General features: G+C 41.7%; 1 protein-coding gene across 4 annotated transcripts; it reads left to right on the top strand.

Annotated features, from left to right (window-relative positions):
* Nucleotides 1–24430: 24430 nt before the first annotated feature.
* On the top strand, nucleotides 24431–59427 carry LOC137344493 (calcium/calmodulin-dependent protein kinase type 1B-like). Of its 4 annotated transcripts, none has more exons than XM_068007521.1 (13): nucleotides 24432–24850; nucleotides 25251–25363; nucleotides 34719–34850; nucleotides 34984–35058; nucleotides 36576–36714; nucleotides 38821–38944; nucleotides 41932–42007; nucleotides 46644–46756; nucleotides 49044–49122; nucleotides 50140–50227; nucleotides 53308–53771; nucleotides 56227–56297; nucleotides 58339–59427. In XM_068007521.1, the coding sequence occupies exons 2-13, from the start codon at nucleotides 25278–25280 to the stop codon at nucleotides 58407–58409; spliced, it is 1518 nt and encodes a 505-aa protein (XP_067863622.1). In that variant the 5' UTR covers nucleotides 24432–24850; nucleotides 25251–25277; the 3' UTR covers nucleotides 58410–59427. The 4 variants fall into 4 exon arrangements, with proteins under 4 accessions (XP_067863625.1, XP_067863622.1, XP_067863623.1 ...); XM_068007522.1 differs by having other exon boundaries at nucleotides 24434–24850; nucleotides 56227–56357; nucleotides 58339–58424; XM_068007523.1 differs by lacking the exon at nucleotides 24432–24850 and adding an exon at nucleotides 29797–29952 and having other exon boundaries at nucleotides 25275–25363.
* The last annotated feature ends 1521 nt before the right edge of the window (nucleotides 59428–60948 follow it).

A 60948-nucleotide genomic window follows, 5' to 3' on the forward strand; every position in this document is an offset into this window, starting at 1 on the left:
ATCTGCTGCCCTTCTCCCTCCAGGTGGTGGAGGCCGAAGAAGCCTTGGCGAGCAGCTGCAGTGCATCCTGTAGGTAGTACATCCTGCAACTATGATACACTGGTGGTGGAGGGGCAAGATGTTCTTCTGATCAACGGTGACCACCAGGATGTTGATGGTGGGGACTTGATAATGGTAATGTCAATGAATGTCAAGAGCAGGTGGTTAGGCTTTCTCCTGTTGGAGATAGTCATTGCCTGGCACTTGTGTGGCATGAATATTAATTGCTACTCATTAGCTGAAGCCTGGATATTGTCCAGGTCTTTCTGCATGTGGGCATGGACTGCTTCATTATCTGAGAAATAACAAATGGAGCTGAACACTGTGAATCACTGTGAATTGAATTGGCTGAAGACTGGCATTCTGTGATGGTGGGGACCTCAGGAGGAGGCTGCAAAGGATCATCCTCTTGGCACTTCTGGCTGAAGATGGTTGCAAACACCTTGTCTTTTGCAATTACGTGCTGGGCTCCGCTATCATTGAGGATGGAGATGTTCATGGAGCCTCCTCCTCTCATTACTTGCTTAATTGTCCAACACCATTCGCGACTGAATGTGGCAGGACTGCAGAGCTTTGACTTGATCCATTGGTTTTGGGATGGCTTAGCTCTGTCTATAACATGCTGCTTTCGCTGTTCAGCATGTATGTTGTCCTGTATTGTAGATTCACCAGGTTGGCATCTCATTTTCAGGTACATCTGGTGCTGCTCCTGACATACTTGTCTACACTCCTCATTGAACCAGGGTTGGTCATTTGGCTGGTCCATGAGGTTACAGATGTAACACTATTTCAATTAGATAAGAAATACAAGACTAAAAAGCATATTTATATACTATCATACTCCTAGGCACTATACAAGAAAATTGTGTTATCTGCTGATGATCCTTTCTCTTGCAATCTTTCTTGGTCTGAATCCTTATTATGATCAGTTCTTTTCTCAGCTTTCTTCTTTTGTTCTTCTTAAGCTATAGATATGCTCTTCCACCTTTCTGCATCCTCACTGTGTTGATATCATGTTTTAACACACTGCCTCCTATTTATCCTTTTCAATGGTGGTGGTATGAGAAGAGAATTGGGCTAGCCTGGTAGAGAGTGACGATATAGATTTATCCATTTGCCTGTGTATCGCCTACTGCAGTTTTCTTAATAAACTCAGAAATAAAATAACCCACCATCAGTCCCTGCTTCACTGGAGGAGAATTTGAACAGTCCTTCTCAAGCATTTCTGAACACAAAGAGTGATCAACACATGGAACGGATGCCCAGATTGAGTAGTGCAGTAATTTGGGAAATAATTGGAATGCGCAATGGGGGGGATTTTAGAGTCTTTCTGAATAGTTAAATTAAGTTGGGCCAAATGGCATTCTTCATCCTTAATTATCTGGTAAACAGCTGAATTAAAATGCCATAAGTGCACCACCAGAAGACTTTGAAATAAGAAAGAAATCCAGAGAATATGCTGCAATTAATTCCTGACTAAATATTAACAAGTTCTTTGAAATCACTTTTAAAAAGTGCACTTTCTTTTTTTCTCAAAGTATATTCCTGACTGTACAGCCTATTAAAGTCTGTAAGATACCCGGATAGAGCAAATTCCTACAAAGCTTTTAGTACATAAAAATCACACTAAATACAATATCTCAGAAACTGCACTTTGGCTTTTGAAAGTAATGCTATCATTGCAGTGGAATGAGCAGAATCTGGCACACCTCACATTCCACAACCATCGATCCTGATTGTGCCAACAACTAACCCCACCCAACTGTAAAGAACTGTACAGCCATATAAGACACTCCATGCATGTATGTGTGCAGAATCTATAATGCAGCATGTACTTTGTCATACAGTGTTATACCATGATCTGAGAAAATATCTGAACATTTGCACAATGTAGAAATGATAAAAACAGTAAAAAAAATACATGAGGAGTAGGATCTAGCAATTTTAAAGCACCAAAGTAGAAGAGAGAGTTCATATTACAATTGGTTTTAATAGCAGAGCACAAAGGAGCCTTTATAGGTCTGGAAAGCTGAGAGAAGATCATTTTAATCATTTGCTGAAAATTAATACCTTGTTTTTAAAAACTTCTATAATAACAAATCCATATACACACCCCCTTTTGAAAACAGCTCTGTATATTCTGGGTTTCATTTCCTGCTAAAACCACCTGTTAATGGAGTGGAGAAGCTTCAAGAGAGTGTAAGTGACAGTTAAAATTCAATTCTATCACCAAGCTGACCACCACAAGCCCATATTGCCAGGCACTTGAAAAAGCTGCAACGTGTAAGTGACAATGTTAACCAATCTGCAGGGTTTAGAAAAAAATCCACAATCCACAATTTAAATTTACCAAGGATGCACTGTGCTAGCAAGTGTTGGAAAAAGTCTCATGTTATAAGAATGGCAGCACTGCAGCAGTGAGATGGACAATGCTGACTATATTTCTCGGCTATCAATCAACTTTATTTTTGCCTGTCACACTCTTTATAGTAATAGGAAAGCAAAGTCTAAAGCCTGGACTGACATTTCTGACTTTTGACAGCCATTTTTTGTTGGGTTTCTGAACAGTCAGCTTTTCTGATGCCCTGCCCTTTGAAACAGTGAAATAGTCTGCTCCTTTGAATCCCATCATTTATTACAAATAATGTGATGGCAAATTGAGGCAAGATGACTCTCAGCAGTTCACCTCTACAAGCGTATTCTACTTTTTTTTTGTCACATGCGTACATCATGTTTCTAGAACTTGTTACTCATTGATAACTGCAATGGTGTAGACTTATTAGGGGAATGTCACTAAACGACCACCAGCAACTATAGTGATGTCTGGACTTGTAGGCACTTGCATTTATGGAAGACAACAGAAAAGATGGAAAGAGAACATCGCACGAATGGACATTCCAACAGAGGCAGCAAAAGATTGAGAACTTCGGAGGAAAATTGTCACCGCTTGGTCTCATTAGCTGCAACCTTGGGAAAGAGATTGATGATTGACACATCATGACAGTGCACACCGTATACTTACAGATCCACTTTTAAAACATTAGCCTGTAGTTAATCTCCTGTGATCCCTGTGATCTCTGTGTCTCTTCCTGTATCTGTGCCTCTGCTTCTGTCCCATTCTCTAATTTGCACCTACCTCCACCCCTCCACTGTCTCTCATTTGTCACACTGCTTGTCCAACATCCAGTACTGGATGAGCAAAATTTTCCTCCAACTAAATATTGGGAAGACCAAATCCATTGGGCTCTAAATTGGTCCACGTAGCGCCCATTGTGTAGGCATTACGTGGACTCCTAAGGACCCAAAATGGTGTCTGGAATGCGCATGTAAACTTCTAGCGTGATGTGCAGTGGCGCCATATTGGTAAACGCTGACAGGCAACAGCAAGGGCACTGGCGGAGTGGGATAGGAATGCTGTCATCCTGAGAGGACAGCAGGTTCATGTTCCATGGAGCCACTGCCACTTGCTGCCTCCTGTTATGCGCCACCTTCTCCTGCAAGAAAGCAGGACATGTGTCGGTGAGTGTCCTGCAAGATGTTTGGGTGACATGGCTGTCATGGTAGAATAGCTGCCAGTGTGTGTGAGACCTGTGAGTTGTGGGTGTGCGGCTTGCAACAGTGGTAACGTGTGAGGGTGAGATGAAGCATCAGATTGGAAGAGTTCAGTACTGATTGAAAGAGTTTGTTGGTCGGTGGGTGATGGGGGGTGTAGTGTGTGGTGCAGTGGGAGGAGACGCCACTTGACAGTTACCCTCACTCACCTTGACCACTCGTGTCAAAGCATTGAACTTCTTCCTGCACTTCATCCATGTTCGTGGTCCCCTACTGCCTCCCACTGCCTCGGGAGCATATGTCTGGAGGGCCTCTTAGCCCCCTGCAGATATAGAATGCCCCTCCTTCTGTCTACCTCTTGCACCAAGGCCTCTAGTGCATCATCAGAGAATCTTGGTACACAGTCTCTCGCAGGCCGGGTACAAACTCAGATCGGCAGATTGGTGGGGTCTGGTGTGCAGATTGGAGGATGTGGGATTTAGAAGTGCGCAACCTTTATTCAATGTTTTAAAATAACTCAACAGTTTGTAAACACAGGGACGGGACCTGCATCTGTGTTTTACGTGTGCGATGTCTGATCTCTGTTCAGACTCCGTGCGGACCCTATCTTATATTTTACAAATATCGGAGTCCCGCAAACGTTGAGCAGTCCCGTTGTTGCTCATTAAAAGTTCCAGAGGTCCCACCATCACCATACTGCACTATATTGCAGCACAAATTCACTTCCCAATTGCCTTCTACCAATTCCTGCAGTCACACTGCACCTCCCCTTTAAGAGGTACAGGCTGCCTTTAAAGTGCTGCTAGCCACTCACGATATCTGGGCCCCCTGCTGGTGGTCCCACACAAGAGGTTAATGTGCAAAATTAAAGCACATGGGATTGGAGGGAATATACTGGCATGGATTGAGAATTGGTTGACAGACAGGAAACAGAGAGTAGGAATAAACAGGTCTTTTTCCGGGTGGCAGGCAGTGACTAATGGGGTACCGCAAGGATCAGTGCTTGGGCCCCAGCTAGTCACAATATATATCAATGATTTGGATGAGGGAACTAAATGTAACATTTCCAAGTTTGCAGGCGACACAAAGCTGGGGTGGAATGTGAGCTGTGAGGAGGATGCAAAGAGGCTCCAATGTGATTTAGACAAGTTGGGTGAGTGAGCAAGAACATGGTAGATGCAGTATAATGTGGATAAATGTGAGGTTATCCACTTTGGTTGTAAAAACAGAAAGGCAGATTATTATCTGAATGGTGATAGATTGGGAAAAGGGGAGGTGCAACGAGACCAGGGTGTCCTTGTACACCAGTCGCTGAAAGCGAGCATTCGGGTGCAGCAGTTAGGAAGGCGAATGGTATGTTGGCCTTCATTGCAAGGGGATTTGAGTACAGGAGCAGGGATGTCTTACTGCAGTTATTCAGGGCCTTGTTGAGACCGCATTTGGAGTATTATGTGCAATTTTGGTCTTATCTGAGGAAGGATGTCCTTGCCATGGAGGGAGTGCAACAAAGGTTTACCAGACTGATTCCTGGGATGGCAGGCCTGACGTATGAGGAGAGATTGGGTCGACTAGGCCTATATTCAGTAGAGTTTAGAAGAATGAGAGGTGGTCTCATCGAAACATATAAATTTCTAACAGGACTAGGCAGACTAGATGCAGGGAGGATGTTCCCGATGGCTGGGGAGTCCAGAACCAGGGGTCACGGTCTCAGGATACTGGGTATGCCATTTAGAACCGAGATGAGGAGAAATTTCTTCACTCAGAGGGTTGTGAACCTGTGGAATTCTCTACCACAGAAGGCAGTGGAGGTCAAGTCATTAGATGTATTCAAGAGGAGATAGATATATTTCTTAATGCTAAATGGATCAAGGGATATGGGGAAAAAGCAGGAACAGGGTACTGAGTGAGCCATGATCATTTTGAATGGCGGAGCAGGCCCGAAGGGCTGAATGGCCGACTCTTGCTCCTATTTCCTATGTTTCTATGAGCAGCCACTCAACAGTGCAGGGAGCGCTGGCTGGACGCAGCAATCAGGTAAATCACCAGGCAGAACGAAAGTTACATGCTGCCTGCATCTCAACGACCAGGCGCAGGTTAATTGCGCACCACAACCTCGTGCCCAGTTTCGAGGGTTATCCAAAATAAACCCCATTGTCTTCGGTCTCCGCCACAAACTCGGTTTCCTAGCTACCGACTCCATCCCTCTCCCTGGCCGCTGTCTGAGGCTGAACCAGACTGCTCGCAACCTTGTCGTCCTATTTGACCCTGAGATGAGCTTCCGACCACATATCTGCTCCATCGCCAAGACCGCCTACTTCCACCTCCGTAACATCTCTGCCCGTCTCCGCCCCTGTCTCAGCTCATCTGCTGCTGAAACCCTCATCCATGCCTTTGTTACCTTCAGACTTCACTATTCCAATGCTCTCCTGGCCGGCCTCCCATCTTCCACCATTCATAAAATTGAGCTCATCCAAAACTCTGCTGCCCTTATCCTAACTCGCACCAAGTCCTGTTCACCCATTGCCCCTGTGCTCACTGACCTACATTGGCTCCCGGTCCAGGAACACCTCGATTTTAAAATTCTCATCCTTGTTTTCAGATCTCTCCATGGCCTCGCCCTCCCTACCTCTGTAACCTCCTCCAGCCCTGCAACCCTCTGAGATCTCAGCACTCCTCCAATTCTTGCATGACCCGGGATTTTAATCGCTCCACCATCGGCGGTCGTGCCTTCAGCTGGCTAGGCCCTAAACCCTGGAATTCCCTCCCTAAACCTTTCCGCCTCTCTGTTCTCCTTTAAGATGCTTCCTATAACCTACTTCTTTCACCTGTCCTAATATCTCGTTATGTGGCTCAGTGTCAAATTTTGTTTGGTAATCGTTCCTGTGAAGCGCCTTGGGACATTTTACTACGTTAAAGGCGCTACATAAATGCAAGTTGTTGTTGTTGTTTTGTTTGACTCACTTGCTTGGCCTTTTTATTTTTCTTCCACGTAGGGTTGTCACCTTTTGCTGAGCCTAAAACTGGACAGGAGCGGGACTTGAGGCAGGGGTAAAGTTGAGGGTTGATGTGCTTTATGTGCTGTTTCACCCATCAGGTGCTGCAACATCACAATGCGCTGGTGGTTGGACTATGATTCACAGTGCATCCAATTTCCCAACTGGCGATTTTCTGGATAGAAATGAGGCTGCACTAACGGAATACACAGGCCTTATTTGCAGGGTATTTTTATTTAAGTCCCTCTCCTGAATTTAGGACTGCGGGTGAGGAACCTCCCACAATGTGCTGCTTGCTTGTTTTACATTTTTGCATTGGGGACCTTGGCGCCTATTCCTGCTGAAGCAGGTCTCTTAAGTGTAGAGAGGGTCTTCATTGGAAAAGATTTTTGTCGTGCTATCTGGTCAATGTTGCTGCATTTTGCTACATGCTTAGTTGTTTCTGCTGGCATTTGTGCCATTTTTACTTTTTTTTTGCTGCCAATGCTTTCTTTCAATATTCTTGGTCGCTGTGAGGATTTAAATGGCACGACACAAAATGGTGAGCGTGAGCATTCGTTGTCAGGTTCTGAATGTGTTGGATGCTTCAGACGAGGACAAGAAGGTTATGTGGGGTCACCAAAAGCAGGTGTTGTACGGTGTTCTGCCTGCTTGTCACATGTCTACAAGCCTCTCCACATCTAGTCAGACAAGTCAGAGGAGATCTAATCTAGGTTTACATTTCAATGCAATACTGAGGGAGTGCTGCATTGTGGGCGGTGCTGTCTTTCAGATGAGATGATAAACTGAGACCCTGTCTGCCTGCTCAGGTGGACATTAAAGATCCCATGGCATTATTTAAAGAAGAGCAGGGAGTTCTCTCAAACAACACCAAAAATAAATTATTTGGTCATTCTTTCACTTGCTGTAAGCAAATTTGCTGCCATGTTTACCTACATAACGAAACTGTTTGCAGTTTTTTTTTTATTCGTTCACGGGATGTGGGTGTCGCTGGCGAGGCCAGCATTTATTGCCCATCCCTAATTGCCCTCGAGAAGGTGGTGGTGAGCCGCCTTCTTGAACCGCTGCAGTCCGTGTGGTGACGGTTCTCCCACAGTGCTGTTAGGAAGGGAGTTCCAGGATTTTGACCCAGCGACAATGAAGGAACGGCGATATATTTCCAAGTCGGGATGGTGTGTGACTTGGAGGGGAACGTGCAGGTGGTGTTGTTCCCATGCGCCTGCTGCTCTTGTCCTTCTAGGTGGTAGAGGTCGCGGGTTTGGGAGGTGCTGTCGAAGAAGCCTTGGCGAGTTGCTGCAGTGCATCCTGTGGATGGTACACACTGCAGCCACAGTGCGCCGGTGGTGAAGGGAGTGAATGTTTAGGGTGGTGGATGGGGTGCCAATCAAGCGGGCTGCTTTATCTTGGATGGTGTCGAGCTTCTTGAGTGTTGTTGGAGCTGCACTCATCCAGGCAAGTGGAGAGTATTCCATCACACTCCTGACTTGTGCCTTGTAGATGGTGGAAAGGCTTTGGGGAGTCAGGAGGTGAGTCACTCGCCGCAGAATACCCAGCCTCTGACCTGCTCTCGTAGCCACAGTATTTATATGGCTGGTCCAGTTAAGTTTCTGGTCAATGGTGACCCCCAGGATGTTGATGGTGGGGGATTCGGCGATGGTAATGCCGTTGAATGTCAAGGGGAGGTGGTTAGACTCTCTCTTGTTGGAGATGGTCATTGCCTGGCACTTATCTGGCACGAAAAAGTAATCTATTGATTCATAGAATCATAGAATCATAATTGTAAAGCACTTCAGAGTGTTCTGAGCATATGATAAGGCTCTATATAAATGCAAGTTCCTTCTTATGTTATCAATTCAAATTTAATCAAATATTAAAGATTTCTACAATTACAATCATCAGAAGGGCTGTAGGAATAGTAAACAGAGTAAAGTGCTAAACAATGGCACGACCAATAAAACACTAATCTACTAATGGGCACTAACCATGGATGTTGTGCTTTGTTACTAATTTTTAAGACATAGAAAGAAAGTTCTTATATGTATACGGTGCCTTATCACATCTTCAGGATATCCCAAAGCACCTCATTACAAAGAATTATCTTTACTGTTGCAATTGTTTCAATACTGATGTAACTTTTTATATATAGGCTGGAAGATGGAGCATCTGTTTGCTGTCCCATATTTGCCACCTCCACCTGCAAGCGACATGATGCCTCCAGCTTTGGCACAATGAAAGAGTGTGTGCAGAAAGGCAATGGTTGTGTACAATTCTTGAAATGGTTCCTCCCACGGTGGGGGGGGGGGGGGGGGCGGGAATGCCCATCTTAGGTTTGTGCCACGTCTACTCAAACACAGGAAGTTTCCTGACTGTTGCCTATGGCCTGGGAAGTGTTTGGAAGATTGACAGCTGCATGTTGTTAGTTAAAATAGCTGAACAATAAAGAACACATTTGTAACCTCTGAAGTTTTTTCCAATTTGTTACTGACTATTAGAATCAATACTGAGAGATAAGATAAACTGTCACTTGGAAAGGCATGGTTTAATCAGGGATAGTCAGCATGGAGTTGCTCAGGGAAGGTCATGCCTTACAAATCTGATTGAATTCTTTGAGGAAGTGACAAGGATTGATGAGGGTAGTGCAGTGGATGTTGTCTACATGGATTTTAGTAAGGCATTTGAAAAGGTCCCACATGGCAGACTGGTCAGAAAGGTAAAAGCCCATGGGATACGGGGAAATGTGGCGAATTGGATCCAAAATTGTCTCAGTAACAAGAAACAAAGGGTGAAAGTCGATGGATGTCTTTGCGAATGGAAATCCATTTCCAGTGGTGTGCCACAGGGCTCAGTGTTGGGTCCCTTGCTGTTTGTGGTATATATTAATGATTTGGTCTTGAATGTAGGGGGCATGATTGGCAAATTTGCAGACGACACAAAAATTGGCTGTGTAGTTGATAGTGAAGAGGATAGCTCCAAGAAGATATCAATGGATTGGTGGAGTGGGCAGAAAAGTGGCCAATGGAGTTCAACCCGGAGAATTGTGAGGTAATGCACTTAGGGAGGACAAACAGTAAAAGGGAATACGCAGTAAACGGGAATATATTGCGAGGGGTAGAGGAAGTGAGAGACCTTGGACTGCATGTGCACAGGTCCCTGAAGGTGGCAGTACAGGTAGATAAGGTTGTGAAGAAGGCATACAGAATGCTCTCTGTTATTAGCCGAGATATAGAATACAAAAGCAGGGATGTAATGATGGAACTGTATAAAACACTGGTAAGGGCACAGCTGGAGTATTGTGCGCAGTTCTGGTCACCACATTACAGGAAGGATGTAATTGCTCTGGAGAGAGTTGTAACGTATTCTCCAGGGCTCTTAATTCTTTTTCAGCTTTGGAAATTTTAGAGAGAGTGCAGAGAAGATTTACAAGGATGTTGCCAGGGCTTGAAAATTGCAGCTACGAGGAGAGATTGGATAGGCTGGGGTTGTTTTCCTTGGAGCAGAGGAGGCTGAGGGGAGACTTGATTGAGGTGTACAAAATTATGAGGGGCCTAGATAGAGTAGACAGGAAGTACCTGTTTCCCCTGGCAGAGAGTTCAAGAACTAGAGGACATAGATTTAAGCTGATTGGCAGAAGGATTAGAGGGGACATGAGGATAAACTTTTTATCCAGAGGGTGGTGGATGTATGGAATTCACTGCCCGAATTGGTGGTAGAGGCAGGGACCCTCAATTCTTTAAAAAAAGTACCTGGACCTGCACGTAAAGTGCTGTAAGCTGCAGGGCTATGGACCGGGAGCTGGAAGGAGGGATTAGAATGAGCCAGTGTGCACATGATGGGCCGAATGGCCCCCTTCTGTGCTGTATCTTTTCTATGGTTCTATGACTGACCCTGGGGCCAAAAATCCAGGGGTGAGGGAGAGGGGGACCATCCCAGTGTAAGTGCCAGGATGTGCCTGCCTGAGACCTCCACCGATGAACCTGCCAAAGTTCATGGGCTCACTGATGGGCACTTGCAACGCTAAGGCTGCAATTTCGGGCAGAGGTTACCAGTTCTGGGGGATGCCGGGAGCACACCCCCGGACCCCAGGAAGGAACTTCAACATGACCTCAGTGGCTCCCTTTGTATTCAAATAATTTTTTCAAAATACCTTTGCGTTGAGGTCTGGATCACAGTCCTGTCCTAATCCGAAGGTGGGCCCCACTTCTGCCCTTTGGTGGCCTAGTACATCTGGTCTCACCAAATGTACCACCACTGACCCTTGTATCAGATGCCTTTGAGGACTGGGGATGCAGAAGATCCTGGCGTACTGGGTTTGCCCCCTCGTATGGCCAATGGCTTTGTTTGGGGTGAGTGGAGGCTCTACCCCAGCAAAAAGCTTCAGAAAACTCCAACTTAAGGATGTGGGTTAGCGTAACTGGGAGCTTAATGTTCAACTCCTCTGGCCCACACTCACCACTGTTACAGTGGGAGTGCGCCAGGAGGGGCTGCAGATTTTCATCCCCAAACACTACCTACATTGAAATGTAAGCAAACGTGTCAGCCAATTTGCAAACAGCAAGGTCCCACAAAAAGTAAATGAGATGAACGACCAGTTAATCTGTTTTTGGAGGAATGCTGGCCATGACCCTGGAAAAATTCCCAGCTGTTCTTTGAATAATGCCATGGTATCTTTTGTGGCTACCTGAACAGGCAGGCCAGGCCTTGGTTTAACACCTCATCTAAAAGACATACCTCTGACAATGTAATATTCTCTCAGCACTGCACTGAAGTGTCAGCCTAGATTATAGCTTCAACAAAATTAAAAGACATCCTATATTCAAAAAGCTCTCTTTTTTTAAATTGACACTACCTTTGTTAGAAAGGGTTCGTTTATTTATCTATTAAGTAATATTTTCTACAAGATAGCCTTAAAAGTCCAAAATATGTTTCTGATGGGCTTTTGGCCAAGCAGCCTTCCAAAACCTCACTTCAATGCAAAGCGACTATCTGTAATTATACTAATCACTGTAATTAACCAGGGAGGTTTCATTTCAAATCTCAGTGCTTATACAGCTAAAGTTTCAAAGGGTTGTGTGACCAGCTATTTCAATTCTACAAGCTAGTAGGATATAGCTTGAAAGTGAGATGTGTCAAACTATACCAATACTGATATATATTAATGACTTGGACTTGGATGTACAGGGCACAATTTCAAAACTTGCAGATGACACAAAACTTGGAAGTGTAGTAAACAGTCAGGAGGATAGTAACAGACTTCAAGAGGACAGGAATGGGCAGACATGTGGCAGATGAAATTTAATGCAGAGAAGTGTGAAGTGATACATTTTGGCAGGAAGGAGAGGCAATATAAACTAAATGGTACAATTTTAAAGGGGGTGCAGGAACAGAGAGACCTGGGGGTATATGTGCACAAATATTTGAAGGTGGCAGGACAGGTTGAGAAAGCGGTTAAAAAAGCATACGGGATCCATGGCTTTATAAATGGAAGCATAGAGTACAAAAGCAAGGAAGTTATGTTGAACCTTTGTAAAACATTGGCTCGGCCATAACTGGAGTATTGTGTCAAATTTTGGGCACCGCACTTTAGGAAGGATGCAAAGGCCTTGGAGAGAGTGCAGTAAAGATTTACTAGAATAGTTCCAGGGATGAGGGACTTCGGTTATGTGGATAGACCGGAGAAGCTGGGGTTGTTCTCCTTAGAGCAGAGAAGGTTGAGAGGAGATTTGATAGAAGTGTTCAAAATCATGACGGGTTTAGATAAAGTAAATAAAGAGAAACTGTTCCCATTGGCGGAAGGGTTGAGAACCAGAGAACACAGACTTAAGGTGATTGGCGAAAGAACCAAAGGCGAAATGAGGAAAAACCTTTTTACGCAGCAAATAGATATGATCTGGAATGCGCTGCCTGAAAGGGTGGTGGAAGCAGATTCAATCGTGGTTTTCAAAAAGGAACTGAATAAATACTTGAAAGGAAATAATTGCAGGGCTACAGGGAAAGGGCAGGGGAATGGGACTAACTGGATTGCTCTTACAAAGAGCCGGCATGGGCTTGATGGGCTGAATGGCCTCCTTCTGTGCTGTAACCGTTCTATGATTCTATAATATGCAGTGCTCCCATATAGTACCAGCTCCTTTTATAGCAAAAAGAATTAGATTGTATTGATTGCATTACACTGCCCTATTACAGTGAGATGTGTGATATACAGGGCTCCTACATAATATCACAGTGCCACATAAGAAATTACAAGGTAGAAAGACATGAAACAGGAGGACGCTTTTGAAGTCGATAATTAACTGGTTGAGTCAGAAGGTACAAAGAGTTAGGGGACAACATCGACATGAAAATAGGTAGCTAGTGGGATACTGCAGGAATCAGTTCTAGGGCATTATTGGTTTTATTGTATATTACCAATTGGATGAAGGATAGTAAGCTGTCTCAGTATGTCAATGATACCACATTTGAAAGGTCATAAATAGTAGGGAAGAAGTGGACCAGTTGCCAAGGAGCTGAACAGGTTGATAGATTGGGCTGAAAAGTGCCAGATATTGTTTAATGTGGAGCAATGCAAAGTTGTGAACTTGTGGAAGAGAAACAATCAGTGGGAGTATCAAATAGTTGGAGAAAGCTACAGGCAACAAAATAGGAGAGGAATCTGTGGGAGTAATTTTATCTTTGTGCAATAGTGCAAAATGGGTGATAGCGGATCAGCAGAATGACTTCAATGGAAACAAAAATTGGGAGAGATGTAGAATGGGCTGCTGATTCGCTATCACCCGTTTTGCACTGTCGCACAAAGACAAAATTACCCCCAAAGATTCCTCTCCTACTTTATTTCCTGTAGTGTTCTCTTACTATTTGATACTCCCATTGACAGTCACACCCTTTCTTAAAGGGTTAAACCACTTCTACCAAGTAACTGTTCTCCAGCCATCTTGTCCTACATTTTTATGCTCAGTTTTTCAAATCGTATCTACTGCCAACTTACGCTTGGCTCCTACTATATTGTAACCAATGCAAATTAACAAATGAGGTGCAGGACATTTATTTCTTCTGTTATCTATTATACGAATGCTGGTAGATTGAATTGGCATGGTGCTGCCCCTTGGTGCTTGTGCTTTGTATCAGGCATGTGACATCTAACCTGTTACTCTTTCTAACTGATTCCCTTGTGGAAAGAGTAAGTGTTTTGGCTAGCTGTAGGATTTCACTGACAGGCTGTTGAGATTCTGGTGGCCCTAGACCTCCTTGGGCTGTGCATCACAAGAGATGTGACTTTACACTACTTCCTCTCATATCTGATACACCAGCTGCTTCTTGGGGAGAGGGTCATTATCCCACAAATTGTGTGTCTTCTCTACCTGACTCTTTGCAGAGTAAATGAGCGTGCTTTATTACTCCCTAAAACTTTTGGGGTAGAACTTCCAATCAACGAAGTTCACATAGGAGTGTTAATGCATTTATACAATAAACAATAAATTTGCCTGCATAAAAATATCGCACATAGGAATGTAATACAAGCACATTAAGAGTTCATATGTTAAGTTTGCCGATTATCCTTTAGTAATCTACAGTCAACCCTTGAATAATGTACTAATTTCTAAGCTTAAATGTTTATTTATTATTAGTTATTAGTTCAGTTGAGAAATCATATGGAGGGTAATTTTCTGAGTACGGGGTGCTACTGAGTGAGGTTTTCAGCCACCGGCACGTACTCAGAAAATCAGCCCCATATTGTCTGGAAATCCTGAGATCATATGTCGCAATTGTTCTATTTGAATTGTTGATAGTGATCAGTCCAATATCTTGAAAAGAGCAGTTCAAATCCAAAACTTAAAAGGGGTCAGTAGGAGAGAAGTCAAAAACTTTCCTGTGACATAACATAGAATTGTTTCCATTTTAGTTTTTCTTTCCCCTTATATCCAAAGTTAGATTTACTTTTATATTTATTCTTCTCTCTTGTTGCATATACTATTTCCTGGCCAAGATGATAAGCAGGCGACTTACTTTCAGTCTCTGCCAATTCTGCTGTGTAACCAGCTGCTAGGAAGCATACAAGAGCAATCAAGGGTCACTTGCCCTTCAGTTTTCTTTCCCCTTTCAGTTCTAGCGGATGTTCGTTCCTGTCAGACAAGCTGAGATTGAGAATTCAGCATTGCAGGAACCATGGATGGAAATCCACGTTCTAACACTCTGTGTCATTGTGTGTTGATACATCAAGCATTGCACCACTTTGCTGATGTACTGAATGATTTATTATCAGCAGCTGGCACCATGCTAACTAGTGAATATGATCTGATGTCCCACTATACCATTCTGAGAGGCTTAGAAAAGAATTGAAACTTCCTTTCTGCATTCTTCAAAGATTAGAAGCAGAACAATCCAAACGTATGTTGCTGAATTACATTTACCTTGGTTGAACCCAAAGTAGATTTAAAAAAGTAGTAGTTAGCTGCCAAAAGACATCACCTACTGCTGAACCTGCTGCTATTAACCTTTGTCTGTGTAGGTGTTTGCTGCCCCCTCTTGGTGGAAGGCAGCCATACACTAAAATGACCAAAGTTTCGCCTTCATCAAAAAGTTTACACAGACTGCTCTGTAGTAACTCAGTATGATCTCTAATGTGGTAAAATGTCATTACACGTTAAATGAAGCCCATTCCTCTATATGCATTACAATGAAGATATATAGTGCCTAACATTTAAAGGTGATTTTCTATATATTCAAATATTATAAAAAATTAAATGCCGGGAATTTCGTTGAGGCTTCTCTTGCTACGTTGTCATAGCTTTGGCAGAAACCTCATTTACGCGTGTAAGGGAGGGTTTCAGCCAAACTTCCACTGAAATTATGGTGGCAATGCAGGAAATTCCTGGTGAAAAAGTTTTTAACACTAGAGCACGTTTGATTTCCCAGTATTCTATAAATAAATCAATCTTGGGCTTTCACTTGCAGAAAGGACAGGAATTTATTTTAATGTTGAGTTCAAATTAGAAAACCCTATGTTCATGATGAACACTTCAAGGCCAACTTTATGAATGCATGCTTCCACCATGGAGCCTTGCCAGTTGGGAGCGTATAGCAGGATTCGTGGGAACACTCCCCATGACTTTTTGCCCACATGTAAAGCATCCAAATCTCTATTCCCTTTTAAATCATAATAATCAGCTAATTACAGGCATGAGTTGTTAAGAATGTCTTTGTAGTATACGATGATTACTGGTTCATAATGTGTTTTCCGATCTTGCAGCATTGCAAAAATCCACTTGTCTAAAGTTAGTTCCAGTCTATCTTAGGACATATGCACAGTTTTATTTGTGGATGGTATTTTTCCAGTGAAGGCAGAGTTCTTAAAATTGCAACGTATTTCCAGCCCTATTGTGCTTGCTATGATTTTTGCACAAGGTAGGGCAAGAGTAGGAAAAGGACATTTGGTTTTAAAGACCCCTAGACTCTATGATTCCCTGTCTGCTTTGCAGGATTTTCTTTCTCGCAGCCTTGTGCTCCTCTAACAAGTATCATAAGCCTTTTGGTTCTTTCAATTTTTGTTGCCTGTTCTGCTATAAGAATCTCCAGACCTTTTTACTCCCAGTGGTCTCATGGCCTCTCCTTATTCACCTTTAAACCTCCTCTGTAAAGTTAAACATTTTCAAGTTGACAGGTTGTGGTATCCACAATGGTTTATTTGCCTAAACCTCCCTGCCCCGGGCTTCCCCCCCACCTCCACAACTGCGATCGCCTTCAGATCCCCCCCGGGCCACTTACCTTATGTTGGGGGCCGTTCCTTCGGCCCCCCTCCCCAGTGGCCCCTTGCCGCCTGAAATCCCCCTCCCACCCGCCGGCATCCTCGTCATTCTCACCGGGTTCGAGCGGAATGTAAATGAGGCTCAAGCGTTAAAACCGGCTGGACTTCCCGGCTGCAACTTCTGGACAGGCTTCCCGCTCGCTAGGCCACGTTCCTGCCCCAGGAGTTAAAATCAACCCCAAATCTCAGGGTTTGACTTTGAAGCAGTAATTGGAGAACATTTTAGTACAAACCTGGTTCTCTGTGCAGCCCAATTCCTATTGTGCACTTACTTGGTTTCATTATTTGGCTCTGAGTGTGACTGCTGTGAAAAAACAGGAGAACTCAGCCCCGAAGCATAGTGAAAGGAATTCTTGCCTTGTGGAATTGAGTGACATTGTTGGCAGGGAGCTCCTATGATTATTTCTGCCATATATAGCAAAAGCTCTTTGTGGGTCAAGTAAGATTAAAAGGGATTTAGTATCTTATGGTCAGCCAATACACTGCTGAAAACCTGGCACATTAAACTTAATTACATATCTGGTTCATACTTCCGTTGAACCAAAATATTGCAAATGAACCTTGGGCCTATTTTCTAGTCCATTTCTTTGCTCTAAACTGTACAAATATCAATAGAAAATTTTAGTGAACATTCATATCTATGTAGTAATGATAAAAAGTATGAGCATTATGAGCAACTTTGGAACTATGGCTCTCCTCTTCATCTAATTAACTAGATAAATATTAAGGAGCAAATCTTTTCACTGTTTTTGGCTCACTGGCAAGCAAAAATGGCGTAGGAACTTTTTCTAGTGAGAAAGTTTGGGTGGAAGTTGTTTCCACTGCTTGCGATCCTTTAAAAGGCATCTCCAGTGTTTCCTCGTGCTTTTTGACCATTTCCGCGATCTGCCACCCAGTTCCCCGACCTCATTTGCATATGGCAGAGTGAGAGTCAGTTAGTTGAGGAAGTGTGTCTTTAGAATCATAGAATCATGGAAAGGTTACAGCACGGAAGGAGGCCATTCGGCCCATCGAGTCCGCGCCGGCTCTATGCAAGAGCAATCCAGCTAGTCCCACTCCCCCGCCTATCCCCGTAGCCCAGCAAAGTGTGCTACTGCCCATTGTGGGTAAAGAAAAAAAAAGTGCCCAGTGTAATACCTTATCAGCATCTTTCTGCAGTCCTGGGGGTTGAGGGAGTTGACAGTCAATGACTGTGTCACCTCCCTCCATGCAGCACAAGTGACATATCTGTGTGGCTTAGTGGCAGCCACACCCAGGGATCTGTCAGCCTTCAATCTCCTCAAGGAGGGCTTGGAATTCTGCATCTGTAAAGTTTGATGTTCTTCTGCTGGATGGGGCCCTGTCCTGCTGTCCCCTGGGTACAGATGGTGCTTCTTGGTCATAATTCTCTACAATTATAATAAAAATGGATGTATAATCCATTGAAGTTATTTGAGAGTGAAAGAGCCAAGCACTATTCCTCTCTTACTTGTTTGTCCCCAGTCAGCTGCTGAAGAGTGTGGGCTGAACTGTCTTTTTAAAGGCTGCAGAGACGTTTCCAAATAGTTCAGCTGCTTATACCCATTTCCTACCAGTTGTACAACATTGCCCGCACAAATAGGAATGCAAATGAGCAGACTCGGGAGACCTGTGTTTAATCCCTCTGCAGGAAACCGGTGGGCATAAAATTTGTTTTAAAGGAGGCAGAAGTGGTGTAAATCACAGTGAGAAAATTCCAGGCCAAAGGCTATGCATATGGGTGAACTGGTATTCACTTGAGGTTTCTACTTGCCGCTGAGTAATTGTTTGGAAAGTGCCTTCCATCTGTTTAAATACACAATGCAATGATCTCATTTGTGTTGTGAAAACATCAGTACCATCATATCACAAGAGATCTATTGATGACAAAAACGGCATTGAGCTCTAGTAGGTTCACTCCTCCTTAAAACACCCACAATTCCCATTCTAACAGGCCATGCACATAACTATAATATGTACACTTTTCCTTTCATTGTACACATAGAGAAAATTACAAATGGCCACTAATCTGACGATTTGAATTTGATTTTGTTCTTGCACATGTTGAGAACCCAATATCATTTTTAATATACAATTGCTGAAAATCTATTTTACTTCATATAGGATCATACCTGATCCAAGGATAAATAGTTAATCCCACTGGCTGTCATATTATTGAATTCCTGACCCAGGTAGACAGGGTTATTCATTCAAATCTAATCCTAAGTATAAATCTTTTGCAAATTATTTCTGGGCATGTTGATAATAGCACTGTCGTGAATATAAACAATAAACATTCCATGCTGTAGGTTTAATTTGAATTATTTCAGACAGGATGAAATAAGGAAAAGCCCATGCCTTTGGCTTGTATGCCAACCATCTAACCAACATGTGAGCAACTGACTCAAACAAGGTCCCTGAATTCCCATAGGCCCAGGAGCGCACTGCTGGTTTAAGTCACTCAGAAGAGCAGCGTAGACTTGGGGAAATTTGATGGGAACTGGAGATGCTGGGACCCAACCCGGGCTGCAGGTTTCCAACACAACCTCCGTTCACTCCAAATGTAGTCCATGACATCAAAGGGAGTTCATATGCCGGGAGATTTCTCAGCCCCGGCCTACCTACCACTGAACAACCTGGATGTCAGAGCAATCCTGGGATACAGGTTGCCTCAGCAACGCCAGTGGGGCCCACCTGAGGATCAAAACTTGGACCTCCATAGAAATCCCAGCATCATGTATCTTTCAATGGGGGCCAATTGTGCCAGGTTGAAAACGTATTCATTTGTGCCCAGTGGCACCAACTGCGGCACTAATGGGTGGCCAGCAGCTCTTTCCATGCCGTTCCTCTTTCTCTAGTGGGTCCCCAAGATTGTGTCTGTAGTCACGTGGGTGCCTATCACTCGTATTTAAATCAAAGGACTCTGTTCTGACTCCCAGATATTCCAGTAGGTCAGGAATAGAGGTCACCAGAGCCCACTATGCTGCAATTCCGGCAGTGAAGCGGGGCTGAGAGTTTATGACCCCAGCATTTTCACAGATGAAGAGAATTATCTAAAAATCTTGGGACCGCAAATTCTCGGCCTCACCCTGCTGGCAGAAGTACGATGTAGCGAGTGCTGGTAGCCTTCACTTCTCACCCAACTGAAGTACCAGAGGTCAGGGCGGGGGCCACCATTTAAATAATGGAGCATTTCAAATTGAAGTGCTCCAAACACCCCAAGGCATGCCCCAAATTGCTGGGTTGAAGTGCGTATGGACGGTAGAAAGAGAAGGGTGCGGATGGGACATGAGTCTCTGGGGAGGGGGGGGGGGCTCACAAAAAAAATGGGAACCCCTGGATAGATTATTAAACATTTAGTATTCTGTTCAGTTGTGAATTTCAGGTCAGCTAATACATCACACAAACATTTTGCCTTTATTTCACCCATGCCAGTGCGGTGCTCATTTGATCAATAAAATAACTGAACTCTAATTCAGCGGGGTTTGTCAGAGCGGGCAGCTGTGATTATAGGTCCCCACTCACCCTGTAATATGTCATGTCACATTAAGATGTCAGGATGTGAGCAAAGTGATTCAAATTACTGCTGACAGCACACTTTCAGTATCGCTGTTTCCAGGCAACTACAACACCAGTCATTTACACTGTCCCCAAATCATCACACCAACATGAAATTAATGGTTGGAGATACTCGTTTACATTAGTGGCATTAAGCCTCCAGAGTGTATGGTTGAGCAGGGTTCACACTTAGTGATGATTAACTCCCAGTAAAGTGCATCTGTGCTGAAGCAACATGCTGAAATGGGCATTGCAGAGAACACGCCAGAAAAACGGGGGCTATAGCTATTCAGTTATACTTCAGTGAAACTTGTTAAGAGATATTTAATTTTTTTGTAAAAACTATGATCATTTTTATTCTAATGTATCTGATGCAATGTTCCAAATAACATGCAGAGAATTGGAAAGAAAAAAAGTTCCAGAAAAATTTTCCTGAGTTATAATTTGAGGCAGGTTAAAAGATAGGAACAAATACCTTTATGATTATCTTCTAATTTTTACAATTTGTGAGTGGGATTAGTGTTGCTTGACAGCAGTTTCGACCAATTATTGGGTGAAGAACTGTGATTGACAGTGAAACTGTGCAATCAACAGCAAGTTTCATTTTTATTGCACACATCATGCAGACAGATGTCTCAAAGTTCTTTTTAGGGCAGTAGACAAAAAGTAGATACCAAACACAAAGGAAAAAGGGGAAAGGGTGAAGCACAATTGAATAGAAAGTCTTAAGTGGGCTACTGAATTCAAAGAGGAAAGTGAAAAGTTGAAAGCGCTGGGAAAGAGAGTTCTGAAGGGTGGAGGCATAGTGACTGAAAAAGCCACTGCTTATGGTGGCAATGTCGTAGGAATTGAGGGTGCATGCAAGGAGGTATGGTTGGAGGAAATCATTTGAGGTAAGGCGGGAAAAACTCATGATGAAATCTAAATTGGAGGATGAGGATTTTAAAATCAATTAATTGAGGTATGGAGAGGGTGCGTTGAGGAGGGTATGGAGAGGATGGGGTGAGGAGGGTATTGAGAGGATGGGGTGAGGAGGGTATGGAGAGGATGGGGTGAGGAGGGTATTGAGAGGATGGGGTGAGGAGGGTATGGAGAGGATGGGATGAGGAGAGTATTGAGAGGATGGGGTGAGGAGGGTATTGAGAGGATGGGGTGAGGAGGGTATGGAGAGGATGGGGTGAGGAGGGTATGGAGAGGATGGGATGAGGAGGGTATGGAGAGGATGGGGTGAGGAGGGTATTGAGAGGATGGGGTGAGGAGGGTATGGAGAGGATGGGATGAGGAGAGTATGGAGAGGATGGGGTGAGGAGGGTATGGAGAGGATGGGATGAGGAGGGTATGGAGAGGATGGGGTGAGGAGGGTATTGAGAGGATGGGGTGAGGAGGGTATGGAGAGGATGGGATGAGGAGGGTATGGAGAGGATGGGGTGAGGAGAGTATTGAGAGGATGGGGTGAGGAGGGTATTGAGAGGATGGGGTGAGGAGGGTATGGAGAGGATGGGGTGAGGAGGGTATGGAGAGGATGGGATGAGGAGGGTATGGAGAGGATGGGGTGAGGAGGGTATTGAGAGGATGGGGTGAGGAGGGTATGGAGAGGATGGGGTGAGGAGGGTATGGAGAGGATGGGGTGAGGAGGGTATGGAGAGGATGGGGTGAGGAGGGTATTGAGAGGATGGGATGAGGAGGGTATGGAGAGGATGGGGTGAGGAGGGTATTGAGAGGATGGGGTGAGGAGGGTATGGAGAGGATGGGATGAGGAGAGTATGGAGAGGATGGGGTGAGGAGGGTATGGAGAGGTGGGGTGAGGAGGGTATGGAGAGGATGGGGTGAGGAGGGTATGGAGAGGATGGGGTGAGGAGAGTATGGAGAGGATGGGGTGAGGAGGGTATGGAGAGGATGGGGTGAGGAGGGTATGGAAAGGATGGGGTGAGGAGGGTTTGGAGAGGATGGGATGAGGAGAGTATGGAGAGGATGGGGTGAGGAGGGTATGGAGAGGATGGGATGAGGAGGGTATGGAGAGGATGGGGTGAGGAGGGTATGGAGAGGATGGGGTGAGGAGGGTTTGGAGAGGATGGGATGAGGAGGGTATGGAGAGGATGGGGTGAGGAGGGTATGGAGAGGATGGGATGAGGAGGGTATGGAGAGGATGGGGTGAGGAGGGTATTCGGTGCAGATTGCAGCATTTTGGTTGAGGTGTAGTTTGTGGAGGGCGGAAGTGAGGTGGCCAGTCAAGAGAGGATCAGAGAAATCAAGCCTCAATGTGTAATCCCAAGGCAATGATGCATTACTGAACCTTCGAAAGAGATGGGAGATCAGTGATTGGGCAGTAGATGGAAAGTATGGAGGGGTTGAGAGTGACTTTATGAGAGGAACGGTGCTGACGATGGCTTTAAATGATGTAGAGTCTATACTGGAGGGTAGGGACAGGTTCTTGGTGTTGAGGCTAAAGAGGGGAAGCTGAGTTTTGTGGGGTGGAGGGGGGTTAAGAGAACAGATGGTGCATGGCATGAGCGAGATAAGTTTATGAAGGGAGGTGGGGAAAAACTATGGAGTAAGGAGTGGGCGGAGCTTATGGGGAGAATGACCAGAAAAGGAGTTGGGAGTAGGGGGTGGGGAAGGGGAGGAGTCAGAGGAGGCATATGCATTAGAGCAGATGATTATGATTTTGGACTTGGAGAAATGTATTTGGTGTTCAGTGTGAGGACGGATGGTGCAGATGGGAAGTGAGAAGAGATAGTTTGTTGTGGAGAAAATGTCATTGAAAAATGTATGGTTGCAGTCATTTCAACTGACAACTTGCATTAGTTTGAGAATGTTTCTTAAAAATGAAGCTGCTTTATATTTTGCAAAGCAATTCTTTCAGAAATTGTGTTTGATGAATGAATGTCCATTTTGTCCTTTCTTATTTTATCAAAGTAATGCAGGAACCTGTTATGAGGACAATCCTCTTAATTGTGATCGAATAAAGGCCACGTAGAATACACACTGAGATACAACATCAAATAACATCTGGTACACAACCCTGCCCCTGTGTTATAAATGATAAGATTCCCTGATACAGTGACCCCTCGCCAGTACAAGGCCAGCAGAATTGGAAAGTTAGGCTACAGCGCACTTGGCCCAATTTTCCGGGAGAAGAATTTAATTTTTTTGAGGACATGCTACGTGCACTAACCTCCTTATGTGCTAAATGATTTAAATGAATGCAAACTGGTCCCCTGACGAATTCCTAACGTTGTTCTGCAGTGCAGTTCCTCGTTTGTTGCACACCTGTATAAAATAGGAATCAATGGAATATGATACTGAAGTGGTGTCAGTTTTGCACCAACGCTAAATTTGTGCAATGTAAATCGGGCGTTAAGGTCAGAATTGGCTACAACCAGAAGTGGAGTAAGATCCACCTCCTCCATGGAATTTTACTCTGATTTGCTCCAGCATCAGGTCGGACCCTGACTCCGGATTACAAACTGCATCATTAGTGTGATGTGAACCCATTTCATTGCCAATGCTGAACTTGTTTTTTTTCGTGCATGGGATGTGGGCGCCACTGGCAAGGCCAGCATTTATTGCCCATCCCTAATTGCCCTTGAGAAGGTGGTGACGAGCCACCTTCTTGAGCCACTGACAACTGAGTGGCTTGCTAGGCCATTTCAGAGGGCGATTAAGAATCAACCACATTGCTGTGGGTCTGGAGGCCAGATCTGGTAAGCACGGCAGGTTTCCTTCCCTAAAGGACATTAGTGAAAGAGTAGTTTCATGGCCACCAATACTGATGCTAGTTTTTTATTCCAGATTTTATTTAATTAAATTTAAATCTCCAGCTGCTGTGACAGGATTTGAACTCATGACTCTGGATTATTAGTCCAGGAACATAACCATGCTACTGTACCATAATGTAAATGCAAGTAAACGCCAGAGAACATGGTCACTACAGATTGGGCTAACTTGCACAGAAGGCACACTCCAAGTATTACTCACCTTTCACCTGAACAATTCATTAGTTTTGAATAATACTGAACGTGTAATGTAACCCGTCTCTGTTCTTGCTCTCTCAATCTCTTGGGAGTTTTTCTTCCCAGAGAGAGCTAAGTGGATATCTAGTAAATATTTATAACTATTTTTAATTAGATTTCGTGACATCCAACGGGCACCAAATTCTGGATTCAAAACTTGGACTTTCCATGCAGAAATACAACTGGAACAATAAGTGTGCATAGTTTACACTTTTTTTGTATTTTTTTAGTGAAACCTGGATTCAGACTGACCTCTCACACGTGTCCAGTTTGGGGGGGGGGGGCGGCAGAGTGAAGACTACTGGGATTATAATAGCTCGGAGGAATAAAGAGCACTCTATCTGATATTTTAGAAGGTTTGGTAATTCCAGATCTGTTTCTCTCCTCGGGCATCTCAAAACTACCCGTCAGGAAAAGGCAAGCGCCTCCAAAGGATCGTCGTTATAAAGTGGCGTGTGCTCTCGATTCATCTCTGGCTATTCCTGAATTGTTGTATTCTTTGCAAATCTGTAGCAAAATGACAGTAATCAGCGCAGATTAATGTATCCGGGCGGAGTTCAGAAGAAAAGCAGAGATAAAAGATAACGGCAGGGTATTAACACGTACGGGGAATCTCGGACGCAGTGCGTTCGGGATCTAACCCATGTGCGTTGGAGCGAGCATGTGATGTTTATGAAGCAATGGTCTTCTCCCCACCCCCTACTCGAACTCGTGTTGTCCGCTTTCCTTGTCCTTAAGCTTCCTCTTTAAGGTGCTCATCTGTGATTTATGAATCATGCAATCTGTCTGCAGCTAATACTCGGAGCGAGCGATAAGAATTGGGATTCGGGGAGAGGAATCGCACCAGGCAGTTCTCCGTAAGATCCTACAGGTCCGCAGGAGCTGACAATTTAGTTGGCGTAAGTATTTGTTTATCCTGCCGCCTGAGATTCCACTTCATTTTATTTCGGTGTGTCTCGGAGTTGAGACAGGAACTAAAACTGAAATCTACTTTAATAGCAAGTTGTGATGTGGAGATGCCGGTAATGGACTGGGGTGGACAAATGTAAGGAATCTTACAACACCAGGTTATAGTCCAACAGTTTTGGACTGTTGGACTATAACCTGGTGTTGTAAGATTCCTTACATTAATAGCAAGTTGGTATTAATTGCTATTTTGAAATTGTTTTTAACATTGGATTAAAGATTTAGAATTAGCTTTCCAACCAGACATGGATTTTGTATCCTTTTTTTTCTGTTTCATATCATGTGAAGTTTTGCCCTCTAGGTGATTCTTATGTCCGTTTTATTTTCCACAAGTGTCCGGTTTGAGGATCTTCAGAAACCATGGGCCGTAAGGAGGAGTGTGTTTGTTGGAAGAAACAAACGACGAACATCACGGAAATCTTCCAGTTAATGGGAGTACTGGGATCGTAAGTAGATTAATTTAAAATTAAATCAGCATCGAAATATACACTTGATGGATTAAAAGGCGAGAAGGGAGGAGAGCGAAGTGATTTTAAAAGGTCAGCAAAAGGCAAATAGCGGAAAGTTTTGAGATGGATGAAGCAGTAAAAGAGGTCACTCACCTCAGCTGAAACTGGTCCTAACTGGAATTCCCCGCAGGATTATTCTACCTGTGGACTCAGGACTGTGATGAGAATTCAGGATTTCTCTGGAGCAATTTGAAGAGGTTGTTTTTTATGTGGGTTGGAAGTTCTTCAGGCGATATGGCATCGGCTTCACCGCGCACACTACGTCTGAAAGCTGCATTGTTGCTAGATGTAGGTTGAGTTCTCCAGTACTGATATTAAAGGTCTTAAAACAGTTCCAAGGACAACAGAGGACCTTTTAAAAAAAGAAAGACTTGCATTTATATAGTGCCTTTCACATCAAGACATGCTAAAGCCAATGAAGTATTTTTGAAGTGCAGTCGCTGAAATGCAACAGCCAATCTGTGCACAGCAAGCTCTCACAATCAGCAATTTGATAATGACTAGATAATATGTTTTAGTGATGTTGGTTGAGGGATAAATATTGGCCCAGGACCCCAGGGAGAGCTCCTCTGCTCTTCTTTGAAATAGAGCCATGGGATCTTTGACAACCACCTGAAAGGGCAGACTGGGCCTCGGTTTAACATCTCATGCAAAAGATGGCAGTGTAGCATTCCCTCAGTACTGTAGTGGATTGTCAGCCTAGATTAATCCCTTAAGTGGGACTTGAACCCTCAACCTTCTGACTCAGAGGTGAGAAGTGCACAACCTTACAGAAATACTTTTAATCAGTTGTAATTTTACTGATAGGTTTTGAAAGTTTTTAGATGTATTTTAAAATGTGAAAATTCTTCAAAAACATTGTTACTTCTCAATGCAATGATGGGTTCAGTGACTGGTGCCATTTTGAATGCCCTATGTTTGGCCCAGTGGGGTTTTAATTTTGCCAGACACCTTATCAAAACCAATATAGTCCCTTTAAATTTAAATATGCCCTCCTTTATTGATTTTTTTCTTTAAAAAGATCAGTTCTTATGACAATAAATCCTGCCAAACAAGTGATGTGCTTTAGTTTAATATATTAAGAATCACCTTCATTGCTTCAAAGGTTATAAATAAAATTATTAATTTAAGTATATTGAAATACGGTTAGGAAAGTATACTAAAACAAAAGCAAAATACTGGATGCTGGAAATCTTAAACAAAAACAGAAAATGCTGGAAACACTCAGCAGGTTAGACAGCACCTGTGGAGGGAGAGAAACAGAGTTAACACTTCAAGTCGATGACCTTTCATTAGAACTCTGATGAAAGATCATCGACCTGAAACACTAACTGAGTTTCTCTTTCCATTGATGCTGTCTGACCTGCTGAATGTTACTGCATTGTCTTTTTATTTAGGATAGTACACCCTCTTTTTCTGGGACATCAAATTTAAAGATACAGTCGAGTCTTAACCCCATTCTAGGTACTATACAATAAAAGAACTTTTTAAATGTAACTGTTATCTGTGTAGAGAGAGCAGGGAATTTATGATAATTGATAATAGATTATTTCCTGATAAGCCTGTGTTAAAGACGTCAGCAGCCATTTATCCTCTTGTGCAAGCGTCACTGTTGATCAAAGACGTGGAATTCACTGGTAGCTGACGTCATCCCTGACAGTTGCGATATGCCAAAAAAAAATCAGAACTTAAAAAGAATTCTGGTATAAATGTTTTTTTAAAAATTATATCTGTCTGGAGTAATTAGCAGGCTGCAATCCAATCTCAAATTTCAACTGACTGCTGAAAACCATTCAAGTGTTGTTTTTGAATTCATCTGAAACTCTTAATTAGATTACAGGCTTATGATAGCTTCCAGATGCCCATTGCCCTCTCTACCCTTGTACATGAAAAGGGAACTGCTGTTTATTGCACTGTCAGATGTTTTTATTGAATCCTGTGACAGAAGGATTTTTTCATTCTTTTGTCTTATTTATTTGTCAGTTTTGCACACAAACAGTAACTAAGCTAAAAATAGAAGTGAGCCATCAAATATTTTACAGCAAACACATTATAAAGTAGATGTATAAGTTTGGAGTTGTTGACCACTGATTAGGGCAGATATGGGGAGGGGTGGGTGGAAACAGGCAGTAATTGAATGTGGACTATGGGGTATAGTTATGTATTGCTCTGAGCTTATCAGATAGGTCACAGCCCTAGGTACATGTTGGCGAGGTGTTGCAGTATGTAAAGGGGAACATGTCCAGTAGAACTTCTGCCTGGGACATTCACCGCAGCTTGTGTATCCATTTTGCCATTGTAGGAAATTTGGGATGTGATGAGAATACACATGTATATGGTGAAAAGCAGTAGACTTATCAGTCATGCAATGAATGGGTTGAGTGGCATCTCAACTGGTGGACCAAGGAGGAATTAACATGAGGTCTATCGAAAATGAGATGACAGATACACTGATGCCAATGCATTGTCCCCAGCAATCCTGGGGACTTTAGTGAACTATTTATGTAGTGATCACAAAATAATTATAGATGAGGAAGGCCATTTAGCCCATCTTAATTCATCCATCCACAGAGATCCTAATCCCCCCCCCACCCCGCCCCATTGTAACATCTAGTTGTTTCTTAAGTGATTCCGGTGTTTTCACCTCCACAACTCTTTCTTGGAGTTTATTCTACATGTTGATCACTCTTTGTGTGAAGAAAGAATTCCTGTTATCAGTCCTAAAATTATCTTTTACTAGTTTAAACCTGTGTCCCTTTGTTCCCCTCCAGCACTTCAATATAAACTATTATTCTAGGTTAACTTTTTCTGTACCCATAAGAATCTTATGTACCTCTTTAAGATCATCTCTCAGATATCTCTTTTCCAAGCTGAAAATCCCAAGTCTATCCAGTCTTTCCTCATAACTCAAATTCTGAACACTGGGGATAAGCCTTGTGGATCATATCTTTTCTGCACTGCCTCCAGTGTTCGAATATCTCTCTTGTTTCTTGGCAATGAGAACTGAAAGCAATATTCAAGCTTCAGTCTGACCAGAGCACTATACAGTTTGATCATTGCCTCCTCTGATTTATATTCTATCGTTTCGACTATGTAGTTCAACATCCTATTAGCTTTGTTGAATGTTGCTCTCCATTGGTTGGACATTTTGAGCATTGTGTTTACCAAGACTCCTAGGACCCTTTCAACTTCATCCTTAGCTATTTCAACACCATTCATGGACTATGTGTGTTGTCTATTTTTCTTTCCTTTGAAGTTTACACTTGTCTATATTGAATATAATTTCCCATTGTTCTGTCCACTTTTTGTCCAACTCATTCTGTAGTTTGTGAGCTGCCTCCTTTGATTCCACTGTCCCTCCTAGTTTGGTTTCATCTGCATATTTGGCCACTTTGCATTGAGTTTCCAGATCCAAGTCATTGATATAAATTAGAAACAGTAATGGTCCCAATGCTGAGCCCTGAGCTATCCCACTCAGTACTTCCCCCTTCCCCTAACTCTGACATAACTCCTTTAATGATTATTCATTGATCCCAACCCTTCAGCCAGTTTCTTATCCATTTCCAGGGTTTACCCTGAATCCCTGCAGCTTTGAGTTTAATTAATAGCCTTTCATGTGGAACTTTATCAAAGCCTTTTAGAAGTTGAGGTACACCACATCATAGGGCTTCTCACAGTACTCTTGGGTTGTCACTTCCTCAATGAAGCCAAGAAGGTTGTTCAGGCAGGACCTTCCCCTTTGAATCCATGCTGACTGCTGTTAATTAGATTATTGTGCAGATGATCCTCAAGCTTACTCCTGATAATTGATTACATTATTTTACACGGAATGGAAATAAAGCTAATTGGTCTGTTGCCTGTTTCGTCACCGTTTTTGAATATGGGCACCACATTAGCCTGTTTCCAATCTACTGGCACCTCCCCAGTGTCCATTTACTTTCTCATTACAATGGTCAGTGCCTCACAAATCTCCTCCCTAGTCTCTATCAGCATTCTGGGATAAGTGCCATCTATCCCTGGAGATTTATTTGTTTTGAGCCATTTAACCAATCTAGAGCTTCCATCTTATATATGATGAAATAACTGATTATCATTGGGATATCTTTGTTTAGTGAGGGCATGTTGCTCATGTCTTCCCTTGTGAATACTTGGAAGAAGCAGTCATTCAGAATATTTACTATTTTGTGCCCATCCTCCGTTTCAATCTCATTTGCATTTTTATTCTTTTCATCTCTTCTCTGCCTGCTCTCTGAAAGCTGTGGTACTGAAAGAATTCTTTACTGTTATGCTTAGCCTTGGCAGCTATGCATTTTTACAGGTTGCTGCATGCCCTTTTAACATATTTCTGCATTTTGTTATATTCAACCCAGTGTGCTCCTTCACCTCAGTGCGAACAGGTTAAATATCCGTATATGATCTTTGCCGATTGGTGCAGCACCAGAAGAGGCGGCGAGGGTCTTTAAAAAGCCAGAAATACCCCGAAGATCAGAATGATGGTCCTCATTGAAGGCCTTGGCCTTCAGTAGGTAAGTGTTTGGGGCCAACTAGAGGGAGAGGAGGCTGCTACAAGAGGAGAGCGAGGCCCTCTCACTCAATTGAGAGGAACTTGGGGCCTTTACTGCTACTTCCAGAGGTCTACTACCAACTTCCACTTGCCAGCCCCGGGTAACCGGAGCGGAAAAGAAGGAAATCTTCTGGGGCTTGGGCCTCACCCCCTGCCACCATTTTGCGTGTAGTAGGTGGAGAAGGAGCGCCTGAGTGTCCTGGCGGGGGAGGGAAATCCCGGTCGGGGCGGTGAGGCAGCAGTTGGCCTCATCACTCGAATTTTCAGATGTTCTCCGACGTGATACTGCCTGATTTCAGGCAGGATCATAGAGGAGAATTCCCCCATTATAACCTGCATCTCAGCCTTGAAAATGGTAACAAGATGGTAGCCCTCATTGGGAGGCTTATTGATTATTTTAATCAAATATTGTAACTTCTATAAGTAACTTTAAAAAAAATTGAATACAGAGCCGTATTTTCCACAAATACTTGAAGAGATATTGACATGTACTGACAGAACACTGCAACAGCTTGCATTTATATATTACCTATAACGTATTGAAACATCCCAAATTACTTCACAACGGGAGGTGAGGGTGGGTCGGATGCTGAGCACAAGCTAGGGGTAGAGTTGTAGGGTGGTGGGGGGTGGGGGGTTGACTGAGAGCTTAGCCAGAGATAGGCTCTGAGGAGGCTAAGATGAATAATAACTATTCATATTAGTTTCTGAGATATGAAGGGTGCTGAACAATGTAAAGACCACATAAACCTAAATATTGAGGATCCTTTATTTCCTATTTGAGATTTTCATCTGCTTCCTTTGTTTCAATAGTAGATTTTCCTTTTAGCTCTCGTTGAAATTTTGAACATCGTAAGTACTCAGGTTTTTCTTATATATATGGATTTTTCCCCCTGCATCATTATTTTGATTTTCCTGTATATTAGTGTTTGTGAACACATGGAAGCAAAACAGGGCGAAGTGCAGTAACAGCTAACCTGTTTTGGAGTAATATACTGTGCCGCTGGTATGGATTTGATGTGTGTCACATGTTATACAGGAGCTGTATACCATTGTTGCACAAGACATGCACTGTACTATGGCTGCTGTACCCATATCAGACACAAGAAGAATGCATTCCAGCAAAATCTATAGATAAATACAAATCAAGCAATCCTGTTTTGGACTCACATTGACTTTTCCCTAAAATTATTGACATGCTGATATTCACCCTTTAATTAATGATGCAATGATTTTGTTCTGAGCGCCATGAAAAATACGAGTTTCCCATGAAATTAAATGATACAAAAATAACCACATGGAAAACATCAATTATAAATATTTTACATTTAAAGCAGTTACTCATAATTTTACCTTTTAATATTCCTTGGAGTATATTTTCATCTGTGTGCAACACTAAAGAAAAATTCTCTTACTGAATTGTCTTTATAAACTAGCTATAGTTTAACTAAATATGTTTTTTTAATATTTAACACATGTTGGAACACCCATTTGTCAGCAACACTGAAGCACCATGGATTTTAAAGTAACTTGCTGTGAGACTGTATCCTGTAATGTGTTGAAAAATGGATGCTGAGCCAAAGGAGAGATTAGGAAGGGTGACCAAAAGCTTGTTCAGGGGTGGATTTTAAGGAGGGACCTAAAAAAAGAGAAGGCGATGGTAAGAAAAGGGGATTTAGGTAGGGAATTCCAAAGAGTGAGACCTCTCTGGAAATAAAGAGATATAGAGACAATGAAAGTGTGAGAGCTGGACTGAGAAAGAGGTAGACTGAAAGAATTAGAGAGTGGAGATAGCAAGAACACAGTTACAGAAAGAGAGATGCACCACATCTTTTTTTACTTTTCATGAACATGAACTAGAGATGAATTATTATAAAATTATTGTCTGTTTTTATGATTTGTAAGAATGTTAGATAAGAGTCCAGGAGCAACACAGAGTGAGAATAATCAATTAATTAAACTTTGAAGACAGTTGGTTAAATTAACGGTTCTATTTGATGGCACTTTCCAAATAACAACTTGTCTGCCTATTAAATTTATCTTTCATACAGTGTGGGGAAGAGAGACACACTAATAGTAATTTTTAAAAATAAATTAAAATATGCAGAAAATGTATCCTGGACCTCTGATATTTAGGAGAACTTTGTATTTGAACACCAAAAAAGCTGCTTTTTAAATAATAATATGGTTTGAGTAAGTCATCAGCAATCAGCAAGGCAAAATGTTTCTCCTGTCTCTTTATTATGTAATCTCTCATTTATCGTTCCAGTATCTCTGCTGTGATGATGCTTCCCATTATACAGTTTTTATAATTATATTAGAAGCAAAAGGGTAGTCAAGGGTAATGTGGGCCCTCTAAAAACAGATGTGGATAATATTGCAAATGAAAATAAGGATATGGCAGACTTGTTGATTAATTACTTTGTGTCAGTCTTCACAGTAAAGATAGAGGATAATATACCTGACATTCCAGGGAAACTAATAATGAATAAAGGACTGGAACTCATTAAAGTTAACATAAGCAATAAAATAGTATCAGAAAAAATAATGGCAATAAAGAGTGACAGATCCCCAGGACCTGATGGTTTCCACCCCAGGGTTTTAAAGGCTTGTCGATGAGAAAAATAATCTTCCAAAGCTCTCTCGATTCAGGAATTGTCCCTTTAGATTAGAAAATTGCAAATGTAACTCCATTATTTAAGAAAGGTGTGAGAGAGAAACCAAGAAATCATAGACCTGTTAGTCTAACATCTGTTGTGGGGAAGATATTGGAATCTATAATTAAGGACAGTGTGACTGAGCACTTAGAGAAATTTGAGCTGATTAGAGAGAGCCAACATGGATTTGTAAAGGGTAGATTATGTCTAATGAATCTAATTGAATTTTTTGAGGAAGTAACTAAAGTAGTAGACAGGAGAATGTCTATGAATATAGTTTACATGGACTTCCAGAAGGTTCCACGTAAAAGACTGTTAGCTAAAATTAAAGCTCATGGAATTGAAGGCAAATTATTGACCTGGTTAGGAGATTGGTTAGGTGGTAGAAGACAGAGATTAGGGATAATGGATATGTACTCGAATTGGAAGGCAGTGGTCTGTGCTGGGGCCTCAACTATTCACTATATTTAGTAATGAATTAGATAACACAATAGAGAGCCATATATCCAAGTTTGCCAGTGACACAAAGATTGGTGGCATAGTAAGTAATGTAGAAGGGAGCATAAAATTGCAAAGAGCCATTGATAGATTAAATGAGTGGGCAAACTGTGGCAGATGGATTTCAACGCAGATAAGTGTGAGGTCATCTATTCTGGACCAAAAAAGGATAGATCCGAGTATTTTTTAAATGGTGAAAAGCTAGGAACAGTGGAGGTCCAAAGAGATTTAGGGGTCCATGTACACAGATACTAAAATATAATAGGTACAAAAAATAATCAAAAAGGCTAATGAAATGTTAGCCTTTATAACTAGAGGACTGGAATATAAAGGGGGGACATTTTGCTACATCTATACAAAGCCCTGGTTAGACCACATCTGGAGTACTGTGTACAGTTCTGGGCACCACACCTTTGAAAGGATATATTGGCCTTGGAAGGAGTGCAATGCAGTTTCACTAGAATGTTACCAGGACTCCAAAGGTTAGATTATGAGGAGAGATTATATAAACTAGTCTTGTATTTCCTGGAATATAGATGGTTAAGGGTTGATTTGATTGAAGTTTTTAAGATTTTGGAATTAATCGATAGGGTAGATAGAGATAAACTTTTTCCGTTGGTGAAGGAGTCTAGGACAAGGGGACGTAACCTTAAATCAGAGCCATGTCATTCAGGAGAGAGATTAGGAAACGCTTCTTCATGCAAAGGGTGGTAGAAATGTGGAACTCTCTGCCACAAAAAGCAGTAGATGCTAGCTCAATAAATAATTTTAAATGCTGAGATAGATAGATTTTTGCTAGACAAGGGTATTAAGGGATATGGAACCAAGGCAGGTGGATGGAGTTAGGATACAGATCAGCCATGATCTCATTGAATAGCAGAACAGGCTCAAGGGGCTGAATGGCCTACTCCTGCTCCTATGCTCCTATTAGTTAAGCTCAGGAAGGCCGGGCTGTCATGGAGTTCAATACAGATTTTTTGATAATATTTCCCTCACCACCACCATTGTGTAATTTGGTGCAAATTGTTCTTTGTTGGTTTTTAACAAGGTTTTTTTTTACTTTTAGTTAATTTCCCCAAACCCATTGTTTAGAAGCAATTTGAAGAGCAGCATTAAACATGGACAAATAGGGGTAAACTTTCATCTTCACCGCGTGGGCGATAATCTGGCAGAGTGGATCATCTGCCCCTTAGAGAACCGGCCTGATCTTCATCCCTTTGTTTTCAATGAAATGAAAATGGGTTGGGTTCAATTACAGGCGGGCGATCTGCTCCCGGATTACCACCCATGCAGTGAAGACAAAAGGTTACCCCATAGTCCGATAGCATGTTCTACTTGCATTACTCCACTGTTTAAGCACATCTACCTGTTGATTAAAATTAGTGAATGGAGGAAAATATAGCTCTAGCAAGTCAACACATTAATTAGCAAATTGTGTTTATTACTGAGTGAGCAGAGTGTAGAAAACAGCCCCAGCTCCCTCAGCAGTCTAAGTTATGCAAATAGCATGCTGCTGAATAATACAAACGCTATTAGCTACTCTAAAATATAAATGTATTTTTCATTCTTGCAGAGGAGCCTTTTCAGAAGTGCATTTGGCAAAAGAGAGGGCAACTGACAAAATGGTAGCTTTGAAGTGTCTTCAGAAAAAGAATAAGGATGCAAAAGACATTGTATTAGAAAATGAAATTGCAGTTCTGAGAAAGTGAGTAATATGTATGTTTATTTTACTCATGTATAGGGGAGGATCCATTTACTAACTTGCATCATTTAAGTGAATGCACTGGAGCAAATGCAGAATTATTGCATTGTTTTTTGGTTATTTGTTTGGATTTCAGGATAAAACATGAAAACATCATAGCCCTGGAGGACATCTATGAGAGTCCCACTCACTTCTACCTAGCCATGCAGCTGTGAGTAGGCATTTAAATCCACTTCAGATCATGTGATCTTCTTTCCATGATTTATACTTCGCATTATTTCGTGAATTTTGTTGTGTCAATGATAATTAATATGGATGCATATGCGGGATCTGCATTTGTAGAACATTTCCCTAGGGGATTAACTGGGTGGGCTTGTGTGGATTATAGGTACGGTAAGGAACTGGCCTGTTTAAATAGTGCAAATGATCATTACTGCCAGCTGAGCACAAAAGAATGCCCCCCTGGTCCCCAGCAACCTTCACTGTGTTGCTCTGTGTCATTTAGTCCATCAAATCTTTCATTCAAACATAATGATTGGACGTTCCTTTTATATAAAAAAAATTTTCAAAACTTAAATGTTAAAATAATTTAAAAGTTAATAAATAGCCTTTGAGTCAGAATCATTTTGTAAATCAGGGATAATTTTCAACTTCGTGCTTCCAGCGGGGAGCCTCGCCTGCTGGAATCGCAGATCAAAAATTTGGGTATGTGCAACTCACGGTTTTCCTACTATTTAAATCATGCGTAGCACGTGCACAAATACCATTATGCATTCCCGACAAGCAACGTACCCATCCAAAAGCATAATATAAGAAAATTATCCGCATTGTTCCTGTCTTACCTGGCAGGTTAATAATTGCCACTCGTTGTAGTGCCACTTTGATGTTTGCAGCTGAGTTTAATTAAATTCTTTATGTGGAAAACACAATGGGGAGCTCAGCAGAAACTGATCAGTACAACAGACTTGCACTGATCAGTACAAGTGCTACCAAAAGCAAAGCCTGTAATGTATTCGGGTTTTTGGCGATCATGATTTGAGGGCTATATCTGCAAGATCACTACGAATGGCGATGACTATAAATGGATTCTCCTGTGCAGGTCTAGGTATATTGGGGTAGAATTTCTAAAGGGGTTCTCCGGGTTCCCGTCGTAACTTCAGTGGAAGATTGCAAAAATGTCGGAAAAATGACGCAAACGCTCATTTATGTCATTTCTTCGGGATTTCTACTGAAGTTATGGTGGGAATTCGGAAGAATCCCCTTTCAGAAATAACTGGCAATTGTCTCTGTGTCATCATGAAATTGTCTTAGTGTCGTAGTTCTCAGATGGACAGAACTTCATAGAACCCATAACTTTATGCCTCCTTAGAAAAGCAACAATTATAATAGAGAGTTGTTGATTGTGATTCACAATTACAGAGAAGGAAGGTCACAGTTAAGGATGTTTTGCCAACACACTGTTTTTAACCATAGGAGAATCATGTGAGTGATGCATAATCTTAGCATTTTCATCATTATGCATTTATTTACATGAATGATTTCTGCAGGAATGCACACAATGCAAATTGAAAACATTAAACCAGGTTAGAAGATTCTGAAATTTTTCTGTGACACATCCTGCCTTTGGATAAAACAATGTTTTAAGTACTGTTAAGTGCAAACATACTTATTGTGAGTGTGCAGTACATTACATTCCGATGAAACATGGACTTTCACATTTATTTCCAGCATGTCGGGAGGAGAACTTTTTGACAGGATTCTGGAGCGTGGAGTTTATACAGAGAAAGATGCCAGCATTCTGATTCAGCAGATTCTTAATGCTGTGAAATATCTTCATGACAATGGAGTTGTACACCGAGACTTAAAGGTATTGATATGATTTCGTTGGCAAGAATATTTGAAAGAGCAACCATGAATAAATAATGTTCTAACTTTACCAGAATAGTTTTGTTCACCTGCATTATTAATCCAATTGACCGATTTTGAATAGATTTCTGTGATTGTTTGTAATGGTACATACATTCTTGATTAGTTCTGCAATTAAAATATTTTCATATTAAGAGTACTTATGCCCAGTGGCGGCTGGTGATCTTTTTGGCAGGTGAGGAACACGCCCTTCGTGCATTGTCTTTGAATGCACATACTGCAAAGCAGGAACGGAGCCCCAGTCACCCCGAGGAGAAGCTTAAAAGGGTAAAAAAAAAGATCTGAAAAGATTGCAGTTTTGCAAATAGTCATTTACCTGCAAGTTTCAGTTTTGCTCATGGAATATTCTCAAACATAATTTGTATTTTCACAAGTGTGTTATTCTGCAGTTATTGCAAGCCTAACAATTCTCGGTGAGGCACTGCCTCACTGGACGAGCTGCCTCTGTTTTTTCCCCTTCTGTACTGTATACCTTTTGTCTTAAATGAACACACAACTTGCGTTTTTTGTGTGATGTTTTAAAATTAATTTTAAACTAAGAGACACAGTAAAGAAAAAAACAAGAAACTATAAACAAAAGCCTGGAATGAGAAAAGGCCATTTGGCCCCTTAAGCCTGCTCCTTCCACAGACCAAATATAGTTTACCTTGTCAATCATGGACTCCTTGTCAACTACTTGATCTCCCAGGGGAAAGTTCTGCACAAATATATTCTGATCTCCTAAGGAAATTGAGCAAAAATCCAGAACTTAAATGTACACCTCCGCTGTTCAACCCTGGCCTGCTATCCTCCAAAAACAGTGCTACCTCCTGAGACAAACCATAAGGAGAGATTTACCTGGGTCTGTGACCAGGCGCACTCTGGATCACCTGGGTGCAGTGAATATCAGAAAATCAGGTCGGCCAAGCACCCACCTATAAAGGAAACGGCCTGATTTTCCTCCATTAATTTAAATAGAGGAAAATTGGGCAGGTTCCTTTACAGGTGTGCCTTTCAACCTACCCGATATCCGATATTCGTTCCGCCTGGGCAATCCAGTGCACCTGAGCGTAGATCCAGGAATATGTCCCCTTTATTGCCCTGTGGGTTTTTTTGATTATCTCACTCATGGCTGTTCCCAAAATTTTTGATCTCATCCCAACCTGATGTCTCTCCAGCTGCTTTTTGAAGTTCACTGACATGGTATCAACTGCTTTTGCTGGGAGTCGGTGGGAATAAAAACATTTCTTTTAATCTCTATTCTCATTGGAGGCTTGTCATTTTAAACTTATGTACTCCCGTACTGCACTCAAAAAGACTAAGTCAAATAGCCTGCATGCATCTAGATTATCATGCTGCTGAGCATTTTAAAGACCTGGATCATGGGGACTGATTGATGCAGTGGGTCAGATGTCAAAGTCTATAACTGTTCCGTGTGAAATAGGTCTGGATATTCTCAATCTAGGTTCTGGTGGCCATGGGCCCACTGCACAAAACTGCCCCAAACATGACATTCTCAGTCAGAGATGGCTCATGTGGGAAATGGAAAAATATCACAATAGGGGTCACAGTAGGTGTTGTTTTTTCTGAAGTTAGTTGCTGAGGGACATGGGTGGGGCAAAATAGAGGGAACTTTGGTGTACATCTAACTGCCCTACACTTGACCAAAGAGTGCTTGATGCTGATACTGGGTGCCTGAAATGGAAAGTGTTCCATTCTTCAGCACTAACATTCCTTACCTTCCTAAGCACAGAACTCACAAAGAAAATAAATACTTAAAAAAATTTGGATCATGTCCCCTTTCAATTCTGTATTCCTCCAATGAAAACAAGTATAGCTCTAGGAGTCTGCCCTTATAAAATCTTAAGTTATGGAATGTTCCTTATTCTTTTCTTCTGAACCTTCTCCAGTGCATCAATGTCCTTTTGAAAGTACCCAATAATGACTAATAATTATTACAGTCCAAATGTAGCCTCGTCAATGATCTAAAGCAGGGAGGATTGAAGATACTCTCAGTATTTCTAACAGGAATGTTAAATAAAGACTAATGTTACAATTTCACTCCTAGCCTGAAAACCTGCTATACTACAGCCCTGATGAAAACTCCAAGATCATGATCAGTGACTTTGGTCTTTCTAAGATGGAGGTCACGGGTGTGATGTCCACAGCTTGTGGTACAGCTGGCTATGTGGGTAGGTCTGGATGTTTATGAATTGAATCAGTGTATGAATAGACAGTAAAACATCCCTAGCTGCATATCGGCTGTTGTGATACTTATTGAGGTGAGAATGTTTCATTGCTGACTCGGAGGGATTCATCGCACATCAATCTTTAATAAGCTTAGAAACTTTAACAGATCTCTTTAGTCTTCTGTTATCAATTTTGTCTCAGGAATTGGGAGAAAGAAAGAGAGAAAGAAAGAATGAACGAACATTTGTAGTGTGCCTCCTCATCTCCTTAGGACATTTCAAGGTGCTTTACAATCAATGAATTACTTTTGAAGTGCAGTTATTGTCATCATCGTATCATAGTAGATACAGCACAGGAGGAGGCCATTCGGCCCATCGTGCCTGTGCCAGCTCTTAGAAAGAGTTATCCAATTAGTCCCATTCCCCTGCTTTTTACCCATAGCCCTATAATTTTTTTCCTTTCAAGTATTTATCCAAATCCCTTTTGAAAGTTACTATTGAATCTGCTTCCACCACCCTTTCAGGCAGTGCATTCCAGATCATTACAATTCGCTGCATAAAAAAAATGTTTCCTCATGTTGCCTCTGGCTCTTTTGCCAATTACCTTAAATCTGAGTCCTCTGGTTACCGACCCTTCTGCCAAAGAGTTTCTCTTTATTTACTCTGTGAAAACCGTTCATGATTTTGAACACCTCTATCAAATCTCCCCATAACCTTCTCTGCTATAAGGAGAACAACCCCACCTTCTCCAGTCTCTTCACATAACTGACATCCCTCATTCCTCAGCACCATTCTAGCAAGTCTCTTCTGCACTCTCTCTAAGGCCTTGACATCCTTCCTAAAGTGTGGTGCCCAGAATTGAACACAATGCTTTTTTAACAGCCTTCTCAACTTGTCCTGCCACCTTCAAAGATTTGTGTATGTGCGCCCCAGGTCTCTCTGTTCCTGCACTCCCTTTAAAATTGTACCATTTAGTTTATATTGCCTCTCATCATTCTTCCTACCAAAATGCATCACTTCACACTCCTGTGCATTAAATTTCATCTGCCATGTGTCTGCCCATTTCACCCATCTGTCTATGTCCTCCTGAAGTCTGTTACTATCCTCCACATTGATTACTACATTTCCGACTTTCGTGTCATATGCAAACTTTGAAATTATACCCTCTATACCCAAGTCCAGGCCATCAATGTATATCAAAAAGAGCAGTGGTCCTAATACTGACCCCTGGGGAACACCACTGTAAACTTCCCTCCAGTTTGAAAAACAATTAGGCAAATATTTACATGGCACGAAATGTATGACCAAGGCAATATTTAATTAAATGGTAGTTGACAGTGTCTTATGAGCCACATGTGGCTCTTCTGTTTCTGAGGTATGGCTTTTTCTCATGCATTCAAATTGCTTGTAGTGTGACTCCCTTTCTGTGATTAGCTGAACTGGTGCTAGTGTGACCTGCTGTCAACTGGGCCGATTGGCAGTGTAGCAATTATGTACGCAGCACCTACGAGTAGCGATAGTGGGTTTAAACAAGCAGCATAGAGAGGAACAGTGGGGAACAGTCAGTAGTGATCATAGTCCAACAGCAAGCACACTGAGGAGTCAGAACTGTGCAAAACCTCATTTCCCTCCTGTGTTCATATTGTATTAAAATAAGACAGACTGTGGAACCTACCTAAACTTGTGATACATTTCTTCTCTTATCTGCCAGGCTACTAGTTGTGGAATTCAACCTATGATACAGAGAAAAATGAACCTAAATCCAGCATTACTTGGAATGAGTGACACAGCACAAAAATCTGAGTCTATAATTCTGCTGCTGGGATAAGAAAGCCAGATTTAGTAGTGTCAATGCAGAGAGCTGGCTCATGCATGCTGGTTTCCTGGAATACAACTTATCTAGCAGCAAAGTAAAAGTGGCTTTAGATCCAAAGCAGATGAATTTGTTTTGTCTTGATCCAATTGCTAGTGAGTTGCCACTGCCCATAATTCAGTACAGATTGGGAGTCTGCACTCAGAGGTATTTATGCAGGAGAAGGTGCTCCTCGCATGGGGGTTAAATTACATTTCTTGAGTAGAGTGGAGGGCGTTCTCCTCTGCATCTGGCCTAAAATATACTTGACCATGGAGCATTTGAAGTTAACATTGGTAGAAAAATGTTCCAATCTCCAAACATCCCTCATTGCGATAACCAATAAATATTCACTCTTTACAAAACTGTGATTAACTGAAATATCATTTTGTTTTATTTCTGTTTATATTTTTATTTAAATAATATTGATAACATGATTAGGGAGAACAGACCTTGAGAAGTCACAGAATTCTATGGCAGGAGTGGTTGAATTAGCACAGGCCTTTTAAATGAAAGCAATGCTTATGTTAATGATTCCCTCAGACTCAGTAAATGCTTCTAGTTCTCCCAGTGACATAATCAATATTCACATTGCACAAAGATCTATTTATTAATGTATTAAAGTTCTTGCTCATAGAAAACTCTTCCTTTAAGTGTCACATTTACCTCTTGCAACACTTTCCCTATTACACTTTGTTGATAATAGCCCTATTATTATAAAACATTGTAATCTCTGCCTCAATGTGAGCAATGCTAAGGGAGATCTGCATGCTTTCTGTCTAACATATATATCTGTGTATCTTATGTCTAGTGCGTGTCTATCACATTTCAGATGTCACATTCTTAAAAAAATTAGCAGTAAAATGGAAATACTCTAAAAATAATGTTAAAAGTTATAATTCTGTGCAAGTGATTTTTAAAATGAGGTATTAATGCCTACACTGACTCTTTAAACTTGCGTATATTGGATATCTGCAAAGTTTCTTATTGATAACCAATGAATTCCGTGGCAACAATTAGTCAAACATACCTATTAGAAAGATTGTGGTCATTGATAAGAAATTTATTAATTCTATTTGTTTCATGCTATTATCTGCTTTCATCTTCAAAGGAACTGACCCATTTTATCTCTCCCTAGCCCCCGAAGTTCTTCACCAGAAACCATATGACAAAGCAGTTGACTGCTGGTCCATTGGAGTAATTGTATACATTCTGTGAGTATCTTAATACATGTGAAGAATTCTGACCTGATGCACTCGGGAAATGACACTGTGCACAAAAGAGGAATGATCCAGTTATCAGCTCGCCTTGAAACTGCTACATTAGCATGCATTGAAAATACAAGCCTCACAAACAACCAGCTTTAAAGCTACTGAGAGACTTATTTGCCAAGACATTTTGGGGTTAAATTGGTTAACCCCTGAAAACGAGTGCAGGGATGGCGGTGCACGATTAACCTGTGCCCGGTCATTGAGATGCAGGCAGCACATAACATTCGTGCTGCCTGCTAATCCACATGATCGCTGGGTGCAGCCAGCACTACCTGTGCTGTGAGTGGCTGCACGCATTAGCAGGGGGTCCCGATATTGGGACTGCTGCAGCCCAGGCCGAGATGGTGCAGTCTGCAGCCGGCCCTCCCGGCCCAGAGCTGCTTGAGGTCGTCCTCCAAGGCCATCTGCATTCTCGCCCATTGAAGGTCAGCAGTCTTCCACCACCCATGCTGCAGCCACTGGGATGCACCTCGTCGGAACACTAGGAAAGGTAAAGGCACATGAACGACAGGCCCTAAGGGAATGCACAAGAGTGAATAGTCTCATTTTGTTTGCTTTATTGCATATGTTAATTGATAAATTTGGATTTGGATTTGCATTTGATGTTGACTTTCATTTCTGCGATGAGTTGAGGGAGGAAGTAATGTGTAATCATAAGGAGGACGATTTGATGGTCATGTGGGAGAGGAAAGGTAAAGAGTGTGGAACTGTTGGTGAATGGGGAGGTATCCTTGAGGTTACTGGTGTCTCTCATTAATAATCTGATCACGCAGAGCCCTGGCATATAGGTTTACCTGGTCTACCTTGTGGCCTCCCTGCCTCACTTCCTCCTCCTCCTCCTCTACTTCCTCCTCCATCTCTTGCTCCTCCTCCTCCTCTGCCCCTTCTTCCTCTTCCTCTGCCTCTGGCTCAGGATCTCGCTGGATAGGTGGTGGTCAGGGCTGTCCCCTCATAATGGCAAAGTTGTGCAGCATGCAGCATACAATGACGAATCTTGATACCTGCTCAGCTGAGTACTGCAGTGCTCCTTCAGAGCATCCAGGCAGCGAAAGCGTTGCTTGAAGACGCCTATGGTGCGCTCGATGATGTTCCGTGTGGCAGTATGGCTCTCGTTGTACGACTGCTCTGCACGTGTGAAAGTCATGAGCCACTTCATGAGGGGATAACCCTTGTTGCCCAGTAGACAGCCGTTGACTTGCCGTGCCGGTTGAAATGTAGGTGGCACGTTGTACTGCCTCAGAATGAAGGAATCATGACTGCTACCAGGATAGCAGGCATTAACCTGCATGATGCGCTGCCTCTGGTCGCACACCAGCTGCATATTGAGGGAGTGGAATCCCTTTCTGTTCATGAATATCATGTCGTGAGTTCTGTTGTGGAACACGCATAGCGATATGCATGCAGTCAGTGGTACCCTGCACCATGGGGAAGCCTGCAATGCGAGCAAACCCTTGTGCTCGCTCATGCTGCTTGCCTCTGTCAAGAGGGAACGTGATGAATCTGTTTCGGAGTGCGTACAGAGCCTCGGTGACCTCCCTTATACAGCAGTATACTGCAAACTGCGAGAAGTTGCTTATATCGCCAGCAGCAGCCCGAATGTAGACAGAGCCAAAAAATTAAGTGCCATTGTTAGCTTGACAGCCACAGGCAATGCTGTCATTGCTCTGCTGTAGATCCTGCAGTTGTGACTGCAGCTTTTGACAAATCTCAGTCACGACCTCTTTCATGAACCGCAGCCGTCGGGTGCACTGATCATCGCTGAAGTTGAGGTAGGAGAATTGGTCCCTGAAGGCCCTCGTTGGTTATGGCCTCCTACTGAGTGCCCTGCACCTCCTCCTCCTCCCTCTTCTAGCAGCTTGTCCTGCTCTGCGTGGCCTCTCTGCATGCTCCCAGTCATGTTCAGTTCCCAGAGGAAGCCCTAGCAGGCCACCCATGTCGGGAAGCAACGTTGTTCAGCACACTATTTTAAATGCCACTGACAGAGCTGCATGACCAGCCTGACCACTCTCTATATAATATTGCAACTTTCTCCCAAGTGTAGGAAACTTCCAAAATCACCTGCAATTGTATCAGCAGCCAGAATAACTAATCCAGCAACTAACCTGTAACTCCTGCATGCTCCCCTTAAATAACCTCAATGGGGTGTCCTTCATGCGTTTAACTCCTGTTCAACTGTGCAAGGTTAGGATAATGCGCTGGCTGGAGCGGGGAGTGCGAAAATGGCGCCAGCTGCTTCAAATCAACGTTGCATGTTGATCTCCGTCATAATCTCCCTACTCTACATGCTGCCTGTCTTCGTTAGGTGACCACCTTTACCAAGATGGCGTCCTGTGCACATCACGCTGGAAGTGTGTATGCGCATTTCGGACACCAGCTTCGCGGCTTAGGAGTCCGCGTGGCGCCTACACAACGGGTGCTACGCAGACCAATTTAGCCTCCTATATTCTTAATTTTCCCTTCAAGTTAATTATGCTGGTAGCAATCTAGAAACGAAATATCTTCCAAATCTGACACTGTTCTTAATCTGGTGGATACACAGTACAGATGATTGACTCAACAATTACATGTCAAATATGCTCTGAGTTCAGACTTATAGGGGGTGATTTTAAACCCCAAGCTCAGGTGGTTTGGGGGCGGGTGGGAGTTGAAAATAGTTGTTTTTTTGGGTAGATACTGGATAACCTGCATTTTTATTTGAAAGTTGCTCTTAAAATTAATCACATAATACCTACTGGCTCTACAGTTAGAAGATCACAATCGTTAATCCTCTTTCGTAAACATGACCATGTACTACCTTAAAATTAGCCGTTGGTATGTGTTTAGAATTTTGTTTTAAAATAGTAGTTCAGTTGAAAGAACTTTCCAGTAAAATTCACTAAAAAACAGTAGCATTGTTTCCAAAAGATGTAATTCAAAAGATAATGGAAACAGGCCAAAATGAACAAAGCCAACAGTGAAAAATGGTTTATTTGGATGTCAAAATATTACTGAAAATAACCAAGAATACAAAATGAGTACAATGCATATTCACCTATAACCTCTACAGCCAGAAGTACCACCTCAGATAGAGATTTAAATCTCAGTACTTTTGACACTTTCAGTTTTGGGGTCTCTATTTAGCTTGCATTTCATCCTGTTGGGTGGAATATTTTAGTTTTCCAGATCTCACTGTTCTGATAGCTGTTTTCTAACATAATAAGTGTAAAATGGTCCAGCAGACTACACAAAATCATTTTAAAGTCAAAAGTAACATTTTTTAAAAAATGGTTTCACAAAAATTTGTCCTAGTTCCAGCCAATGTGAAACATGACTCTGCACCCAATAATCACCTCCTTCAGATAGTCACACACTTCCCAAAATATGAATCGCACTCAAATCGGAGATTTCAAACTGGAGTTATATTGAATCTCATGGCTTTTATATAGAAATTGTACCAAAGCTGTCTTATAATTTACATGCATTTCATTTACAGAGTTCTGCTTAGGTGTAGCATTTTGCTAATTGTACAAAGCTAATAAGATGATCACAAAGCATATATACAGCTTTTGCAAGTTACTGCAGCCTACACCTATCACTGATTTCTTGTGATGTAGAACATAAGAACATAAGAAATAGGAGCAGGAGTTGGCCATATGGCCCCTCGAACCTGCTCCGCCATTCAGTAAGATCATGGCTGATCTTTGACCTCAACTCCACTTTCCCGCCTGATCCCCATATCCCTCGATTCCCCTAAAGTCCAAAATCTATCTATCTCAGCCTTGAACATATTCAATGACTCAGCATCCACAGCCCTCTGGGGTAGAGAATTGCAAAGATTCACACCCCTCTTGAGTGAAGAAATTCCTCCTCATCTCAATCTTAAATGACCGACCACTTGTCCTGAGATTATACCCCCTTGTTCAAGACTCTCCAGCCAGGGGAAACAGCCTCTCGGCATCAATCCTGTCAAGCCCCCTCAGAATCTTGTATGTTTCAATGAGATCACTTCTCATTCTCCTAAACTCTGTTCAAGGCCCATTCTACTCAATCTCTCCTCATAGGACAACCCTCTCATCCCAGGAATCAATCTAGTGAACCTCCATTGCACCGCCTCTAAGCCAAGTGTATCCTTCCTTAGATGAAGAGACCAAAACTGTACACAGTACTCCAGGTGAAGTCTGACCAAAGCCCTGTACAATTGTAGTAAGACTATAGATGTACGGTTGAATTGTAAATTGGGTGCAGTGTGACATTGAGATGCCAGTTTGGAAAATGAGAATATAAAACTGATATTTAAACGTGGGGCTTTACTTTAACCTAACCTGCCCGCCAGGAAGCTAATAGGATTGGATCAGGATTGAAGTCATTGGAAAGTAAAATGGGCAGTGTGTGAAATAGGTACCTGATCCAGTCCTGTCAGTTTCCTGCCGGGCAGGTTAGATTATAATTACTCACTTGGATTTTGAAACATTGAACAGTTCCATTCCCAATAAAGCCAATGACTGACAATACTTCACCTCATGTGAAGACCATGGTCATGATTCTTGCACAGGCAACAACTCAGAGGATTCAGACTAACAATTTTATTTTATTTTCACAGGCTATGTGGTTACTCCCCTTTCTATGAAGATACTGAGCCCAGAATGTTTGCTCGAATTTCAGAGGCTGACTATGAGTTTGACTCTCCATTCTGGGATGATATTTCTGAGCCTGGTATGTGAGCAATAGAAGTAAAGGGTGTATATATCTTAATACATTGCGGTATAGGGAGAGTAATCCATGAGTGACTGATTTCCTATCCCATCAATGAAGGGTATTTTGAATGGGCTGTAAAGCCCAGGTTTGGAAATGATCCACAGTGTCTCAAGGTATATTCTGTCAGTACCATAGTTTGCAGGAATTAAACCATAATTTAAATCATTTCATTAGGACGTACATTTTGTACGTAGTGGAACTTTGCAGTACCTGACACCTTGCATTGACTATCCTCTGCTGTACCCAAGAGAGTTTTACCCTGGTATTGTCAAGCTACTTTGATACTGCAGCCTGGGGCTTGGGAGAGTGATTAAACTGTGCCACTCGCCCACATTTCCCAGTCGATAGTCAGCTGGTCTTCCTGTAAACCAGCTGCCCCGTGGGGTCTGTTATTTCAAGCATTCACAGATTGGCCAGGAAAGTTTGGCTAGTTGGCATGTGCAAAGTCCTGACATCATGATGTGGTATCATGACACCGCTACCAATGGGGCATCCCTGCCTCCGAAGCAGCATGTTTACTGGCCATGGGGACATTGGTAGCAGTCGGGAAGATGCTGCAGAAAACGGGTCTCCTGGCTGCCAGTCTTAAAATGACCAGTAAATGTATCTTAATGTTACCACATAGCTGCAAGAAACTCACTCAGAGCTGCTGCCATAAAACAATATAAATGCGGCTGTAAACAGTATGTGGATCCTGTGTGTGGTGTTCAAAGTGCTACAGACTATCTACATGCTATAGGTTCAAACTACCTGAAGAGCTCAACAACCCACCAAAAATATTTCTGATTTCAAAATAATTTGGGAAATTTGAATTTAACCACCTCACGTACGAGAAAACATTTTAGTGTAAAAGCAGTGTATCCTTTATGTATGATATCATCAAGGGGCAAATGAGAGTGAGGAACTTAAAACAATTAATGTCAGTAGAGAAAAAGTACTAGACAAACTAATGGGACTAAAAGCCGACAAATCTCCTGGACCTGATGGCCTACATCCTAGGGTTCTAAAGGAGGTGGTTTGCAGAGATAGTGGATGCATTGGTTGTGGTCGTCCAAAATTCTCTAGATTCTAGAACGGTCCCAGCAGATTGGAAGGTAGCAAATGTAATACCGCTATTCAAGAAAGGAGGGAGAGAGAAAACAGGGAACTGCAGGCCAGTTAATCTGACATCATTCGTCGGGAAAATGCTGGAATCCATTATTAAAGAAGTGGTAACAGCGCACTTAGAAAATCATAATATGATTAGGCAGAGTCAGCATGGTTTTATGAAAGGGAAATCATTTTTAACTAATTTATTAGAGTTCTTTGAGGATGTTATTAGCAGAGTAGACAGAGGGGAACCAGTGGATGTAGTATATTTGGATTTCCAAAAGTCATTCGATAAGGTGCCACACAAAAGGTTGTTATGCAAGAAAAGGGCTCGTGGGGTTGGGGGTAATATATTTGCATGGATTGAGGATTGGTTAACGGACAGAAAACACAGAGTAGGAATAAACGGGTCATTTTCAGGTTGGCAGGCTGTAACTAGTGGGGTGCCGCAAGGATCAGTGCTTGGGCCTCAGCTATTTACAATCTATATTAATGTCTTAGTTGAAGGGACCGAGTGCTTGGATACTACTTTCCCATCTACATACGAAGGTAGATGGGAAAGCTGTGAGGAGGACACAAAGAGTCTGCAAAGGGATATAGACACGTTAAGTGAGTGGGCAAGAAGGTGGCAGATGGAGAATAATGTGGGGAAAGGTGAATTTATTCACTTTGGTAGGAAGAATAGAAAAACAGAATTGTTTTTAAATGGTGAGAAGCTATTAAATGTTGGTATTCAGAGAGATCTGGGTGTCCTCGTACAAGAAACACAGAAAGTTAACATGCAGGTACAGCAAGTAATTAGGAAAGCAAATGGAATGTTGGCCTTTATTGCAAGGGGGTTTGGAGTACAAGAGTAAGGAAGTCTAGCTAAAAAAAGCACAGGCACTTCTGTTGCAATATAAGTCAAAGTGCTTATGACAAGGTTTGTAGAGTGTGTTGATGTGCTAGTAAATGATCCATCTTTCTTGAAGACTTGAGCTGTTTCTTGGACAGATTTTCCCAATACATGGACAGAATCCATTGAAATATAACAAAGCACTGTCAATAGCCTGAAGTAGCCCACTGGAAAATCTTAAAAGTGTGTAAAATGGTGTTGTCTTATTACAAACTGGCCTTGTGTTGTTTTTCATTTCTCTTTTCTCATTTCCTTAAACAGCGAAAGCCTTTATCAAGCACTTGTTGGAGAAGGACCCAACAAAGCGCTTCACTTGTGAGCAGGCTTTGCGACACCCCTGGTAAAAGCAACTATTACACGATGGCTTCAAATCAATGTGAACTGTTTTAATTTCACTAAAGTACAGTGAGAAAAAGAACTGTGTCAGAGAAGAGAAAAAAATAAAATAAATATCACGTACTGAAATTGTAGGGCATTAATATAGGCTTTCAATTATTAGAAAGGGCTTTGTGCTGCAACACGTGAATCATGGGACTTTCCCATCATGTAAAATGATACGAGTATTTATGTAGAATATATTATGAATTCAATCTATGATGGGGGTAGAGTGGTTGAATTATTGGTCCTAATTAGAACTGTATGCTTTGCATCGACTGCATTTTGTGTGGAATTCCTGAAGCTCCACAAAGTTATGTATTTCATAGAAGTGATCTACCATCTATAAAGGACACAATCTATGAAATACATTGGGTCCCTCAAACTTTGTGAGTTTATATGACAGGTGACGTTGAGGGAAGACAAAAGTGTGATGAAGTCAGAGGAATGAGGGCTTTGGGAATTGAGGTGTAGGTTGAAATCACTGGGGATGAGAATGAGGAAGAGAGAAGGGAGGTCACCTCATGACCTTCATTTAGTGCCGCCTCCCGATAACACAGTCAGATTGGTTTGTCTTGCTTTGTTTTTGACATGGGTGGAAATAACTGCACATGATGAGATCGTGTGGTGCTTTAATACTGACCTGGACATTATATTACTTCATGGCTACTCAAAAAGGGCAATAAATGGAAAGAGAGGTACTTGCAGTGGGCTTGTGAACATCAGCAGTGATAACCCTGACCCCGTCCCTCCCCCCACCAAAGAGAAATTGGTAGTAACTATGCAATATTGCAAAAGCTCACACCAAGTCTGCAAATAGTACCAGCTAAAAAAAATCTCTAACAATAAGCCCTATGTGTGTGGGAAATGTTGATTAAGAAGCAGATCGGTTGATTCTTGGTCATAATTTGGTGATTAGCTGCTCTGTGATCTCACGACTCACCTATCTGCTGAACGGTTCTTCCTCTTTGACCCATGACAGGATTACAGAGAACACAGATCCGCACCGTGATATCTATCGTTCTGACAGCTTTCAGATTACGAAGAACTTTGCAAAAAGGAATTGGATGGTGAGTCTGACTGGAATGTATTTCAAAACTGTTGCTAAACCTGCCACTGCATTTCACTTGCTGATGTTTATTACACAAAACCATTACATCTATTATGTATACATATTATACGTGTTATATTCTTTCAACCTTTAAATGTAATTCTGAAAATAGTAGAATAAATATGTTGTTATGTTACTACTTTAATGCGATCGGTGCAAAATAATAAGCAGTTGGTCTTCCAAATGGATCATCTAATTCAGACTAGAAAGGGTCCTAATTTACCATAATCACAGTTTAAACATGGCACATGGAGGTTGTGAAAAAGGTACAACTTGTGTATTGAAATCAAAATGAGCCTTATCGGTGAAGAAGCAGTTGAAAATGGAAAAGACTAGTGTGTTTTGGGAACTTTAAAAATTAATGTAGTTTTAAATCAAAACTACGAGGATGAATTTCCCAATTTCCCAAAGGCCTCCCACTCTGACTCTGTCACTTCAGCAGATGCCCCGTTTACCTCTGTAAATGGGATTTCTGCCGAAAGTTATAATGGCAGAGGAGAGGAGCTGCGAGGAAATTCACTCCCAATGTCGTATTTAAAGCAAATTGTTTGAAAACAAGCAGCTAGCTTGCGATGCCAGAAATACAAATCCACTGTGGTATTTAGAAAACATAGAGATTTTAGCACAGGAGGAGGTCACTGGGCCAGTCTCACCAGCACTGAAATTTTAGGCCACTTTCGGCAGCTGATTTTATACCGTCCCATTTTCCTGCTTTCCCCCATACCATTTTATATTCTTATAACCCAGTATCTTTTTGAATGCTGTGATCAATTTAGCATCAATCATCACTGGTGACAAAGCGTTTCTAGGTCTGTTAACTCTTTGAGTGAGAAAGTTTCTCCTAATCTCTCTGTAGTATAATGAAAGAGAGTTTGATTAATGCAGTCTGTATCCACTGGGAATTTCCTCACAGCTGCTCCCGCTCCGTCGCCGCAACTTTGCAGGAAGTGCGGCAGAAACCCCATTTATACAGGTATCGGGATTTCCACTGCACTTCCGGGGCTGTTACGGCAGAATAGTGGGAGCAGCTCCGAGAAAATTCCTGGCCATAGATTTCTATGAAATTGTAACACAGAAGAATGTCATTTAGCCCACTGTGCCTTTTCCATGCTTTAATGACAAATGCTGCTGATACAACGGGGAGCTGATTTGGAACAGTTATTGAGTATAACTGTAAGAAAGCACCGAATGTACACACATGTGCACACAAACATGTACACACATGCGCACACATACACACACTGATCCTAACTCGCACCAAGTCCTGTTCATCCATCACCCCTGTGCTCACTGACCTACATTGGCTCCCAGTCCACCGACGCCTCGAATTTAAAATTCTTATCCTTGTGTTGAAATCCCTCCGTGGTCTCGCCCTTCCCTATCTCTGTAACCTATTCTAGCCCTATAACCCTCTGAGATCTCTGCGTTCCTCTAATTTTGGCCTATTGTCCATCCCCGATTTCCTTCATCCCACCATTGGCGTCCGTGCCTTCAGCTGTCCAGGCCCTAAGCTCTGGAATTCCCTCCCTAAACCTCTCTGCCTCTCTACCTTTGTCTCCTCTTTTAAGCAGCTCCTTAAAACCTACCTCTTTGACCAAGCTTTTGGTCACCTGACCTAATGTCCCCTTCTTTGGCTTGGTGTCAGTTTTTGTCTGAGTACGCTCCTGTGAAGTGCCTTGGGATGTTTTACAACGTTAAAGGCACTATATAAGTGCAAGTTGTTGTTATTGTATAGACAAATGGCAACTAGGTCCGTTGGTGTTTTTCTTGCTCCCCTTACTGTTGGCAATGATAGTTCCCAAGCATTTTATCCTAATTCTCTGACTATGTGATTTCATTGGCCCTTTCCAACATCCTTCCGTTAACAAATGCTATCTAAAACAGATTAACTGGTGATTCATCTCATCGCATTTTGTGGAAACTTGCTGCGTGGAAAGTGGGTGACATTTTTGTTTCCACAACAACAGTCATTACACATAAAAAGTAAATTATTGTATTTATGAAGCAGTTGGAGATGTTTTTGTGGGACAAAATAAAGTATGATATAAACACGAGTTTTTTTTAAGAAAGGAATTTAATTCAAAGCTCCTTCATTGTAACTTTGATTATACATAGTGCTTAATTCATAAGTGGTATTTTTCAGTCAAAAACTATTGCAGATGAAGGTAATTTTTCAGATTTGATCATTTATTGCCTGACTCTCTCCCATTCAAAAAATACTCCTGCAGTCTGGTGAGAATGATGCAATGAACTGGTTAGTTCCATTACCAATGTTGCGTCACTAGAGGACACTAGTGCACTTAGTAAATCCAGTGTGCCTTTTCTAAATAAACCAGTAAGGAGATACTGGGTTGCCCCAGTGCCATCAAACAAAAAAAAGAAACAAAAGTAACTCCTTTTTAGAGGGGCACAATTAATAATCTATTAAAAAAAAGCAAAGGAAACTTATAAACTTAAATAATAATGTTGTTGCCAGTATCCAGTCCACACTCAAGTCTCTGCGGTGCCTACTGGTTGCGGAAGGCCTCGAGCATACTGGCGGACACCTTATGCTCCTTCTCCAGGGCCACCCAGGCACGGACAAGACCGTGGAAAAGAGGCAGGCAGCCAGAGTGACCACCCCCGCGGGCCGCGTCCAACCTGGACCTGTAGACGGTTACTTTGGCCAGGCCCAGGAACAGACTCACGAGGAGGTCCTCTGACTTTCTCGCCCCCCCCTCCCCCGACCCTGCACCGGGTGGCCAAAGATCAGGAACGTGGGACTGAAGTGGAGCCAGAAGGTGAGGAGCAGCCCCTTCAAATAGTGAAAGAGAGGCGGCAACCTCTCACAATGAAGTGTGTGAAAAACAATGTTCTATGAATTTTGCATTGCGGTGAAGATTATTGGAATTCTCTTAGTTATATTGTACTATATGTTATCATGGCAGCACTGGTGACCATTGTATTACCAGCTTAGTCCATCCTTTGTTAGCAGGAGTACCTCATCCACTCTCTATTTCTGTATGTTTGTGACTTACTGGATCTCTTTTCTTTTCACAGCGAGCAATCAATACTGCTGTAATAGTGAATCACATGAAGAAGCTGCAATTAGCTTCAGACCAGAATTCACGGGTGAGCAGCTGCAGTTGCCACCAGGGTGACTCCAAACGGTCCTGTTTACAGATTTCTAAGAATCTGCCACAAGAAGGATCCAGGCATAATTCAGCTCTGAATCTTTCATCAATTGGGCCAGCACCGTTGACAGCAAACAAAGTTGTCAATCAGAGCACTGCTGCAAACCCAGTTCCAAAGAAACCTCCCCATCAAAGGACAAATGAGCGCTCGTTGGCCTGTGAGGCTTCGGCTGTGAAAAAAAGTGATAGACCATCCAAACAGGACGTGGCTGCTAGCTGTACAGTAATCGGCAACGTGCACATTGGGACTGTGAAAAGAAGAAAGCAGGCAAAGGTTTCCAGTGCCATAACCAAAACTCTTCAACCAAGTGGAGTCAATGCTAAAGACCAGTATGTACTGCATATTTCAAACTTTTCATTCAAAATGTAAAAGGGATCCCTTTAAGGCCATTGATTTTATTAGATTGCAGAAGTGTGTGTGATAATGGGGTACCAGTCTGAGGCACAGGTTCCACCCTCTACTGCCTCTCTGGGGAAGTTTCTGGACTGTGCTCAGAGCCCCTCCCCCAAAACACAAACACCACTACACCGGGGAAGGTATATGAGAGGGAGATTCCCCCAAGTGTTACCTAACACCTTCTAGTGATCATCTGATGATTGCTACTAGCAGAAGCCAGGGACTTGCTCTCTTGTCTGCAGCAAGTAAATGACTCAATAAGAAAATGGTGGGAATTCACCCTGAATGAATACAACAATTATTCATTTGCTCGACACTCTCCCTCTCCAAAAAAATGAAACATATACTGAAAATGTATCTTTTAACATATTTTTATGTACTGTGTATAGAAATAGTGCATGAGGAACACAAAAGAACAAACGTGCAGCAAAGGTGCAGTTTAATAGTGTCTTCTTTCATTTCAGGGCAGAGTAGAAGGAACTTTACTGTGCATCTAGCCATACTGAACTGGATCAGGAGTATTTGATGCTGATGCCATGTGCCAGTTCCATTCTTTGCCCTTCACCTAACCTTGCTGAATTCAAAAAAAATTACATCCAATATGTTATAAATGTTACATTAACATTTAGGAAACGCATACACCTACTATCTATATAATATTTTAGTCTTGCATATAGCGTGCACTTCCCGGAAGTGTCACACTTACTTCCTGTAACAATTTCCCATTACACTTTCTTGATAAATCCCATATTGTTATGAAACAACGGATCCTTTGACTCATCATAAGCACAAGAGATCAGCTAGTAATTTAAAGTTATAATTCAATAGTTAATATTTTGAAAAGATTTGGAGAATTACTGCACAGCCCATAAATTACTCAAGTACTGCACTGAAAAATAATTTGCAGCTTACTTTTCTTGAGGTAAGTCCAGCTTGTCCTGGAAACGTAAAGACCAAAAGCCCTATTGGCCAGCCCACTGTCTAAAATGGAAAGTAATAGAAAAATAAGAAGTAGGCAGATTGGCTGCTAACTTTCTATGGTCATTTGCCATTTCTTCATGTTATCCAATAGATTTGCATGAACTCATAGTTCACTGTTATATCTCGGCCTCCATTCAGGCTCACATGACCAAATTTTCATGATTCTTATTTGGATTGAAGAGTCAAAGTTGAGTAAGTAATGATGCTAAGCCCCTAATATCTTCAGCACACTTCGTATCTGCTAAATGTGCTAGTGACTTTTGGTGGTGGTACATTAATACTGAAGCAACCCTGTTCTTTATTATAGTAAGGAATCTTACAACACCAGGTTATAGTCCAACAAATTTATTTTAAAATCATAAGCTTTCGGAGATTATTCCCTTCGTCAGATGAATGAGTGAAAAGGTTCTCAAATCGCATATCTTATAAAAACTTGATGTCTGTGTCGATATGCGCAATCTTCATCTCCACATCATGGCTACTATCGACACCACAAACTGCCGGCTCACAGTGTTAAGGATCTCCATGAAGATTGCGCATATCGACACAGACATCAAGGTTTTATAAGATATGCGATTTGAGAACCTTTTCACTCATTCATCTGACGAAGGGGATAATCTCCGAAAGCTTGTGATTTTAAAATAAATTTGTTGGACTATAACCTGGTGTTGTAAGATTCCTTACATTTGTCCACCCCAGTCCATCGCCGGCATCTCCACATCATCTTTATTATAGTGACAGTGCCCAGTTTGGACATCTTCAATCAGGTTAGAACGTCACTGGACACATGGGCACAACTAATACTGGTTACTAGGGTGAATGACTACTCAAGATGGCTACCTGCCTGACTTCAGAGAGTTTATTTCACAGGTTTGTTGAGTAAGGATAAATACATTTGCATCAAAATCAAACAGGTGCCCGAAGAGTTCATATCTGCGGTTTCATGAACTTTGGAAGAGTTCAAGGAATCCAGATTGAACCAAGTTTGACATAAAACTATGATAATAGAGCATGTATTAAAACCTATCACTTCCAAAAATCCCTGAACCCTGCATGCTAATTCATTTTATGCCCATTTGATTTGATCACAGGTTCACTGATTTCCCCCGATCCTCGGGTGTTTTCCTCAGGTAAAAAAAATATCATCTGTTTACTACAAAATGCTGATACAATTCTCAAAGGACTATTAAAACTATCAGAACACAGTGATGCAGAAATGCATTACCACAGACTAATTGCAGAAGGACCCACAATATTTGAGTTGTGCTTTGTCTAGAAGCATCCCATTGTCTACTAATCACTGAGTTATCAGTTCGAAGTTAATGACGGAATGTGAAGTATGGCTGATTAAAATGTTGAACAATAGGTTTTTAAAAAAATCATCTGCATCTTTCATTTTCTTGACAGATCAACTGCATATCAAATTACGATCCCAAAGAAATGTCATAACATTGAACAGGGCACCGCAACACAGACTGGTGTGTGCTTGATTATGTAACTCATGCCATTGGAATGGGTTTGGTTGCCTTCACTTGTCAGTAAGTAATTAAAGTTGTGATGCGAAATGTAAGCAAAGGAAATCACAACTATTACAATTGTGAAATCAGGAAAAATAAATGAAATACATTTTTAATCACAAAATGAAGGGGCAAGGACAGTACCTACAGTGCTTAGAGCATTTGACTCCCACCTAGCAGACTCAAGTTTGAATGTCAATCGTGACTGATACTCTCATTAATGTTTTCCTCAAGTGGAGGCTTTACCAAATTCATTCATCTTGTCTGGGGGTGTCAGAGAATTTTGCAGAGGGAGGAAAAGGATGTGTCTGTACTGTTCAGATGCACATTGTGCAGGCCCACTATGTAGTGATATTGAAAACAAGCACAGACATCTCTTTGGGGTACCTTTCTTCCTCAGAAAAGAGGGAGAAGGGAGCTAAGAATAAAAGAAAAAAATGCCATGATCTGAGGGAGCAATCCAACCTCATTAAGGGTAGGGAGGAAGAATTTCTTTTTCCCTTACCACCATACTACGGTCACTTGACAATCTGCCTTACTCCCATATTCATTCCTGACTCTTGATGACCTAGGAAGTTGAATTTCCATAGGGGTTCATGTTGTTTCTGTGGATCTTCTGCCAAATGATCAGGAGAACCCCCACCGAGATTCAACCCCCTTCATATCAGTGGATTGTCACATTTGTTGCAATACTTTACATTCATAAAATAACGAAATATCTCTAATGTAAATAAAATGTAATCTGCTTTATGTTAATATTATATCTGGTTTATATTTTGTGGATATAAAAATATCCATGATTTATGTAATGAAAATTGTGCAGTATAACAGTTTATTGACCACACCTCGAGGTCAAGCACGTTTTTAACGGTCCAATTCAAAAAGCCAATAGCGCCAATGGAATTGTATGTTGGTAATTCTGCTATTCAATTGTTGACTGCTTTTTTCACCTTAGCCCCCTTTTTTCATCTCTCTAGGAGAGAGAGTTACATTTAAATATCAGTGTTTGTTGCTCATGTCGAGCTGACATTAGTTCTTTTCATAATTTTTAGTATAAGTAACACCATTACAGAAATGAATGGAAAGGAAAAATTGGGCGGGGCGTATAATGGACGGCCAATTCGATATCACCCATTTAATTTAAGCAAAGAACTGATGCCATTTGGGCTTTCACAAAGGCTGTTCAGAAGTTCGATGAAAATGTTGTTTACTAGAATGATTCCATGGATTCCAACTTTAGTTATGTTGCTAGACTGGAGAAACTGGGGTTGTTCTCCTTGGAACAGAGATGGCTGCAAGGAGATTTGATAAAGGTATTCAAAATCATGAAGGGTCTAGACAGAGTAGATAGAGAGAAACTGTTCCCATTGACGGAAGGGTCAAGAACCAGAGGACATAGATTTAAGGTGATTGGCAAAAGAACCAAAGGTGACATGAGAACAAAGTTTTTTACACAGCGAGTGGTTAGGATCTGAAATGCACTGCCCGAGGGGGTGGTGGAGACAGATTCATTCGTGGCTTTCACAAGGGAACTGGATAAGTACTTGAAAGGAAAAATTTTGCAGGGCTACGGGGAAAGGGCGGGGGAGTGGGACTAGCTGGATTGCTCTTGCACAGTACCGCGCGGACTCGATGGGCCAAATGGCCTCCTTCCATGCTGCAATTTTTCTATGATTCTGTGATTTTATAATAGAGCAGCTCTGCCTATGTAAGAGGGCTAAGAGCTTTTAACATGTTTTGCTATCAATCATAAAAGAGAGCGGGATGTGGACACTAAGACAGTTTATATTTACAAACAGCTGGTTTGAAACAAAACCATTACATTTTCCTACTAGGTTTTATAATTCACGCAATTTATACTGGCATCATGCATTTGGGTGTGGGCACTGCAAGTAAGACCTAGCTTCAGAAAATATAAAATGTTAGTAATGTCCAATTTTATAAGTTGTTATGCTAACTATTTGGAATTTTTATTTTAAACAAACATTATTCTTTATACTAGGTGAAACAAGTGCCTGCTCAATTGTACCTGGTTTTCGTGGAGAGTCAACAATTACAAGCAAGTTACCATAGAGAAGATATTTCACGGAAGTGAGAAAGGACATGTGTAACAATGTAATGGGGGTACATCTTGTGATAGTTGCACCCCATTGAGTTGGAGACCACTGAAGAGTAAGTCCAGAACAAATAGAAGAAAGCTATTGAAATGGAGCATTCCATTAAATGAGTGTGCAAGATTGCGATGGATTGGGCTGCTGGGGCACTGGCTGATGTTTAATGTGAAATCTTCCTCTAATATTCAAGTTTTGTTTTGTTTATCCGTAGAGTAGCAGTATGGTTTTGGATCTACACAAGATTATTCATTCAAGAGCAAAGAAAAGCATATTTATGTTGGAACAATTATATCTAGCTTTCATTTTTTTTTGCTTTTAATTAATAGAATGGTACATTTATGTAGCATTTTGTATAAGCGAATTGCATATACAATGAGATTCAATGAGAGATTTGGTTCAATCATTATCCAAAGAAATTGGCTCATGGTAGCTTTGATGTCACAACTCGTGAGGTATCAGAGAAACTTAGCATTGCACACTTGCTGGACTTCAAGTATTCACGACTGTGTCGGGTACCCCGCTACTTCTGCAGAAAGGAATCTCTGTACCAACATTGTAGTGAATTGAAAAATATGATGAAATGCTGACAGTTCTATACACTTTTATTGTATTTAAATTGTATGGTATAATCATGTGACATAATAGTTATAAAATTTGTAGACTATGGTCGTTGTATTTGCAACCTCACTACTTATTTGTCCAACAGTCAGGTCAGGTCCACCAGTATGATTATCATGGGCGTTCTGTAAAATTAATTAACGCTAATCTTATAAGCAACTAAACAACAAGCAGAACTTAGTGCGGCGATGAGAGCTCTCATACAAACAGAACTAACTTACCAGTGAAATGTATAGGACAGGTCCACCAGACTTGTATTTAATATTAAGTGGCATACTGACATAGTTCTGTAACTCTGTGTAAAGGTATATTTTGCATAGTCAGTAGTGAAGCCAATAAAATCAAGAACTGTATCCAAACTTCCCAACACTGTCATTATGGCTTGGTTCTTTATATAAAGGTGGACCACTTAAGAGTTAAACTAGAAAGAAAACCTAAGATTTCTTATTTGCAGCATGCGATTCTTTTTTGGTGGAAACAGAATGTAAAATTTCTATGTTCTCTCCTTTGTGAAATGAGTGATAAGTTTGTACTGCTGATTTTCTATATTTAATCAGTGGGATTTGGAAGCAAAAAATGAAATAGTCTTCAAGGTAGCAGGCTGGATTTGTAAACAAAAGATTAATTTGCAACATTCTGCCTTTTGTGAGCTGTTGTTTCCTAACCAGAAATGTTTCTCTTACGCCTCCTAGTTTCACATTTTGTTCCAGGTCTGCTTGATGTTTGTGCTGATTCTTTGCTGAGAAAGCAGATTGGGTACAAGTGAGGTACATGTTGTTGCTTTAATTGGTGCCACAGACCCAAACTGCTCTGATTCATGTACTGTATTTTGATTTACACCATATTCTTTGTGGTAAACAAAAATAGCCATAAATACCACAGTATAAACCTCACATTGATCCAGTGAGAATGTCAGCAGAATACAAAGATAAAAATACCCAAAGTCAACATGCATCCGTAGTCTAATCTCCATGGATGTGGAAATGTACACTCAAATATCTCTCACATAATTTACAGAAAGTTACAATATTAATGAGGCATGCAATGGTAGCAGTTTAAAGATTTATACAAATCTGGTAAATGGTGCAACCCCATGTTGCCCTTGTGCATTTTAAGAACTGGCCCCATATTTTTCAGCTGATTGCCGCTTTAGGACATTTTGCATTGTAGGTCAGTTAATTTCCATAGCCTCTCAAACTCCAATAATTTTATCTGGTTAATACATTAGTAGAAATTAGAGAGACACGTAGATCAATATGAACCATTTTGTAAAATTAAATCATTTTTGTTTGAATTTGTTCACTTGCAATGCTTTATTTTAAACAAGAGGGTGAATTGCTCTGTAAAGGTACAAAATGTTACTTGTTTTATAATTGGATTGATCTGGGAAAGAGACACTTTGGAGTAGATTTTGAACTTGCCACCCGGATATAAAACTGGCATTATGGATCAGTCCCCCATTAAAGAAACCGCGTGATTTTCAGTGGTCTCATTGCAAATGAATTTGCTTTGGTTGCCTTGGCAATCAATGCTTGCAGCCACTGAACTGGTGACGGTGGGTGGGATTCTCTTGATTATTTTTTGCAGGATGAAGCCATTCAGTTTGAAGTGATGGATTTAATTGTCTCTCAAGGCTGCATTTTGTACTGTAAATTTAAACAACTAAATTATGGTTTGTGAAGTAGGCTATATTGTGTTGAACAAAGTGGCAAGTATTTTATCTGAAAAATGTTTCTGTAGGTATAAAGATTAAAGCCTGTAAAATGAAACCTGTTTTTTCATTTAAGGGTTTCGCACAAGTAGTTTTTAAGCAAGTCACTTGAGGCGTGTTAATTTTAAACCTGTGTCTTGTCATTCTCTGTTCACAGTCTAAGTCTTAT

This window comes from Heptranchias perlo, chromosome 27 (assembly GCF_035084215.1).
Source record: "Heptranchias perlo isolate sHepPer1 chromosome 27, sHepPer1.hap1, whole genome shotgun sequence".
NCBI lineage: Eukaryota > Metazoa > Chordata > Chondrichthyes > Hexanchiformes > Hexanchidae > Heptranchias > Heptranchias perlo.

Bases quoted from the DNA above. Each gene is read 5' to 3' on its own strand.
- LOC137344493 (XM_068007521.1), top strand. From the start codon at position 25,278: ATGGGCCGTAAGGAGGAGTGTGTTTGTTGGAAGAAACAAACGACGAAC. The intron at 25,364-34,718 runs GTAAGTAGATTA...TCATTCTTGCAG, and splicing joins TTAATGGGAGTACTGGGATC to AGGAGCCTTTTCAGAAGTGC. The intron at 42,008-46,643 runs GTGAGTATCTTA...TTATTTTCACAG, and splicing joins GGAGTAATTGTATACATTCT to GCTATGTGGTTACTCCCCTT.